Genomic DNA, 72,089 nt, shown 5'->3' with positions numbered 1-72,089 from the left:
TACACAGCTCAGAAAGGCTGAAGTCCTGGAGGGTATGAATCTTCTGACTTTTGCTGAAGAAAAGTATCTGATTCAGTTGGGGTGAAGATGATGCCTACCAGCCTGACAGGAAAATGGATTCGTGCGTGGGGGCAGCCCAGGGTGCATTTTGTTATCTGCATTTGGCACAGAAATGGCCCCCCACATACTCAGCCACTATGACTATACAGATCCATGCCACAATAATGCCAAGGAATGGAAACCTGTACATTCTTTATGTGGGACTACCTTTAATGTATGGGACAGTCACAATGAAGACAGCAGCAACTATCCCTAGTTTATTTGCTTCTAGCGTGGCAGGGGGAGGCAGGTGCTTTCATCATATTTTAAGGGTCCTGACTGAAGATGTCCTCAGAAACCTGGAGCTGGCAACGGACACTTTCCACATCCAGTTGTCGTTCAACAGATTATTTCATTAGTTTCTCCAACAACCCTTATGAAGGAAGTATTTATTTCACACAATGCATAGTTAAATTGTGGAACTCCCTGCCCCAGGATGTGGTGACGGCTGCCAACTTGGAAGGCTTTAAGAGGGGAGTGGACATGTTCATGGAGGAAAGGGGTATTCATGGCTATTAGTTAAAATGGACACTAGTCATGCTGCATACCTATTCTCTGAGGACAGTGTACAATGTAGTCTTCTCCTGCACTTGATTCTCACAGTGACCCTGTGTCACCTAGCATGCTTCATGGTAGAGTGTTCTCCCAGATCCTAGTAGAACACTCTAACCACTATACCACATGGTGTGCTCAGTCTCTTAAATCACTGTACTACACTGTGGGGATTTAAATACTAACAGGACCTATACATTAGCTTCAGATCTAGGGATTCCCTGACTTGGCAAGATTTGTGGGATGGAGTGTCCACAAATAAAAGCCAAATGCAAAATTGTTGACTAGGGTTCAGTAGAACAAAGTGATTTTGATTAGCGGTTTCTTCCAGAAAATTGACAGATGTAAATAATACTGTTGATAATCCCTGATGTTTTGCAAATGTATAAGAAATGGAAATACTTATTTTATGGGAAACTAACACAACAGTAAGGAACTTTGTTAATGTGGACAACTGGGTTTAGAGGGAAATTGACTGATTTATTGTCCTTTTTTGGTAATTTGCACTTAGCTGCTGTTGTGGCACATGCTGTTGTACATGTTTGGTTAGGTTTTGTTGTTTAAATCTGTAAAAAGAGAAGAATGTAACAATCCAACTGATGCTTCTCAGTTGAATCTGAGATATTGTTAGGGTTGCCAACCTTCAGGTGGTGGCTATTACAATTGATCTCCAGGTGACCGAGATCAGTTCACATGAAGAAAATGGCTGCTTTGGAAGGGGGACTCTATGGCATTATACCCCTTTGAAGTCCCCCCTCCCCACACCCGGCCCTCCTCAGGCTCCACCCTCAAATCCCCAGGATTTCCCAACCTGGAACTGGCAACACTAGATATTGTAGAGAGATTATGTGATTTTACGTGTAGCGATTATGTGATTAGAGATTTTAGCAATTCTTACGGCTAAAAACACTGTAGAACTAAAAACGTCAATGCTGCAAGCGCAAGATCTGTCTTGACTGTTCAAACTAAGGATAATAATTATGAATGAGAGGCATTTGAAACTATTGAGAGATGACTGTTTAGGGGTGGGAATGGTTTAAAATATGATGGCAGCCCTTTAAAATATGGACCATTTTTTTCTTTAAGTAACTAGCAGAAAGAGTAAATGTACCACCTAGAGATGCATTGGTTGCAGCTTCAGAAACAGACCCATGACAGGGGAAAACAACCTTTTTTACACTTAGAACGCACAAATATTCTGTGTTGTAGTTTTCTCTTGGTAGGCCGTCTTTAGCCGGGTCATCTCCAGCCCTGCTCCTGAATGATTTAGGATGGTAATTAAGCCTGACTTAGGAGCGCGTTGTTAATATACTGATGTATCTCGAAGGTACTTTAGTGTATCTGGAGATATGCCAGTGTTAAGCCATACCATGTTAGAGTAACCTGAGTGCCATTGTTGTCTTGGGGCATCCTGCCCCTGGCACAACACTGCACTGTCAATAACCTGGCATAGCTTTAAAAATCCCTGTACAACACATACAGAGTGAAAATACGGTTCCCTGCCGCCAGAATCCCAAGCATAATTTAGGATACTGAGTAAGGCTGCATTCTTACAGGGGCATAAAAACCCACTAGGGCAGAAACAACAAGCAACATGAGAATGGGTAGAAATGGTATTTACATACCTTTATTCTCACACCGCTTGCTGCTGTAACTGCCCAACCAATCCTCTTCCCCCTTTCCCCCACAATTTGTGTGCAAAACTGCAGACACAGTACCAATTTCAGCAGGATCCCCCAGAACCTTCTTTCCTCTCACTTTCCCTTCCTCTGCTGAGCCATGATGTAATGCTAGATTGTGGTTTGGCAGGGAAAGGGAAAATAGCCTTCTAAGGGGCTAAAAGGGGGGCGGGAGACAGCACTGAGTTGTTCCACACTATTTTGAAAGCAGAGCTTAGCTCGACTGCATCTCTGGAGGGTATGTCCACACAGACTCTCTTAGTCGCTCAACAGCTTCTTTCTGAGTTGATTTGTTTTTAATTTGGTTTAAAGCGTAAAGCCTCAGGAACACCACATGCACGGTTTGGAATGAACACAACATCATATGGCGGTAGGGATTCCAGCTTCCAGATGAAACCTGGGGATCCCCCAGAACTACAGCTCATCTCCAGACTACAGAGATCAGTTCCCCTGGAGAAAATGGATGCGCTGGAGGGTGGACTCTACGACATCATACCCCACTGAGGTTCCTGTCCTCCCCAGGCTCCACCCCCAAATCTCCAGGAGTTTCCCAACCTGGATCTGGCCACCCTATCCCCCCACCCCCCACTGCTGGCCAAGGGGTACTTGACAACCCGATGTGGTGGTTCCCCTTTAATGACAGGGCTTCCTGCTTTCCTTCTTTCTTTTCCTATATATGCACCTGGCCAAAAAGAAGTGGTAGTGAGAGGGGATTCCTAGCTGCATCTGGGGAAATCACTGCTTTAAAAAAAAATTCTAGGGCCATTCTTGGTCATACCACAATCCTCCTTATTGGAGGGGGGCTGCAATAGGACCACCATTTCATTCCATTGTCCCTGACATTAGTACATAAATCAGCCCAGTACTTTTCCATTGCTTTTTGATTCATTAGCAAAAGCACCTGCTCACATTTCAGAAGCCCAAAGAATAAACGATGCAGATTTCTGGAAGTTGATGCTCAGGCTTCTAACTGTCCTCTGCCTCTGCAGGCATTATAATTACCAGAATCCATACAAGAGGAGAAGTATTTCAAATGCAGTTCTGTCTTTTCCACCAAATTCTAAGGAGGCAGTGGAAATACTTCTTAAGTACCTCTTCCCTGGAGGTTTTTAAGGTTAGATGGCCATCTGTCAGCAAGGCTGATTCTATGACCTTAAGCAGATGATGAGAGGGAAGGCATCTTGGCCATCTTCTGGGCATGGAGTAGGAGTCACTGGGGGTGTGGGGGGAGGTAGTTGTGAATTTCCTGCATTGTGCAGGGGGTTGGACTAGATGACCCTGGTGGTCCCTTCCAACTCTATGATTCTACTGTAAGTTAAACTTCATGGGTAGAATGGAACTCTCCCACCTCCTGTTGCAGCCCACTGAGCAACCTGAAATGCTGCTTCTGGGGAGGAGACCTCAGAATAGCGTGGGGATCAACATGGGGGTCTGCAGAGGGAAGGGAATCAGGAAAATCATCCCATAGGTGCCTTGTATCAGCAGGGGTGGGAGATATTTTGGTTAAACCTCTGATGATTATTATTTTTTTTACTCTTGTTTAGGCAGATGTCCTTCCCCTGAGATTTTCTAAATCTAATATATGTTAGTTGCTCTCTTTTATTTTTGGTGTGTGTGTGTGTAAAGTGCCATCAAGTTGCAGCCAACTTATGGCGACCCCTTTTGGGGTTTTCATGGCAAGAGACTAACAGAGGTGGTTTGCCAGTACCTTCCTCTGCACAGCAACGCTGGTATTCCTTGGTGGTCTCCCATCCAAATACTAACCAGGGCTGACCCTGCTTAGCTTCTGAGATCTGACGAGATCAGGCTAGCCTGGGCCATAATTTTGTTTAAAACTTGGCATTTGATTATAATGGCTTTAAAATGTAATGTTTGCCAGTTTCCAAATGCTCTGATTGAAAACTGGAATACAAACACATTAAATAAATCAATACAAATCTATTTGTTCACTGTAGTTCTACACGGCTTCATTGCTCAAAGCGGTTTGCAATAAAACAAGTATATTAAAGCTGACCAGAAACTCCTTAAAACATTTTCACAACTAAACACTGTTAAAACCAAGTCAAGAAAAAGACCACCAAAACAATACAGATTTACACTGCCTCCTAAACTGTATGAAAGAAGAGGCAGATCTTACTTCAGCTGATAGCCCATTCCATGAGGAGCAGACCACCACAGAAAACATTCTTGCCCTGATAGTCCCAGCACCTCCTCTAAAGAGGGGAAAGACAGCAAACATGGTTGTGAAGATCTTAAGATCTGTCCTGTCTCATACGTGGGGTTGCCAACTTCCAGGTAATAGCAGAAGATCTCCTGCTATTACAACTGATCAGTTCCCCTGGAGAAAATAGCCACTTTGGCAATTGGACACTATGGCATTGAAGTTCCTCCCCTCCACAAACCCTGCCCTCCTCAGGCTCCACCCCAAAACCTCCCGCTGATGGCAAAGAGGGACCTGGCAACCCTACTCATACGGGGAGAGGTGGTTGTTCATGTATTGAGGGACCGTATTGAAGGTTAAAGGTGAAACGGTCAAAAACAGCCATCAGGACCAATTGCAGCTTCATTTTTAGGGGCAGCTTCAAGCAGAGTAGATTACAACAATCTAGTCTTGAAGTTACTGTGGATTGCATCAGTATGGAACAGTGTGTGTTCAAAGATGGGCAAAATTTTCCAGGCCAGTCATATGAAAGAAGGCACTCCTACCAAGAACAGTGATGTGCTTCTCCATGGATAGGTTAGGATTCAGAAATGGAGCCAGCGTGGTGTAGTGGTTAAGAGCAGTGGTCTGGAGCAGTGGACTCTGATCTGGAGAACCGGATTTGATTCCCCACTCCTCCATATGAGTGGCAGGCACTAATCTGGTGAACTGGATTTGTTTCCCCACTCCTACACATAAAGCCAGCTGGGTGACCTTGGACTAGTCACGCTCTCTCAGCCCCACCTACCTCACAGGCTGTCTGTTGTGGCAAGGGGAAGGGAAGGTGATTGTAAGCCGGTTTGATTCTTCCTTAAGTGGTAAAGAAAGTTGGTATATAAAAACCAACTCTTCTTCTACCTGAAGTCCTTTACCAAATCTACACTCTTCAGTGGCATCCTGTCTAACACAGGCAACAGAACCCTCTCCAGGACACTAAATTTTCTGGCAAACATCACCTTAGTCTTATCTGGATTTAACTTCAGCCACTGGCCCGCAGCCTCAAAATAACAGCCAAGAATTGAGAAAGAAGCACCTGGAGGCACAAAGATAGATATATGTATATACAGTTTGGTGTCATAACCTTTTGACACCAAACCCCAAAGTTTCAGGCAATCGTACATAAACATTAAACAGCATAGGAGAGAGGTCAGATCGCTGGGGCACTCCATGTTATCAGCTATCAGGAAGGAGACTCCAGCCCTCCCCACACTGCTCTCTGCATCCTGTGTGTGTGTGTTAAGTGCCGTCAAGTCGCTTCCGACTCATGGCGACTCTATGAATGAAAGTCCTCCAAAATGTCCTATCTTTCACAGCCTTGCTCAGATCTTGCAAATTGAGGGCTGTGGCTTCTTTTATTGAGTCCATCCATCTCTTGTTGGGTCTTCCTCTTTTCCTGCTGCCCTCAACTTTTCCTAGCATGACTGTCTTTTCCAGTGACTCTTGTCGTCTCATGATGTGACCAAAATACGACAGCCTCAGTTTAGTCATTTTAGCTTCTAGGGCCAGTTCAGGCTTGATTTGATCTATAACCCACTGATTTGTTTTTTTGGCGGTCCAGGGTATCCATAACACTCTCCTCCAACACCACGTTTCAAAGGAATCTATTTTCTTCCTATTAGCTTTCTTCACTGTCCAGCTTTCACACCCATACATAGTAATAGGAAATACGATGGCATGAATTAATCCAGTCTTGGTGGCCAGTGACACATCCTTACACTTCAAAATCTTTTCTAGCTCCTTCATGGCTGCCCTTCCCAGTCTCAATCTCCTTCTGATTTCTTGGCTGCCGTCTCCCTTTTGGTTGATAGTGGAGCCAAGGAATACTCTCCACAGGAGAAACGAGCAAAATCAGTACAATACCATTCCACACATTTCAACCTGCTGTTCAAGGTGGTGAAGCAAAACGACATGATCTACTGTGTCAAGAGCTGCTGATATATATATCAAGAAGGATTAACAGGGAGTCATTACTTCTACCCATCTGCCAGTCTGAGACCAACTGCCAGTGCTTCCAGCGCAGTCTCATTCCCATCGCTTGGCATAAAGCCAGACTGAAACGGCTCAAAGGCAGAGGTGTCATCCAGGAATACCTGGACTTGCTCTGCCATCACCTGCTTGATCACCTTGCCCCAAAGCAATAAAAAATAACTACTGTTAACTAATATCATATAAATCATGTACTAAATGCACCAATGTCTATGGTATGAAGAGAATGGTATTAATAATACCCAGTCAAAAGATGCTCTTTTTTTGCTAGAAACTAAGACTGAATGTCAGAGAACAGCTCACTACAAACAGCACTGTTTCCTGAATATTTTCAGTGGTGTATTGGATACTGGCAAATCACAAAAAAAATCACAAAATCACACAAGGTTGGAAGAGACCACAAGGGCCATCCAGTCCAACCCCCTGACATGCAGGATCCCACAATCAAAGCGCTCCCAACAGATGGCCATCCAACCTCTGCTTAAAGACCTCCAAAGACGGGGAACCCCCCCCCCAAGGCAGGGCATTCCACCGTCGAACCACCCTGTCAGAAAGTTCTTCCTAATGTTTGGGTGGAATCGCTTTTCCCTTAGTTTAAATCCATTACTCCATGTTCTAGTCTCTGAAGCAACAGAGGACAAGCTAGTTCCCTCGTTATCATGGCATCCCTTCAAATGTCCTAGCTGCTGAGCTAGGAGGACTTGCAGTGCAATCTTGAATGGAGTTACACTCTTCTAAGCCCACTGACTTCAATGGCCTTAGTGTAACTTTGCTTAGGATCGCACTGCTAGTGACCCAATCCGGCAGTTCTTATGTTCAGGGAACAGTTATTCTAATATAGCACCTGGTACAGCATGGTGTAGTGGTTAAGAGTGGCAGACTCTAATCTGGACAACCATGTTTGATTCCCCACTCCTCCACATGAAGCCTGGGCCAGTCACAGTTCTCTCCTGTTCTTCCTGTTGTTCAACCATTTATGAATCCATGAAAGGACTTTTTTTCTCATCCTGGGAAAGCTGAGCTTACCCACAAGTCTTTGGTATAGGACTTTCTCAAATGTTTTTTTTGAAGTTCAAGTATATAATGTTTCTTGGATCATCCTTATCTGCATACTTGTTCTGCATACACTTCTGAAGAGCTCCACAAGGTTAATAAGAAAGGACTTCCTTTTTCCAAAGCTAGGCTAATTTTTCCTCTATGGGAGTTCTTATGGATGCTTAATAATTCTTTATTTAATCATAGCTTCCATCAAGCTACCCAGCTTGGGCCTAACTGGCTTGTAATTTCCTGGATCTCATTTTTAAAATGTGTGTTACACTTGCTACTATCCACATTTCTGGTAAGGAGGACAAATTTAATGACAAATTACTTATTTTTATAAGGAGATCAACAATTTTCCATGAAAATCCAATTTGGTTTATATGTGTTGGATGTATGCCATCTGGAGTCTGAGACTTGTTCATTTTTTATTTGTCCATTAGCCCCAGTATTTCATTTTGTAATATCTGATTCTTTTTCCCCAGATGCTTCCCTGAAAATAATGGTTCTTGTGTTGGTAACTGGCCAGTGCCTTCTACAATGAAGAATGATGCAATGAATTCATTCAGCCTCTTTGTAATTTCCCTATCCTCCTTTAGTAATCTTTCACCCCTTTGTCACTTATCAGTACAACTGCCTCCCTAGCTGTTTTTCTACTTCTCATGTACTTAAAGAATTGTTTGTCTTAATGTTTAATAATATATACCATAAATTATCTTTCTATCTGCCTATTCATCAAGCTATAACTGGTTTGGCAATGCCCATGCTCCTTCTTGTTCTCATTTGCGCAAGAATGTCCTACACACCCCTATTAAGGCTACATTCAAAAGTGTCCCCTTTCAGAAGAGGATGTGTGTCTCTGCTATGGGAAAACCCTGTTTCTTGCTGCCTTTGCTGCACTTATTCCCTCTTGCACTAAACTCTGACTTCATCATGAATGAAGTCCTTCCCCCACTATTGCTTCTGGTAGGTTTCTTGACTTCCGTTAAACATTTCAGGCACCTAGCATATTTATCCTTGTAACAGTTTATGCAGCACATTTTCTTAAAAAGACAATCCGTGTGTTAAAAAAAAAATATTTGGCGGAAAACCCTCTGCCCATGCAGAGGAAATGGCTCCAACCATCACTCTACACAGCCAGACGGAGAGGTGGGATAGAGGTGGTTTCATGATTGCCACAAAGTATAGCCAGTCAGTCCTCTGCAGGGCAGGCGTCTGATAGAATCAGGAAGGACTGGATGCTCTTGAGCGAGATTCACTCTAAAATGTGGAAATCCGTCTATGAAAGCATGATTGCGGACCCAGAGAAAGCTTATTTCCCCCGGTATATTACTCTGCAAAAGTATAGGACCGCTGTCTCCATTGAACTCGGTTGCCGAAATTATGGTGACTTGCCTACTTTCAATTTACTTGAACTCTTCTCATTCCAAAAATAGAATAGCTGACATCATGATGTCATTTCTGTCACCATGTTGCTGGATGCACTAGCATTCACTTGAATGATGGAGCATCCCATGATGTCACTTCAGTTACACAGCTGGAAATGGAATCAGGGGATGTGGATCTGGCCCCAACATTTCCTCCCACCACTTGCTGGAGCACAGGCAGGCAATGGGGTTGGGGTGTGTGTGTTAAATTACCCCACCCCCACCTGGGAAATAGCAACCCTAGTTGTAGTGCAACTAAAACCTTTTCCAAAGGTCAGGGTTCAAACAATCTTACACATCTATAAAAATGTTCTACTGTGTGCACCACACGATTAAATGTACTCTTTTTTTAAAAAAAAAATCTGCTCCCTTTGGCCCAATATCTTTTAGGAAAAGTTGTAAAGGACCAAAGGAACATATCTAGGTTTACCAGGTCCCTCTTCGCCACCGGCGGGAGATTTTGGGGGCAGAGCCAGAGGAGGGCAGGGTTTGGGGAGGGGTTTCAATGCCATAGAGTTCAATTGCCAAAGCGGCCATTTTTCTCCAGGTGATCTCTATCGGCTGGAGATCAGTTGAATTAGCAGGAGATCTCCTGCTACTACCTGGCAGTTGGCAACCCTAAACATATCCATTCAGATTGATGTGTGCCATGTAGAACACAAGCTCTTGATTGTAGTTTATTAAAGACAACATTTGGTACACAGGACAGAACTGGACAGGTGCTATAAGTAGAGCTCCTAATTTAGAGTAGGAAAGGAAAAGTTTTTCTTCCATTTTTATTACCTGCTGCTTGGGGAAAATTGCTATCTGCTTTTGATTATATCAGGCTGCTTTCTGTCAGAGTTAATTTATTTGTCAATCAGTTCTGATACTGCTGGGTGGTTACTGTGAAACTAATTATTGTCAGACAACTCCGGGGATTCCACAAAGATATTCCCCCCGCCATGTCACATTTTAAAAATAGAAGAACCATCCAGACATGATTGAACCTGTCCACACACAGCACAGAAAGCAAATATGACAAGTATTCTAGATTGCTCTCTTTTTAATTTTTAAAAGGAAATATGATATCAAATGTGGAAGAGGGGAAAACTATACATTTTAAGATAAGACATGACATAACTTTTTCTATCCTATACCTGATCTCAGGTATAGAAGGTGATTGGAAGGACTACAGAATAGTGTGTACAGACAACACGTCTCTCAGCCTAAAATACCTCACAGGGTTGTTGTGAAGGATAAAATGGGGAAGGAGCTCTGAGCTCCTTGAAGTAAATAAACCAAATAGGATAATGCCACATTGCTAGAGTTGCTAGAGTTGCCAGGTCCCTCTTTGCCACTGGCAGGAGATTTTTGGGGCGGAGTCTGAAAAGGGTTGAGTTTGGGGAGAGGCTTCAATGCCATAGAGTCCAATTGCCAAAGCTGTCATTTTCTCCAGGTGAACTGATCGCTATCAGCTGGAGCTCAGTTGTAATAGCAGGAGAGCTCCAGCTAGTACCTGGAGGTTGGCAACCCTACACATTGCCCATTGTCAGCTTCCTGTGCTTACAGTTTGATGCAAAAGCAAAGAACTCTGAGCACAGGAAATGTGTCTACTATATAGGGTTGCCAGCTCCAGACTGGGAAACACCTGGAGATTTTTGGGGCGGAGCCTGAGGAGGGCAGGGTTTGGGGAGAGACTTCAATGCCATGGAGTCCAATTGCCAAAGTGGCCATTTTCTCCAAGTGAACTGCTCTTTATCGGCTGGAGATCAGTTGTAATAGCAAGAGATCTCCAACTAGTACCTGGAGGTTGGCAATCCTACGACTATATGAAATATAAAGTAGTTGCAACATCTTTTAAAACATTTATACTGACAATGTTATTATTTAAATACTCTTACATCAAACTTACACACAGATATTAAATTCCAGGCCTGTTAGTGTTGCTGGATGATCATGCTATTCATTTTGATCCAACCAGTCAGCAGTCCTTGTTTCTCTCTGGCAAGGAAAAAAGACCTTGCCATCTCTCGATGTATTTCGGCCTATGGAGACAAATCTAGGACTGGATTCATTCGCAAGGGAAGGGTGACCCTGTCAGTTGCTGACACAGACCTCCTAAACTATCATGTGTGTTTCCGTATGCATTGAGATCGATGCTCTTCCCACCCAGCTCACCCGGGAAGCCTTTAAAACCACTGAACTGGAATTATTAATCCCGCAGAGCATATAAAACTCAGAGTTTCGCCATCACTTTGTACAACAGAGGAAACAGCTGTCCTAACTTAGGAACTAACTATGTAAACCTGTTACGTGCGACACTTGGACGGGCATCAAGCAAAGCAAACTTTAAGAAGCAGAGGGGTTTTAGAACTGCCCAATGCATAAAGCCAGACAGATGCATTATTTATTACATTTCTAATGCATTAAAGCACAGGACAAGTTGTAACCATTTTCAGATACCAATAATATAAGCTATATTTAGTGTGCAAATTCCAGGTATGCCCTCTCTCTCAGAGGAGCCTCATAGCTTCTAATATTAGGGCTCTTGTAACCTTCAGTACTTTCTGGAATTTATCCTGCCCCACTATAGCACAGACTTCTGGCTGCTCTGTTCTTTATCTTATCCAGTCCCTGGTCACCTCCTCGTGTGACTCACTGGTTACCATGCAAATTAATCCTTATCGCCTGGAGAGATTCCTTGGGTTCCGGCATCAGAGGCGCAGAGTTCAGCCCCTGTCAAGCCTGGGCTTTTGTGGCCTTAACTGGTTACCAATATTTCCACAGCAACTGAAGTCTAGCCCAAGGAACAGGTTAATGATGCATTCAGTTCCCATGTTCTCTCCTTTTTGCCCCCCTTCTCTGACCCTTGTTTCAGATCTCTAGGACCTGACTCCGCCATGCTCCTGGCTTCTGCTTCTACTCTTTCTACTAGCGTATTTATCCAGACAGACAGCTTAGTGGCTTTTACCTAGCTCTGCTTCTGTACTTGCATTCCTGGGTTAATTGGATCACTGAGATATTCTATTTCTGGTATTCATTGTACTCCAGCACACAATTTTATGTCATATATACATTTATATAAGTTATATAAGTTATAACAGTTATATAAGAAGTATTTATGTCCGGGTACGTCCGGGGCTCAGGAGTGGCTGGCTTTACCTGCATTTGACGAAGTCCAGCTCTCTGCAGTGGATTCCATTAGGGGTTTAGGGGTGTGGCTCAGTTCTTCCCTTACCCTGGCCAAACATGTGTCCAGGGTGGGGGAGAGAGCGTTTTATCATCTACACTGAGCCCACCAGCTGGCCCTCTATCTGTCCCTCTCTGACCTTGCCACTGTGATCCATGTGACAGTCACCTCCAGATTAGACTACTGCAACGTGCTCTGTGTAGGACTGCCTTTGAAGATGCTTTGGGAGCTTCAGGTGGTCCAGAATGTGGCTGCTCGATTACTGATTGGAACCCCCTGGTCTGCACATATGACATCAGTACTTTGACACCTGCGCTGCCTTCCGGTGGCAAATTCACAGTTCTGGTTTTGACCCATAGAGCCCTAAATGGTCTAGGGAAGAAGGAGAAGAGTTGGTTTTTATATGCTGACTTTCTCTATCACTTAAGGGAGACTCAAACTGGCTTACAATCACCTTCCCTTCCCCTCCCCACAACAGATACCTTATGAGGTAGGTGGGGCTGAGAGAGCTCTAACAGAGCTGTACCTTGCCCAATGTCCTCCAGCTGGCTTCATGTGTAGGAGTGGGGAAACCAATCCAGTTGACCAGATTAGCCTCCGCCGCTCATGTGGAGGAGAGGGGAATCAAACCCAGTTCTTCAGATCGGAGTCCCCTGCTCCAAACCACTGCTTTTAACCACTACACCATGCTGGCTCTACCTGTGGGAGTTCCTCTACCAGTATGACCCCCCCTCTCGCCTCCTTTGATCATCATCACAGTGCCTTCTGTGGGTGCCTGGCCCACGAATTGCCCACTTGCCAACCACCAGGGCAAGGCATTTTCAGTGATTGCCCCTTCTATCTGGAATCAGCTCCCCAGGGAAGTTCATGCCCTGCGGGATCTTTTAGCATTCTGTAGGGCATGTAAGGCTGCTTTGTTTTGTGTGGCCCTTGGCTAAAGCTATGAGCTGGCCAGTTGTTCTAATTCTCCTAGCAATTTGTTATGAAGTCAATGTTTTAATTGGTTTTATTGTTCTATTTATTACGTGTATTTGTCGGTGTATTTATTGTATTTTTAAATGTTGTGAGCCAACCCAAGTCCTTGGGGAGGGGGTGAAGGGATGCAACAGGATATAAATTAAACAGATAAACAAATACATTAAAAAAAAAATCTCAAATGTGGCTAGGGTTGCCAGGCCCCTCTTTGCCACCGGCAGGAGGTTTTTGGGGCAGAGCCTGAGGAGGATGGGGTTTGGGGAGGGGAGGGGCTTCAATGCCATAGAGTCCAACTGCTAAAGCGCCTATTTTCTCCAGGTGAACTGATCTCTGTTGGCTGGAGATCAGTTGTAATAGCAGATCTCCAGCTAGTACCTGGAGGTTGCCAACACTAAATGTAGCCTTTCTGTTGATCTAAGCGCTAGCGAGAGATACAGCAGTGGATGTCAGCCTATAGTTTAAGATCCTTGTGTGGCTTATGGATCCCTATTAGAGCTGCTATATTTTTGCTTCATTTGGGACAGACCTGCTGCTAGTATACATTCTCTTTGCAGGCACACTTGAGAGGAACAGCAGGACAGAGGCAAGGTCACTCAGCAGTGAAGATTCTTGCATGGTTCTGACCCTTGGCTTGTTTCTCACTATTGTATACTTCCTGGTGCTCAGCTTGTGTTCTCTGTCTCAAATGCTCTTAGTCTGCTGTCCATTGATCTGGCCTTAACACCAGTAAGGTTGTAAGTCTGCCCCCCTCCCGCTCTTCCTGTCTTGTGAGTCTGATGCCACATGCTTGAAGCTTAAGGTCATTTTTTCACGGGGGTTTGGTACGGTTTTGCCTTTGTTTTGGCCCGCTTCAAATTTTTTATTTTTCATGAATGCTTCGAGCTTTAGCAGAAAAACCGCGTCAAATCCACGTCTTCTCAAACCTGTGTTGGTCCGTTCTTTGTGGTTGCTATGCGTTTTTTTCGCTCCATGAAAAACGTTCCTGGGTTGGGACCAATTGTCCCTGCCCATGTTGGCTAATTTCTCCTCCCCTGTGAACGGCGATTGGCTGGGAGAGTTTCAAGCCCGGGGGACAGCCTCCCTCCAAGGCAGGACAGATCTCCCTCCTGCAAATCCAAGCCAAAACTCCCGTCACCCTTCTGAAGAGGGGCAGCCAGTCTGCTCTGGGTCTCCCTCCTGCTGGTGCGATCCTGTGTGTGTGTGTGTGTGTGTGTTGGGGGGGCATCTTGAGAGCGGCAAATCCAAGCCAAAACTCCCATCACCCTTCTGAAGAGGGGCAGCCAGTCTTCTCTGGGTCTCCCTTCTCTATCTGGATGGAAGTTCATGGCAATGGATGGCTGGAGCTCTACAGGCCGGGGGCACAATGATGACCGTCTGTCAAAGTCTGGGAAAGGGGGGGTGGCCAAGTACGGGGGGGGGCAGGGGGAGCATGGTAAATAGAAAAGTTATATAAGGAAACTAGAGGGACTGATGCTTTTTTTGGCTGGGGCTGGGTCCACAGAGGTGAACTGCACTGGGTAATCCGCTGGGCGGAGTTGGGGGCGGGCATAAACCATGAGCTTTTCAGAAGGGGACAGACCAAACCGTTGTAGAATGCTGCTTGCTTTGTTCCCATGAAAAACCAAAACTACTTCTGGATCGACGGGGATATAAAAACATGAATTTAAATCGCGCCCATGAAAAATAAATTTAAATCGCTTTTTTTTTTTTGCTCCACGGCAAGAGAGCATCAAAATCTTCCGTGAAAAGTGGGCCTAATAGTCTTAGTTCTAAAAAGGTTGAAGAGTGCTGTGTTACAGTATTCTTGGCCACCACAGTTACAACCTCTGGGGTCAAGAGCATTGAGGATCCAGTGCATAGAGTGGTAGACTAGTACTGGGGAAATCCATGTTTTTAAGTTTTCCTTTTAAAAAGTATTGGGCTTTCAAGGCAAATGTTAGTCTATCAAAATACAACAGGTCAGTTACACACACACACACAGAGAGAGAGAGATTCCTGAGCTATGGGCATAAAAATGTGCATAGTGTTTTATCCTAGTTTTTCATTTGTTTGGCCTAATGGTTTTTGCTTCCTGCAAGGCTTAACATCCTTAAAAAAAATCTTTCTCCATAAATGTTGCAGTTACACTTTGTTTCCTGAGCTGAAAACAACTACCAGGAAATTCCACTGGGCAATTTAGCTGATTTAGGTTGTATAATTTGTAGGTATATGCTACCCTCTGGTGGCAAAGAATATTTTAGCTAAAATGGTCAGCAGATCGTGACAATAACAGCAAACCATTACCTGGGTAAATCTTTAATTTTATGCTATACTTTTAGAGGATCAACACTCCAAATTGAAATATTGTATTTTTATAAATTCCTTTGCAAGAGACTTGGAATAAAAGCTGAAAGATATTGAGTCTAGCCGTCTCCTGCTAATTGTATTTCAACATGAGAAAGAGCTAGTGTAGTATAATGGTTAAGTGTCAGACTAGCACCTGGAAGATCCAGATTCAAATCTCCACTCCTGCGATGGAAGCTTGCTGGGTTACCTTGGGCCAGTCACATACTCCCAGCCTAATTACCTTACAGGGCTGTTGTGAGGATAAAATCATGGAGAAATGATGGAGAGGAGAATGATGTAAGCTGCTTTGGGTCCCACAATACTCCTACACATGAAGCCAGCTGGGTGACCTTGGGCTAGACACAGTTCTCTTAGAGCTCTCTCAGCTTCTACTACCTCACAAGGTGTCTGATGTGGGGAGAGGAAGGGAAGAAGATGGTAAGCCGGTTTGATCCTCCTTAAAAGGTGAGAGAAAACCGGCAAATAAAAACCAACTCTTCTTCTTCACTGGGGAGAAAGGCGAGATGTAAATGAATTCAATAAACAAACAAATGTGAAGGTTTTCTCCGAGATAATCATGAAGAGTATGGGGAAAGGAAACTTGGCAAGAGTGCCCAATTATGGCAAACCTATCAGCACTTTTAAAATGTGGGGAATGATAAGTTGGTGTCACTACTAAATGGTTGCCATGAGACCTGGGGTCAATGACAAAACACTGGGAGGTTCCAAGGCGAACATCATCCTATCCTGTGATAAGTTGTTTTGGAACTAGTGCTCTTTGCAGACACAAACATGTTGCCTCCAGGGTTTTTCTGAAGCCCCTCCTTCTCCAGTGAGGTAGATGAAAGCCAGGACCGGCTCCTTGCTTTGTGGATGAATGCAAATAGGCACCAGGACTACCATGGAAGCAGCCACATTGGGGTTATACACACACACATACACATACACACACACACACACACACACGTGTGTGTGTGTGTGTATGGATTATATATATGCATAAATGGATGCCATTAATACTGTTCTTTTACATGCAAATACTAGAAGAGATGTGGAGGATTGAATTGTGAACCCAAAAACCAATGTTTTTAAAGGCATACCAAGAAAAGGCTGTGTAACATGCTTAGTTACACAGCAAAAATGAAGTTAATTGTTATAACTGCTGTTAAGATTAACTGTTAGCAATACATAAATGAATGGCTGAAGGAGAACTGGGAAGATAGTGTTTTATTAGATTATTATTTCCAAATTGCATTCTATGGAACCTTGGTCCTTAGGAGCTTATCCTCCATAACACCATCAAGAATCCATAAGGCCATCCATTACCTGAAAGACAGGATGTACTTATATTACTGATATTCCCCTGTAATGTTAGGGTGTTCAAAATTCCATGGAATGAGGCACAACAAGGGTAATCATTATCCTTTAGGAAGAGTTCTTGGGCAGATGAAAGCATGTGTTTTCAGTGTTTAAATACAATATATAACGAACCAAACAAAACGTGACCAACCTGGACTTGTGTAACAAAAGCTTATGGTATAACGATTGAGGTTAATTCTTTATTGTCCTACCCTTAATACAATTTGCAAAATCTTAGTTTTTTATATAGGTAATTGATGATGTTATGGTATTATCACAGAAGACTTTATATAGGAAATTATATGCTGCCTCTCCAAATACAAGATTACCGGTATGTATAGTTTACTGGTATAATTTTAAGTAATATTGATTTAGGACAGGGGTCCCCAAACTTGTTGAAACTGTGGACACCTCTGGAATTCTGCACCTGGATGATGGGCAGAACCAGAAAATGGCTGTCACAAGAGGCGGAGCCAATTGCAAAATGTAACCCTTCAATGTGACTCTTCAACTCAAAGTCTTCAACATTTCAGGCAGAAGCTCTGTTTGACAGGATGCCTTTTAAAATGAACATATTGTTTTAAAACATTATCTTGCATACATACACCTTATCTTCAGTGATTGAGTGAAGACCCTTGTGCTGGGGTGGCAGCTGCTGCCAAAGCAACTTTAAAAAAAAATTGCACTGCTGATCAGATCTGCAGTGGCCAATCAGAAGCTGTGCTGGGCGAAAGCCTCACCTGGCCCCACCCTTTTCCTAAAAACACTTAGCAAGAACCAGGATAGGTGTCTGTGGGCGCCATGGCACCCACGGGCATCACATTAGCGAACCCTGATTTAGGATATTTCTATACCACCTCTTCAGAGACAAGACAACTCACAAGTAAAACACAATACCATAAAAACAAATTTTTAAAAAAAACAAACAAGCCCTTAACATTATTTTTTTCAATGTTTGTATGGAATTACTTCATAAAATTGAAGAGAAAGTGTGTGTGTGTGTGTGTGTGTGTGTAAAGTGCAGTCAAGTCGCAGACGACTTATGGCGACCCCTTTTGGGGTTTTCATGGCAAGAGACTAGCAGAGGTGGTTTGCCAGTGCCTTCCTCTGCATAGCAACCCTGGTATTCCTTGGTGGTCTCCCATCCAAATACTAACCAGGGCTGACCCTGCTTAGCTTCTGAGATCTGACGAGATCAGGCTAGCCTGGGCCATCCAGGTGAGGGCGAAGAGGAAGTATTACCAGTAAAATGAACTTTCAGTCAGGCAAAAAAAGAACATTGCAGTATATGGTTTAATGAAATATATCGATAGACAACATGGAATATGGCAATAAACTTGTGTCTATTCCTCTAGCTAACATTCAGAGGGAAAAGAAATGCTAGAAACTTCCCTTGCATAGAGTATGAACTACAGAATGTAGCAAATGGTATATTTGGATAAGAATATGCAGGCACAGATATGACAGCACAAAGATATCTTGTAGAGAACTAAAAAGGCATCCAAGCGACTAGGGAGAATGGTCGAAATGTTTAAGACAGAAGACATGCTGCGGGCCTGCGTCAAACTGCAAGCATCAGGGTCATGAGCATGGATAGAATGGAAAAGAGGCACAGCATGTAAGGCTGTGAAGGGCTTTGAAGGCAAGGCCATTTTAGTCTACAGCATTCCACTGTGAAAATTCTTGCAAGTCCTGTGAAAGGGCTTGAATTCTTAGCTTCTGGAAAGTTGTGATCAAGCGTAGTGTCTTAATTTAGCATATTTACCTAAATTAACCTCTGAAGGTTTTTACTAATTTTCAGGGCCTAACACACACAATAATTTGAAAAGTCCATTGATTTTGTGGCTTTTACTATCTTGAGTTAGTAATGGCTTTTGGCATTTCCCCCATAAAGATTGTGCATAGCCAACGGGAGACGTTCGTGATCCACTGAAGTCAAGTCTTACCTATCCATAGGGCCACTGTACTCTTAAATACACAAAGAATCCTTTATATAAAAATGTTCCATTTTGGCAATATCAGGAAAAAGCATCTGAACTTTACTAAGCAATTAGATAGGAAAATATAGATAATAAAAACCTCTGTTCATGAGACCTGACCTGTGCAAATTAACGCACTAAACTAATCACATTAGCTGAAGCCAAGACAGTCATACCAGTAGTTCCTTAAATTTAAAGGAGACATGTTTCTCACTGCTACCTGTCCAGAACAATACAATATAAGGAATTACCACCTAAGAAAGAGCCCTTACAACTAAATATTGGCAGAAGTATACGGAAAAAGGAGAAACTGGCATTTCATTACACATTCAAAGCCACCAGTCTGATAGGTCAACACTAAAATCACAGCCATAGTGTTACTAGGGATTTTCTGGAAAGGACAAGGATTAAGGTGACCAAGTATGTTCCAATTCCAATATATTAATCAGAAAACCCATGCAGCATTTGTGTATAGGATTAAAAGAGAGTTAAACATGAAGCACACTAAAAGCCAAGCTCTTCTTGTGTTGAAGAAACTAGTGCAAGGGTCCCTAGCCTTTTTAAGCCTGCAGGCACCTTTGGCATTCTAGCACCGTGTGGTGGGCATAGCCACAAAGCGGGTGCCATAAAAAGGCTGCTGCTGGAGGCAGGTCCAACCTCAAAAGGGCGTCTGCCACTTATGTTCACATACAGAGTGAAGATCTTTGTGTGCCCAGTGGCAGCTGTTGTCAAAGCAACATTTTGAAAAAAACACACAGCCAATTCAATCTCCATTGGCTATTCACAAACCTTGCTGGGCAAAAGCCACACCCACTTTCTAAAAATACTTGACAGGCGCCAGGAAAAGTCTCAGTGGGCACCATGGCACTGTGCTGGGGACCCCTTTCCACTATGCCTTTCCACCAATAAGCAACCACTGACTCCTCTCTATTATTAGGGGAAATTCTTTCAGGTTAGAAGGTATCATTGTCTAGGGTATCTTCCTTATACAGACATTATGATTTGGCATTCAAGGAGCTACCAACCATGCATATCAACAAGTACAAACAGTACAATCCTCCTGCAATGCATGGCTCCCATATTTCCTGAAAGAGGCGGTGCATTGATTTTCCTCTGCACATAGTAGACTGAATCCTTATTTTTCAGGGTTCTGTTTCATGCATATTGAAGCTGACAAACCCATGCGTTGTTCTTTTCAGACAACATGGTTACCATACATATTGGGAAGATCTTCACATAAGTGTCAATATTCTGGTACAAGCATTCATGATATCTCAGGGTCCCCATGAATTGGTTCAGATCAGTGCAAAAGATACTGATGCCAAGATGGATAAACTGATCATCAAAATGAAACTGCCAGTTTTTCAAATGTTACTAGGAAAGAGAGACATTAAGCACATTTATCAATTGTACTACTTTCTCCATATTCTCAGAGGTGAATGCCTTTTATGTTTCCAAGCAGGGTATAAGGCAAGTGTTTAGGGCAGGGATCCCCAACCTTTTTCAGCCTGGGGGTAGCTATGGAATTCTGACACAGGGTGGTGGGCGCAACCATATAATGGCTGTTGCAGAAGGTATCGAGCCAGTCGCACAGAGGAAGCCCAAGTACAGGGGAGAAGAGCAGTGATTAAAAAAAAACACCTTGGGACGGAAAAAGAGTTGGTTTTTTATATGTTGACCTTCTCAACCACTTAAGAATCAAACCAGCTTACAATCACCTTCCCCTCCCCACAACAGACACCCTGTGAGATAGGTGGGGCTGAGAGAGCTCTAAGAGAGCTGTGACTAGCCCAAGGTCACCCAAGCTGGCTTCGTGCATAGGAGTGGGGAACAAATACAGTTCACCAGATTAGCCTCTGCCGCTCAATGTGGAGGAGTGGGGAATCAAACCCGGCTCTCCAGATCAGAGTCCATCGCTCCAAACCACTGCTCTTAACCACTACACCATGCTGGCTCTACCATAATGCCACCATGCTCTTCACCACTACACCACACTGAAAGAATAAAACATACTCTGTGGTGACAGCAGCCACTGAAACAGTATTTTAATCTGCGTAACTAATTGGATCTTCAGTGGCCAATCAGAAGCCCTGCTGGGCAAGAGCTCCACCTGCCTGTACCCGTTATCTGAAAGCACTTGGTGGGCACCAAGAAAGGTGTCAGTGGGTGCCATGGTGTTCATGAACACCATGTTGGAAGCCCCTGGTGTATGGTATCCTACCAGTACCTCCATGTAGTTTCTGGTTTTGCTGCCTGCCTGGAACTCAAAAGGAAGCTGGTTATGGATTTCCCGTCAAGCCACAACTCATGGTTGGTGAATTGCATCTGGCTCTGTGGCTCAAAAGAAGTGCAACAGCCTTTGCCTCTCTAAGGGTAGAAGAAGAGTTGGTTTTTATATGCCAACTTTCTCTACCACTTAAGGGAGACTCAAACCAGCTTACAATCACCTTCCCTCCCCCTCCCCACAACAGACACACTGTGAGGTAGCAGAGCTATGATGAACCCAAGGTCACCCAGCTGGCTTGGTGTGTAGGAGTGGGGGGAAAAATCCAGTTCACCAGATTAGCCTCCGCCGTTCATGTTGAGGAGTGGGGAATCAAACCTGGTTCTCCAGATCAGACTCCACCGCTCCAAACCACCGCTCTTAACCACTACACCATGCTGACTCTCTGCTTAGGGAAATTGCCTATCCATTCCAAGCTGCAACACCCAGGAGGCTTTGGGAACGACAGCACGAGAAAGTCTTATTAGTCCCTTCTGAAATAAAAATGTGCTTTGGAAAAAAAATAGTGCTTTGCAGAACATACAGAGATTTTATTGCCTGAAAAATACGAAGTAGAAACTGAATGACATTTGGTCCATTTACTGCATGCTTAGCTAAGTGGTGTTTTGTTAAGAGCAAGTCTGTCAGATATATGAATATTTTACTCTACATCTTTAACATTTCCGAGGCTGCTGAATAATGCACATTCTTTTGGGCAGTATAATCTTTTCCAGAGTAGGCCTTGGCTTTTGATGCACTCCTTGTGCGGCAGCTGCTGCTGGGAACTTATGCCTGAGCTGTAAGATTAAAAACAAAACAAAAAAAGGAACAGTCTTAGAGCAAGAGTAAAAATACCCAAACTATAAATCATAAGCATTAAAACCTAACCTGGCATAAGAGACTTCTTTATTAGATTTGTATCCTACTTCAACAGTGTATCTAAAGCTATTCATCGGCATCCTAAAATAAAGCAGTTCCCTTAAGAACTCTGGGATTCAAAAATTATGAAATAAATGGACCCATGAGAAGGGGGTGAAAGAAAAAGAGAAAAGATTAAGAGCCCATTCCTAAAGGGGGTGTGTGAAAGGGAAAGCCTGCACCAGTGTGGGGGAGCGTTTGCGGTGGTAGAGCTCCCTTTAGTCAGCTTCGACAGCCCTTTCGTCCCATTGCTTCTGTTTATATTTAAATAAAAGGCTTTTTACGCCTCCGCAGTGGCAGGAAAGCCTCAGAGGAGGTAGTGCGGCTGCGCCATTCCCTGCCGCCACGGAACTGCCCCCCTTCAGGATTGGGCTGCCCGGACAGTATTTTAAAATTTTGCGTCCCTTCCCGCAACAAGAATAAAAATGGAGATGGTTCAGTTCCATTGAAAGCCTCCACACGGATGGGAGAAGCAACTCTTAGCCAAATGAAGGAAGGCAACAGCATCTATTTTGTCCTCCTTTTCTTATCCTGGTTCTCTCGCACAGGTCAGTTCATGTTATCAAGCTTGGACGCTTTGTGTTCTGATTTATCCTCCCTGTGTAAGCGCTTCTGTGTTAAACATACCACCCCTCTGCCCCCCTTCATGCAACACAGAAGATCCTCCAGCACAATATGCCAATTTATAGTGCTAGCCACAGCCCTTTTACACCTTATCTAGACGTTCAGTTCAAGATGTGTGTCCCAACTTTTTTCATTTCTTATTAGAAATTTTTTAAAAAGAAAAAAATAACATAACATTCTCAATCATTCACGTACATATAGTGTAAACAATCTTTCAGGGAGTTCATTTTGGATTAATCATTCATGTCATACTGGACATTTATTTCATCAAGTCCTTTATCCATGTTTCCACTACTTTTCAGGCGATCTGTCGAAACAGTACTTAATACAATTCATATTTCCCATTCTATTCTTTTATTCTTCGTCAGCTGCTCTAAATTTGACTATTTAATAAATCTACTGCCTTCATATTGCTATTCTGTGTGTCCCAACTATATTTCATAGCCTGGTTGGTATGAGCATTGCAAGTCCTAGGTCAAAACTCTTTGCAAAAGATTGGGAAGGATGCTTTGCTGTGATGCATACCACTTCCCTTCTTTGGTCCTTGAACTAGCAAGAACCCACCTTCCCTTACTGTTTTAGACTGCACACCCAAAACAAAAAGTGAATATTAATTGGCAGACAAGTATGTCTCTGATCTGAAAGCTAGAGTTATTCTTTCGTCTCCTATTATGAACCTTTCCCCCCTCCCTACCCTAAACCCAAAGGGAGATGCTGACAAGGAAAAGATACAGGAAGATGCAGTGTGCTTGCATTTTATCTGCCTGTTTCTATGCTACATAACCTGATTATTGGCAACAGATTCTAGAGCCAGCAGCCATTGAGTCCCCCACTCTCACACTTCCAGCCTGCTCTAGCAGTAATGCTCCTTCACATTTCTGACTGACCACATTGCAAACCCACTGGCAGGTATTTCCTGTAGGTGGACAGCAATTCAACTATGACTGAAACGGCACTCCAGGACGTCCCTCTCTGTCAAGTGGATATTGTGCCTCCAATCCCATGATAAGCCTTGCTGGATTTAGCTTCAAAGCCGCAGAAATCAAACTAAAAACTTCTCTACACTTTAAATGAATTAGACACTCAACCCCCCTTACAAGCTCTCTCTTTACATGCCAAATACAAATACAACTACAAAACATAGAAATAAAGTACCATCACAGTTTTTATACGGTGCTCCTATCTGGGTCGAAGCTTGTGGAGAATCTATTGATTCCCTTCTGAATTTTTTTCTTTGTAAAATTACTGGTGCTCCTAACTGTGTTGCTGGGGTATCACTGCATGCTGAACTGGGCCTTAGCTCCCTTGAAGCTCGGATTTGGGCTGCAACCTTTAGATTCTGGGTTAAGATTTATTTCTCCATGGAGTAAACTGGTTGAATGTCATATCCAGTCTTTAGGAATCTCTTTTTCTGACCTAAAAGAGAACGGCTCATCAGCAGCTCTTTCCTCCATCTTGAGTTGCTTGCAAAAACTGGATTCTGGAAGTACTACAATAAGAGCGCATAGAGTGTACTCACCTTTATACCTAGGTCTAAACTTGCCGCAATCCCGCCCAATGTATTTTGATTTTCTGATAATCCCATGATACAGACGACTATTTATGTTGGCTAGACTGAATGCCATCCCATCAGGGGAGTTAATAGGTTGTCTAAATAGGGTACTGTACTGTGAGAGAGTATGTCAGTGTGGTTCTGGCCAAATAGACACTCTTCAGCATTCCTTGTTGAACTGTGACTTGCTCAACGAGGCTTGAGACAGATGGATAAAGCCTTTTATTTGGGAATCTGTCTTGGATTTGTTGGGATTCAATATGTGCTCTTATTGAGGAAGTACTGCAATAAGAGCTCATAGATTGTGCTCACCTCTATACCTAGGTCTAAATTTTGATCTTAATGTGACATTGTTCAGGGTTGAATTGGCCATAAGAACAATATCGTTAAAGTATAAGTGTTGGGATTCAACAGGCCCATCCAACTCACTGGCTACAAGCAGCAGGCTAAGAGCCAGTTTCTTTATACCAAATGGGAACCCAAAGCAGCTTACAACGTTGTGGTTCTCCATTTTATTCTCACAACAACAGCATGAGCTAATTTAGACTGAGGGATAATGAGTGGCTCAAGATCACCCAGACAGTTTCCACGGCAGAGTTGGGACTTGAACCTGGGATCTAGTCTGCCACTGTGACTACTAACTATACCATACCAGCGCTCCCAATGCTAGATCATTTTTGATCACGTCTTCCTACAGGGAGATTTTACACTGAGCACTGAAAGGTGTTACATGCCACCACCTGCAATCTGAAGTGATCCATTCAGCTGCCTCAAGACTTTTATTACACCATTTGGTGGAGCCCAGCCTAAGAGCTCTTTATGAAGATGATTGACACACAGAAGAATAGTCACCTGCACTCTGCCTCCCCTTAAAGACATGCGTAAGTTCTGCCCTATGGTCAGAACCTTTAGTTAAACCAACAGCATTTCCCTTGAACTCAGGCCAGCTATTTATCTTAGCACTAAAGGAACAAACTGTGCCTCTGGCCAATCCCACAGCAGCTGCTTCTGAAATATTGGCCTCCAAGCTGTTTCAAATGGTCTCTCTTTCTGGAATCCACATTCTTGCTGCCTTTCTGGGATTGTTGTATATAGACGTAAAAGCCAAAAGACAAAGGGTAGGAGTCAGCTCAATGGGAAAAATGGAGAGACTGTATTTGCTGTTTGAAATGGAACAGCAAAACTAATTCCTGTTGCAACGTCTCAATATTTCAGATGCCCCAATAAGGATTAGTCGTATTTATTCATATTGAGCAGGCAGGAAACATCCTGTGGAGGTCTTAAATGCAGAGCACAGCTTGAGAGGTGCCAAAATGATTACAAGCCATGTTCCAGCATGTTGTACATCGGATGAAAATAGCATTCCACTGCTTCTCAGGCTAAGGCAGCTTTAAGCGCTCTTTATACCTCTCCCTTCTCACATGGGGGAGGGGGGGAGAAGGGATGAAGGGGAAATTGTTAGTATTTCCTAATGCACTCTACCCATTTCTTTCAACACCAGATATGGCTCTTGTGTGCATAATTGTTTAACACAGATTCGTAATCAAGTGTAGGTCTGCTCATGTGTACTTACTTTCTCCAGTGCATCTGCTAACAAGACACTCATGCTTTGCATTTTTGCAATGCTAACAGCACTGTGAAACAGGAAAAAAAAAGTTAGCCAGGAGTTCAGTCTTTATTTTTTTAAAAGATTGGAATAAAGGCTGCAGTGATCCTTCATGTTTGCTGACTAATGCTCCCCATCCAATCTGCAGTGCAGTTTTGGTTGCACAATTCACTCAGAGTATTCTACGCAAGGTTTTCACAGTGGGGACTCAGTGCACCAATGGTACAAAAGTTACACTGGTAGCCAGGTAACAGATCCCCCCATCACATTTTGATCCTGCTGTAAATTTCTGGGGGAGGGAGGAATTTTTCATTTGGAGAACATTTTGGCTGGCAGCAGGAGGCAAGGCATTACTGTTCTGCTGATGGACACACGTTCTGTTAGAAATTTACTGTGGGAGCCAAGCCAATATCTAAAATCAATGACTGCAACAAGTAAAAAGTGAGAAGAAAAGCCACTGGGTAATTCAGGCTCTCTGAGAGTACAATATTGAATTCAGCAAAGATAAAAACTGTCTCACTTCACACTTGCAGCTGCAATGGGGAAGAAGGCCAAGTCCAAGGCCAAGTTCCTTCACTATTACTATACGGAGTACTTGTTCTTGCCTATTCTGGGAGAAGAGCTTCACACATGATAGACTCAAACTTTTGTTACACTTATTAAAGATGCAAGCGTATCTGGACTAAAAAAATTGAGATGGTTATCCCAGTACAACCAGCAGTTTTGTAACTAGCAAAGATTACCTCTACCAGGCAGTATTTATTAAGCCAGGCAGCTATTTTAAGATATGCTGATTTAAATTCATCAGTGACTTGACTACATAGTTTAACTCTGGAGCTAACTGTTTCATGGTTTTTTTGCTTATGTTTTACAGGTGTTTTGCTTATTAGTTTTGTGCAGAAGAAAAAACAATACCCTAAGCCCAGCCCAATTCCAGGAATACTTCAACACTTGCAAGATGAAAGGAAGGCCACAATGTTTATGTATTTATTTATTGTGGTTTTACCATATATAGCAAACACTTGTCTTGGAAAAAAATGAGATTTTTCAGCACTGTCATTATGGGCAGCTGCTTAAGACTGCCAAGAAGTGTTTATAACATTTGTTTAGAACTTCTTAGGCACTGCCTCTCTGATAAGAGCAGAACCTCAAATCACTGGGTGTTGAATTTTGCCCTGAATATTTTACTAAGCTATCAGCACCATTGCCACAACACGCTGCAGGACCAGTTACCACTCACCTATTCTGCTAGGAGGCGAAATACTAAGGCAACTAAGTCTGCAATCCTAGGCACACTCACCTAACTAGCGAGTACGTTCACGGAACGCAATGGGATTTATTCTGAGTATACATATTTACTGATTGCACTGACAGTGACCAGTCTGGGGCAATTGGAATATGGATTTAATCTGTTGTATTGTTGCATTATGTTTTTAATGGATGTTAGCTGCTCTGAGCCCAGCTTTGGCTTGGCTAGAGAGTGGGGTATAAGTCTAAATAAATAAACTACAGGATAATCCAGAGCTTTACCCCAAAGTGCTAAATTCCTACAACTCAAGCCTATGGCTAGGGCTTCTGATCACCTGAAAAAAAAATTGCCGTCCCTTTAATAGAGGCTTAATGGGGTGTTTACCAGGTGATATTATTTACTGTATGCCATGAAGAGCTTCAGCTGCCCGTTTCTACAACTCACTCCTCCATTAAAGGGACAGGACATTTCTTTCTCTCCAGGCCTGTTAGTGGCTGAGCTGCTATGATGCCTCACAAGGGGCCCAGGGACAAGTGAAACTATGCAGGCAGCAAGCCAGAGAGAACATGTCAGTGGCAGGAAGAAGAAGAGTTGGATTTTATATGCCGAATTTCTCTACCACTTAAGGGAGAATCAAACCAGCTTACAATCACCTTCCCTTCCCCTCCTCACAACAAACACCTTGTGAAGTAGGTGGGACTGAGAGAGTTCAGAGAGAACTGTGACTAGCCCAAGGTCACCCAATTGGCTTCATGTGTAGGAGTGGGGAAACAAATCCAGTTCACCAGATTAATGTTCCCCGCTCATGTGGAGGAGTGGGGAATCAAACCCGGTTCTCCAGATCAGAGTCCACCACTCCAAACCACTACACCATGCTGGCTTTTAGAACACCAAGAAAAACAGGAAAACAATAAGGCAAACAGATAGCAGATTGGAAAATTGTCTGTGACAGTATAGAATTTTTCATTGCTGGGCAACTTAAACCTCTGGTTATCTCTACAGTCACAGTACCCTCCTAATTTAAAAACGTATAAGCCAGATGTGCATTGTCTACAGACATTCCTTTTTTAAAACCTTCCCATGCATGATTTTCTAGCACTAAAGGTACTCTGTTTCCTTTCATTTATCTGGTGCAGTAGTATAGTGGCTGTATTGCTCACAGCTGAAGGACCGCTTCCTTTTCGAACTCTAACAACACAAACATACAACTTTCAACAATTTAAATACCTGGCCCTTTGCCTCCCATGAACTTTGGGATTCCTTTCAACAGGTACGTTCTCCGGCTTCTTAGAAACTCTCATACCTCCAGCTTTGACTGTACGAGAGAGAGAGATGAAAATAGCATAAGGCATTTCACAAGCAATTGGTCTTTTTGCAGGTTATGTAACAAAGATAGCCAAATGCTCAGAAAGACAAATATACAGCATAATCCAGTAGTCTTCTACTTTGCAGCATTTTAACTTCCTTTTCCACATATTATTTTGGTGCTCATCAGATCTTTTTTTAAACTTTATTTTTTAAACAACATAAACAACACATACAACAAACCGCACACATTCCATTACATAATCAATACTTCATGCCTGCAACTAGATCTTCATCTAGAACCCTATGGAGTGGGGCTAAATCAATCTAAACTGTCTCGCACTAGTCTTAAAAATAAATGGGACTTTCCCAAGAGATAGGATATATAAAATTGTACTGTAACAGTGACCATCATACAAACTGACTACATTACAAAACTTGGATGATATTATCTTATACTTATGTCATATAGTAAGCCTCTCAACATTATATCTAAAAAATGAGTAACACTGCACATTTATTATAGATAACGTAATTCTAACATGAATATACTTATACATGTATACCTATTGCAAAAAGCCTATTTTCATTAATCTACATAAATTAAGTTGCTTAACACTGTTTAATAATTAATGTTTGTGACTGCTTTACCTTTTACAAACTTACTACACATTAAGTTGCTACGTAGTCACAATACAATTTCTAGTTTCCAGTCCTTCTGAAACTGGTACTCATCAGATCTTAAGGTACAATTTTTAAGCAGTCCAACATTATCCCTTTGCTATGATAACATGGACTCTTGTGTATGTGTTTGTTTTGCAGTCTGGTTAGTGCCGGGTTTTTTTTTTTTTTGCAATTCATTTATCCATGAATGCAGACCCTTCTATTATACCCTCTGTGATAGTATCTTATGCATCTGTGGTACAAACCACCTTCACAACCAATAGCCAGGACTGATCGTGGTGGGGGATGCTTCAGATGCGAAAGACCTGTAAAATTGTGGCATTTATATAGGTACAGTCCACAGAGCTGTACCACAAGGCTGTCGTCACCTCCGAGAAGCTTGATAGTGTGTGAAGGCCTGAATTAATGCCATTGTTAATCAATCATCTTGCTAAGACATTCAAAACTTTTAAGTTACTTCCAGCACAAGAATTGACACCTGCTTTTCTTTTCTTTTTTAAAAAGTTGCTTACTTGGTTAAGAATCTAAAAGATAGGGGAAAAATGTTTAGCTCTCTTTGAAATATCCTGGGCCTTGTTACTTTTTTACTCCAGTTTTGAAATTTCTTTACCTTTTTGTGTTTATATGCTTCTGCTTTTTATAATTGTAATCTGAGATACTCAAGGTTACCACAAGCATTTTGTTGTGTGATGCCTTCGAGTTGTTATCATTTCTGTGTTGAGCACTCTGCACATAATTTATCTACCACAGGTAGTCCAGAATAAAAGTGTCATCCTTATTGTCTCTCTAAAGGTGTAGACATCCTATCATGCATTTGCATTCTATTAATTATCAATTAGGTCCTGTTAACATGCCTGTCAGTCACAAACCAATTAGCACCAACCAATTAAGGTACAGATGACCTAGCAACAACAATTTAAGTGTTCAGCATGTCAAACACATTCAACTTTAAGAACATGTTAAGATACTTCAGATAAAATTACCCAAATATTGCTAGATTTTTAACATGTCAGACTAAGAGGCGGAAATAGGGCTTGAGTGACGTTATTTCATTTGAGGCACAGCTGAAACCAAGTTCCACCTGTGCAAAGGCAACATGTTCTCTTAAACTTATGGTGAGAAGTACATAAAAAGTCCATTATTTATTAAAACATTTATATCCTGCCTTTCCTCTTCGTTCAAGGTGGCTTACATATCCCTCCCCCCCCCCCTTAAAAGATGCCTGCTGTTCAAAACCTCTCAAAAGCCCTGGTGAACAGACAAGCCTTAAGGGTCTCCTGAAGATCTCCCCTCTCACCTCTTCAGCGAGCCCATTCCACAGAGCTGGAGACACAATGAAAAAGCCCTGAACTCTGGTCAATGCCAGACAGGCCACTCTTAAGTGGTGGGATAGCCAACCGATGGCTGCCTGATGACCGGAGTTGGTGCACAGGGGCATATGGAAGTAAACAGTCCACCAAGCATGTGGGTCCCAGGTTGTGAAAGGTTTTAAGGGTCATAATCAGTACCTTGATTTGAACTCAGATACAGACTGGCAGCCAATGAAGCTGTTCCTCCTCTTTGTGTCCGGTCAGAAGGAAAAGAGTGAAACCCCCAAATGGCTACACCCTTAATACCACCTCCATATTCAAGCCAGTGGATAAGAATGGAGTAATCAACTGTATTAAAGGCTGCTGAAAGGTCCAGCAGTATCAATAGGAAAGACTGTCCCCTGTCTAACTTTACACAAAGATAGGGTTGCCTACCTTCAGGTGATGGCTGGAGATCTCCCGCTATTACAACTGATCTCCAGCCGATAGAGAGAAAATGGCCACTTTGGAAGATGGACTCTATGGCATTGAAGCCCCTCCCCTCCCCACCCTCCTCAGACTCTACCCCCAAAATCTCCAGGTATTTCCCAACCCAGAGCTGGCAACCCTACACAAAGATCACCCACCAGTGCAACTAAAGCCATATTGGTGCCAAACCCAGGCCTGAAACCAGATTGAAATGGGTCAAAGCCTCAGGTTGCCAGCTCTGAGATGGAAAATACCTGGAGATATTGGGGGTGGAGCCTGGGGATAGTGAGGTGTGAGGAGGGACCTCAGCAGCGTACAATGCCATGGAGTCCACCCTCCAAAGCAGCCATTTTCTCCAGGTTGTAATCCCAGGAGATCACTAGTCACCACTTGGAGGTTGGCAACCCTAGTCAAGGCCAGATGTGTTGTTCAGGAAATCCTGGAGCTGCTCTGCCACCACATGATCCACCACCTTCCCTAGAAAAGGTAAACTGGAGAATGGCCTGTAGTTGGCCACCTCATCCCTAGACAACGAAGGTTTTTTTGAGCAGAGACCTAATAACTGTTCCTTCAAAGGCCCTGGGAGAGGTCTCCCAATCAGGGAGGAGTCAAAGTTTATGGCACCAAGGAAAATTATACCTGCATATTAATCTGGTGGGTACTAAAGGATTAGTATAACAACATCTCATCTATGATAATCATAACATTTTAATAGGATTTTATAGCGTCATCAAAGTACATGGTGTAGAGCAGAGTAAGCACAGGGAGGGGAGAAAGGTTTACAGGTTAGAATTTGGATGGATTAGTAGACAAATTGGTGGGAAAGAAAGAGGTTATGGCAACAGATGAAGAACGTATGGAAATTTATATGTACTTTGGTTACATTTTAGTTGGGGTGAGAACTATAAAAGGTTAAAGTAAAAGCTTCACAGAATGGAGATTTCTGAGCCAATACTGTACTACATAACTATTTTTGAACAAAATTCTAGCTGTAGAAAAGGCAGATGAGTAAAGATGATGGTATATAGATTTCATCAGGCATTTAGTTTAGCCAATGGGCTTAGAAGGGTGTACCTTTGTTTAGGATTGCACTGCAGATATGATAAGGCTTGTCTTTAGTATTCATATTGTGCAGGAGTCTACAGTTATTTCTGGCTTTGATCTATTAACGGGATAATTAGTCAACTAATGTTTTAATCAAGATTAAAATTAAATCGGTGCAATTGAGAGCAAGCAACTCCATTAGGGTTTATGAAAGGACATACGTGAAGGACCATTTAAGAAGAAGAAAAAGAGTTAGTTTTTATATGCCGACTTTCTCTCCCACTTGAGGGAGAATCAAACCGGCTTACAATCACCTTCCCTTCCTCTCCCCACAACAGACACCCTGTGAGGTAGGTGGGGCTGAGTGTGACTAGCCCAAGATCACACAGCTGGCTTCATGTGTAGGAGCGGGGAAACAAATTCAGTTCACCAGATTAGCCTCTGCCCGCTCATGTGGAGGAGTGGGGAATCAAACCCAGTTCATCAGATTAGCCTCTGCCGCTCATGTGGAGGAGTGGGGAATCAAACCCGGTTCTCCAGATCAGAGTCCACCGCTCCAAACCACCGCTCATAACCACTATACCACACCAGCTCCCAGTAACTGCACTGTGTAACTATAATGTTGGTGTAAGGATCACAGAACTAAATGTAACATGTAATTCCATCCCCAGGCATATAATTCTTAGTTTCCCCTTCTCTGCAATATAGAGATAATATTGACCTGTTCTATAGGGATGATTGAATTAGTACAGTAAACTAATGTTACCAGAGGGCTTTGAACATTTTAAAGTTTTATACAAATGCCAGCTATTATTTAGTCACTGCTAAACAACACACTGACTCTGCTCTCTCTGCAAAATCTGATAATAAAGATGGCATTTTTGAGAGAATCCACTACTATATACCAGCTTTAGATAAGAATCCAACAGTAATCTGGTTTATCATTTGATATAGCTGGCATCTGAAACTCATAGTGCAACACTGAAGTCAGTGTCAACATGTGTTTAAACCCTGAACTTCAACAATACTGATGGCCCTTGAACTTGTTTATTTTAAAAGGGATTTTAACATGTGTAACCATAATAGTCTATATATCCTCAAACTTGATGAAATACTGGATAAAATCTTGCACTGAGAAACAAAGTTTTGTACTTATGTACTTTCATTCTTAATGATCTCCTTCCCCAAAACATTTCTGAAGGATGCATATTTTGCATGTATTAATATCTATATATCTAATCCTCAACATGGCTCCATCTGTAGATACTTAACTCCAGAGACTGGAACCATGGACAGATAATACAGATCTTTCTACAGACCTTTTCCTGCTTCATTTCTTCCCGCCATAGCGGGAGGCCTACTGTCCCTAGATCTAGGAGACCCAAGTTTGAACGATCATTATTCTGTGGAAGCCCATGGGCCAGTTAATTATTCTCAGCCTACAAGGTTGTTGTAAGAATAAAATGGAGTGAAGGAGAACGCTGTGAGCTGCTTTGGGTCTCCGTTGTAGAGAGAGGTGGTGAATAAATGATAAAAATAAATATAGTTGAAGCAGGGGGGAAGATAAAAGATAGGTTAGTAGGTGGGAAGGGGGAAAGGAAGTATGGAAAGGTGAGAATGTGGTGGCTGCCAGGAGGAGAGGTGGAAATAATGAGGGGTGGAGGTTATAGGAGAAAGTGAGGTGCCTTCCATGCAAGTTCTTGTGCTTCTGTACTGTGCAACTGGGCTGACAGTTGGCTGTTGATTAAACCCAAATCAATCTCTAATCAGCTGACAAATATAGTCAGTTCATTTGTCAGGGGAGAACATTCCACCAAGGCCTGAGCCGTCCCTACTGCCTGGGGTTTTGTGCTTTACCCTTCCGAGATTTAGTTAAGTAGCGCAAGGCCAAATTGCACAGGCAAGCCTATGTGTACCAGAATTCTCCTGATCTGAAATCTCAAGCAGGAAGCTAAGTTATACTGAGAAATTAAAGGGTTTGTGTCTTCAGATGCGTAAAGTCGCTTTGAGTACTGCTTTGCAGGAGAAAAATAGTTTGGATAAATAAGAATTTAAGTTCAGACAACAGGTTTTGGTTTTGTTTTTCTGAAGCATAGAAAGAGCCGAAATGGCCAAGGATGACAATCCACCATGCATTCGATAGTGGAATCTATCAGTCTCAAACACACATTATCAACCCCTGAGAAATGAACACACGTCTTGGCATGAGAAAATTTTGGTCTTGCCAAGATGAAGGCATTTTATACATGCCATTTTATACATTCCCCCCACCCATGGGTAGGGTTAAGGTTGAGCCTACTCTTTCCGACAGAACTTTTCAATGTTGTGATCTGGATAATCCTCCCCCCGCTGTCCCACGTTGATAATTTAGGATGTTATTGTTAATGACCTTGATTTATAACAGCCCATTCCACAGGCATAAAACTACTACACCACAGCGACTGGCAACATTTCATAGTGGTTTCTCACTTCTAACCAATTAGAAAGAGGGTCAGCTTCTCAAACATATGAACAACCACATGTTTTTTTTGAAGCCAGGAGGTTTTTCCAGGAAGGAACTGTGGCATTACCGAGCTAGAAAGACCTGCTTACGACGCTCTTGGGAAATCTCCAAAAGGGGAGGCGCTCTAGCGGTGCAAAAAACGGCCTCTTGCCAAATCTAGCCCCATCACAAAAGGCCTTGATAAACAACAACGCATAAATGAGGGAGAGCATGCATTTGGAAGGGATGCACATTTCTAGCAAGCATGCAGAAATGTTTCATAACATTACTGAAGCGGGCCAGAAGCAGAGCAAGAGTCCAGTAGCACCTGAAAGACGAACAAAAATATGTTCTCGCTCCGTAAATCTTTGCAATAGTAGAAAAGGGCAAGAGTCCAGTAGCACCTTACAGATGAACAAAAATATTTTCTGGCAGGGAGAGCTTTCGTGAGCCACAGCCTCACTTCTTCAGACACAGCTAGAATGTGAATCCACCAGTCTTTAAGACTTAAAGGGGTGGGGAACCTTTTTTTCTGCCAAGGGCCATTTGGATATTTATAACATCATTCGGGGCCATACAAAATTATCAACTTAAAAATTAGCCTGCTATATTTGGTCAAACATTTAGCCGAGAGGCACGACCGGAGACGGCTCCGAGTGTCTGCCACAGAGAGCGACTCGCTTTTGAGCTCTGCTGTCCCCAGCTGGGCCCAAGAGATTCAGGCCGGGCAGCATCCTTCTGAGCTAGAGATAAGCCAGGACCCATGGAGGGCCAGACCAAATGCTTTTGCGGGCCTTGGACGGCCCCCGGGCCTGACGTCCCCCACCCCTGCTTTAAGCAGAGGAGAGGGAGTTCAGAATTAGTATGTCAATGTGAACAGCGTGGGATTATGAGAAGAAAAGCGTTGCGAGACAGGAGGGGAAACCGAGCCCGCCGGTGGTCCATTTGGAAACGGAGTCGCAGCAGAATAGGAGGACGCCAATTCACCCCCGAAGGCTTTTCTATACCAATTTGGGGTGGGGTGGGGGGGAAAGCTTGCATTCTTCAGACCCGGGAACGCAACCCTGGCGCCTCAGGAAGGGGATGAAGCCCTCCCACCCGCTTCCCCCCCTGCAAGCGCGAGGAAAGGGGGAAAGCGGCGCGTAAAGGCTCCGCGCGCCATCGCCCCGCACGCGCCGCGGTCCTGGCGCATCCCTCCCAGGCCGCTCACCTGCAGGGGGACGCCCCCCTTTGGAGGGGGAGGTGGGCGCGTCAGGCTTGGTCAGCATCTCGGCTCTGCAAAGGGGGCCGGAGGGCAAGGGGGGCGCGCGCGGCTCCGGCCAGACCCAACCCGGACTGCGGGTCCCTGGGGAGGCGCGCGTCCTTCCTTTACTGCGCCACCGAGCAGCTGGGGCGGTGCTGCCCTGAAGGAGAGGCGGGGCCGGGCCGGCTGTGGGGTAGGAGTTGGCCGGGGGTGGGAAGGGGGAGTGTCGGGGGGGGAGTGTCCGGGGGAGAGGCCTCGGCCGGGTCTGGTCTGCGGTGCGCGCCGGGGTGGGTCCCCCGGTGCTCGAGCTCAGCAAGCGTCTTGGAAACATAAAGCCATTTTGTAACAGTGCCCCAAAAGATCTCCCAGTCATACTGGGCAGCCAGACTGCTAGGGAAGCTGGGGGAAGGCATGTCTACCTACAGCAGTGGTTCCCAACCTTTTTTTTGACCAGGCACCACTAGGACTTTTTTGTTCGGTGCAGGGACCCCAAGGCTCCAAATAAAAATTCCGACAATTTGAAAATAAACTCTAATCGTCACTGTTAGTTAAACATGAAACTTAGAATAATATTTGAATATATTTTTTATGATAGAGAACTTTTAATTGAAAATATTAATTTATTATGGGTTTATAACTTTGTTTCGCGGACCTTAATTTAGTTCTCGCGGACCCCTGGGGGTCCGTGGACCCCCGGTTGGGAACCAGTGACCTAGATACAGGCTTGCTCTCTGTTCTCTTTAAGTAAGTGGGTTAAGAGTCATGGAGTGTCAGAGGGAACTATAAACAATGATAGGAGAAACTGGATGAAACCGCAACTGTACTGAGCCGCCTCTATGTCTGTAGTGCTATCAGCTTTACCCTGAATGTTGATGGGCTGTCATATCTTGAATTTGGATCAACACCTCTTCCCCAGGATGACCGGGGCTCCGAGATTTCGGCCCATTCGGGCCTCGGAGTCACCAGCTGCAAATAAACTCTTTTCTTGAAATAACGATCTCGGGTCTCTCTCTCCCCCCACGAACCCCTGTTTACCACATCCATTTAAAGAAGAGGGGGCCAGTTCCAAAGGCGCTTCCCTCGGCGCAGATGAGTCTCGGGATGTGATGCCGTGCGCACGACTCACTTCTGTCCCAAGGGAGAGCATCCAGCAGCCTCAATTTCTGGGGAAACGCAAGAATCTGCGACTCTTTCTTTCTTTTTCTTTCTTTCTTTCCTTCTTTCCTTCTTTCTTTCCTTCTTTCCTTCTTTCCTTCTTTCCTTCTTTCTTTCTTTCTTTCTTTCTTTCTTTCTTTCTTTCTCCATTGCAGGGCAAATGGCTGCGTGGACATATGAACAAATGAAGCTGCCTTATACTGAAGCAGAGCCTTGGCCCATCAAAGTCGGTATTAGTAGAAAAGGGCAAGAGTCCAGTAGCACCTTAAAGACTTAACAAAAATATTTTCTGGTAGGGTATGAGCTTTCGTGAGCCACAGCTCACTTCTTCAAAGTTAGTCTGTCTGCAGTAGTAGAAAAGGGCAAGAGTCCAGTAGCACCTTAAAGACAAAAATATTTTCTGGTAGGGTATGAGCTTTCGTGAGCCACAGCTCACTCCTTCAGATACAGCTAGAATGTGAATCCATCTGTCTTTAACACTCCTCTACTTAAAGAAAGATGGATTCACATTTTAACTGTATCAGAAGAAGTGAGCTGTAGCTCACAAAAGCTCATACCCTACCAGAAAATATTTTTGTTAGTCTTTAAGGTGCTACTGGACTCTTGCCCTTTTCTACTACTGCAGACAGACTAACACAGCTACCCACTGTCAAAGTCAGTATTGTCTACTCAGGCCGGCAGCGGCTCTCCGGGGTCTCAGGCAGAGGTCTTTCACTTGCCTAGTTCCTTTTAACTGGAGATGCCGGGGATTGAACCTGGGACCTTCCGCATGCCAAGCAGATGCTCTGCCACAGCCCCACCCCAACTTAGCCCCCATTTAAATAAAAAATTACGTGCTGCAGGTATGTGAGCTCTTGTGCCGGTGTGAGAGTCGTCAAGTGACGATGCTTTCCACGTTTGGCCGGTTGTCAGAACAGAGACTGTAAATCCAGGACAAAAAGAAAAGGGGAAAAATAATGTTGCTTTTGTGATTCCTTTACTTTTTATAAGACTTTTTAAAAAGTGCATCTCCAGAGACAGACATTGTGTGTGCTCCCTCCTGACTGCCCTTTCATCCCCAAAGCTGTTTCCTGACAGAAGCCCAAAGGACTCTGCACAGGCTCAGAGGTACTGTCCTTCAATCAAATTTACTTTTAAATAGAAGTGAATTGCTTTCACACAGAGAGGGGCAAGTTCAGAAGTATTTAGCCTGTAGAGCTAGCAATATTAACCTTGATATCTCAGGATGGGCTACTTCTGAATAATGAAAAAATATGAGTTGCTCCCCTTCCCTGGCATGTTACCAAGTTTTATTCTGTCCCAGAAACAGAACACGGACTAGGAAGAGCCCTACAAATGTGGCAATCAGACGAGCAACACCAGAAAAAAATCTTTTGAAATAAAAGCTTTTTAAAAAAGATATTGAGCCAATATTTTTCTAATCTTTTCCTGGGCCTTCTGAGAAATGCATACGCTATTCTGCAGCAAGCTTCCTGTTGAAAACTCACCCTGACACAGCCTGCAAAGAAAACATTGCCACCTGCTCTGGAGAGTGTCCACTGGATAGAACTTGAACTCAGGCCTTTAACACGCACACCCCCGGGACCCTCTCCCACTGCAGAAAGGGTGGGTGGCGGTGGAAGGTCTGGGTCAAAGTGGCAGAGAAGAGGTGAAGTGCAAATAATGGCCAGACCACAGTGCAGCCTCAAGACCTCCCAGAAGGTGCTTCCAATACAGCTGGGATCAATTACCTTTCAGTCTGTTTCGGAAGGACAGCCTTGGAAAGACAGCCTTGAGTTCACCAGGTGCAAGTCCTGGTGTTCCACTCTCCAGCTCTATAGTTCTCTAACCCTTTAGCCTCCAACTCCAACCTAAGCTTTTCAAGTCAAGGACTGAGGGTCCTATTTAAGAGGAAACCCAAATGCACCTGACTACAAAGTGCAGGACATTTGGTGGTTGCTGCCAGGCCTGACCCTCCCTCAAAAGCCAAAACATCCCTTGAAGTTGTACCAGTACAACTATTTACGAACACATCTGCTTTGTGTAATGGTGTGTGGGTAGCTCAAGAACTGGTCCTTAGTGTGTCTTTTTATGCTGAAATATTAGAGGGATGTGTAGGGATTCCAGCCTCCAGGTGGGACCTGGAAATCTCCTGGAATTACAGTTTATCTCCAGACTACAGATAGATTTGCCAACTCCGGGTTGGGAAATTCCTAGAGATTTGGGGGTAGAGTTTCCCAACCTGGATATGCCAACCCTAGCACCCGTCCCCCGCCAGTGGCTAGGAGGGACCTAGCAACCCTAGGGATATTCTTTCCCATGGCACCTCGCTTTTGGCTACATCAGAACTAATTAGTTGGAGAAGGGTGTTGTTTTATACATTAATTATTTCTGTCTCTTCTCCGACATTCCATACAAAAGTTTGTCTGTTCTGTAACACTTAAAAGCCCAAGGATTCTGCCCATAGAAAAAATGGCAAAATTAAGGGCAGTTTTAGACAAGATGCTAGGACAGTGGCTGTAACCTTGTAGCGCCTGTGGGTGCTTTTGGAATTTTGCAAACAGTGAATCAGTGTCCTCCAGGACATCCTATCATTAGCAGCCTTGATCAGATCTTGCAAACTGAGGGCTGTGGCTTCCTTGATTGAGTCAATCCACTTCACTTTGGGTCTTCCTCTTTTCCTGCTGCCTTCAACTTTTCCTAGCGTTATTGTCTTTTCCAGTGACTCTTGTCTCCTCATAATGGGACCAAAGTACGCTAGCCTCAGTTTAGTCATTTTAGCTTCTAGGGAAAGTTCAGGCTTGATTTGATCTAGAACCCACTGATTTTTTTTTTTTTTGGTGGTCCGTGGTATCCGTAACACTTTCTTCTACCACCACATTTCAAAGGAATCTACTTTCTTCCTGTCAGCTTTCTTCATTGTCCAGCTTTTACACCCATACATAGTAATAAGGAATACTATGGCAAAAAGAATACATGTACTCTTAAAAGAGTATGGTTGGTAACCCTAACTCCCACAATCATAGGACTAGAGCCTTAATTGCATAAACCGAATTATTTTTTGTTTCTCTTTCCCCCCATAGTTACAGAATATGTGTACTCAGCGCACAGTGGCGAGGCAGGATTCAGCCTGCTGCAGCCCCCGCTGAGGTGACCTCCATCTGCCCTTCCTTCCCATGCAAGCTTCAGCTTGGTTTACCTGAACACATTGGATGTAATCTGCAAAATGTTGCATTAAGGTATGTGCAAAAGCTGTTGAATGAATAATAGTTTACAATGAATACACTGTAAGCTAGGGTAAAAGGTTTTTTTTCATGTCGAAAGCCAGCATGAAAAATGTTCTGTAATTACTGTCCTAATTATAAGACGTTACTTTATAGTTACCGATGCCATGGCCTCCCTGTCAGTTTTGCAAGCAAAGAACTAATCAGCAAGATTGGGCTAGGATTATCCAGTAATTCTTGTTTTAGGAAGAGTCTTGTGCATTTGGCCTAGCTCAGTTTACATAATTCTGCATCATGCCAATACTTGTTCTCTGAAGGTAGCAGAGTCTTGCAGTTTCCATCTAAATTCTGCACAGCTGTTCAAGGGCAAGCACTCTGTACCACAATGAGGCATTAACAGGTATACAGCCTGACCTTTCTAGGAACAGTCTCTAGACCAGGGGTGTCAAACTCATTTGTTACGAGAGCCAGATATGACATCCGCAGTGGGCTCGCCAGCCCAGATCAGGATGGGGTGGGGGCCTTGGCTGGTGAGTCCGCAGTGCCCAAATCAGAACTGGGGAGGGGGTGGCTGCCTTGGTCGGCTCATGGGCCGGATAAGAGCTCTTAAGAAGCTGTAGCCAGCCCCCGGGCCGTATGTTTGACACCCCTTCTCTAGACCGTCTCCACTCCTTCTACAGGACGTAGTAGGAGCCTTTAAAAAAAAAAAACACCATAGAACTATTGGAATATAGTTTATGCACATTTTTGTAGGAGTTATTTTCATTCAGGTTTACAGGACTGTTTGAATTTTCCCAAAAACTACTAAATAAAAACTTTCGTTAGCCATTCATAATTTTTTTTATTGTTCTGTTGCTCAGACATCTACTTTATAAATATTCATTAGGGCTGCCAACCTCCAGGTATTAGTTGGAGATCGTCTGCTATTACAACTGACTCTATGGCATCGAAGTCCCTCCCTTCCCCAAACCCCGCCCTCCTCAGGCTCCGCCCCAAAAACCTCCCGCTGGTGGCAAAGAGGGACCTGGCAACCCTAATATTTATTAGTTTTGAAAACATTACTAACTTTGAATGTAATCATAAAGCAACAACAATCCAGAGGTTATAATGGCATTTTAAAACATAAAACATTTTCCTGTTATGTAAAAAATGTTCAGAGGCATCTGGATCTCTTATAATTATAACTTGAGTTATTTTTCTCATTTTACCAGCTACAATAGCTTCTCTATTAATTGCTAAGACTTTACATCATCTCACAGCTAGAAAATTGTCTCAGTACTCCTGCCATGTAAGCAAATGTACAGTTTACTCCTGGAAGGTAGATGTAAAGGTTCTTGGAAGCACACCAAGAGTTTACCTAGTCCATAGAAATCACTGCTGAATTCCCAGATTCAATGCTACTGCAGACCTGAATGATGCTAGACAAGGGGAACTGATAAAAAAACTCCACAGGAAAGATTTGACTTAAGACTTGTAGGCCATTTATGCTTGGTAATTAGCAGAGCGTTCCAGGCTAAATTGCCCCACATATTTTTTTGCGTTTTTCACGGTGAACCGTAATTCAGGAAGTAACTGCAAAGCCGGCGCATACCTGCTTCGCATTACTTATCTTTAACGCAACCTTTTGTGTTTGCTCTGCCCTTGCGGCGAAGAATCCCCTCAAGGAAACATGCAAAATCACAGCTGCGCGTTAGCTGCAAACAAGGAGCAGGCGAGTGTGTGTGTGTAATTTCTCCTTTTGCATCGGGACCATGAATAGTCATTTTAAAGGTCGCATTTTTAAAGACCTTTGAGTGAGCTTCAAAATTGACCCTTCATAAATGGCCGTAGTTTCATGGCACTCAAAATGTGCTCTAAAACTGAACCTTACAGACAATCAGACTTCCCTAGACTGAGTTCTTTAATCTAGGGTGGGGCTGTGATCATTATTGTTTTCCCAGCATGGGATAATCGATCCATGGTTGGGAGGACACTTTCTGTTAGTGTTAGAATGGAGACAAAAACTTTGCCAGAAGAGCAGTTTTGGATTTAGTCCCATGCTGATGACTGCCAGCAGTTTGTTTTCCTGTCAACAGCAGAACGCTTCTAAATTGTCAGCCTGATCCTAAAGCACAAATAGAACCCTGTCCAGAATAGCTTGTATACTTGCTTTGAATCTGTTTTACTCCTGTCCCAAAGCATTTTTTTTCTGGATTAAGTTTAAATTTGCCTGGATTTATCAGCACAGCCAAATCAATATCCATTCCCCCCCCCCATCTTAATACAGCCAAGGACTGGTTCACACATCCATTTCATTGATTACTGAATATTTAGTGACTGAACTTTAATGTGTGAGATGAAAAAGCATTACATTTGAAGGGAATCGGGTCATCCCCATGCTCAATAAGAATTGTACGAGGCTGCTGAATGAGCATCAGCTTTAGGGATGACTGCCATTTATTTATTTCATTTACATCCTGCCTTTCTCTCCAGTGATGACCCAAAGTGACTTACATCCTTCTCCTGTGTTTTAGCCTTACAACAATCCTGTGAGGTAGGTGTGACTGGCCTAAGGTCACTAGCAAGCTTCCATGGCAGGGTCATTAGTGTTGCCAACCTCTAGGTACTAGCTGGAGATCTCCTGCTATTACAATTGATCTCCAGCCAATAGAGACCAGTTCACCTGGAGAAAATGGCTGTTTGGCCCACTGGACTCTATGGCATTGAAGTCCCTCCCCTCCCTAAACCCTTCCCTCTTCAGGCTCCACCCCAAAAACCTCCCACTGGTGGTGAAGAAGGACTTGCTAAGTCTTTAGAGACTTTCAGGAGGCACTAGGGTTGCCAACCTCCAGGTAGTAGCTGGAGATCTCCTGCTATTACAACTGATCTCCAGCCGATAGAGATCAGATCACCTGGAGAAAATGGAATTTATGGCATTGAAGTCCCTCCCCTCCCCAAACCCCGCCCTCCTCAGGCTCCGTCCCAAACACTTCCCGCCGGTAGCGAAGAGGGACCTGGCAACCCTAGTGAACCAGCCTCCAGACGACAAGCTTACAAACTTCATTTGACTTTGCAAAGATTTTGGTACGTCTTCACACACTTTATAAAGTGCCCAGTGACTCTTTCCCGCAGAGGTGACTTTACCAGCAGGACAAAAACACGTTCTTGCTTACTATATAGCTTTCCAAGGCTAATTTACAAATCCTTCTAGTGCAGCAAAAGGTGATGCCCTTCAATTCCATAATTCACACTTTAGATATTTCAGCCAGAGGACTGTTGAGAGAAAGGTCACAGGGCCCTTTTAAAAAGGTCAGCACACATATGTTTGATGTGACAATTCTGCTTCAGTTCATTCTTCAGAAAATCACTGTCAGCTGAGCTGAGACACTGAAGCCTGCAAAAGTAAAAACAGGGTTGATGTCCTTAGCGACTTTTAATAGGAAGAACTGATTGTTTTGTGAAGTTATTTAAACTATTTATATCCTGCCTTGTAACCATAAGAACAACACATTAAGCCAATCACAGTCAATATTACCAAGTTCCAACAACAAATACAAAACTAAAGCACCAAGAATAGTAACAGTTAAAATCTGAAACTTCAGTATGAGACAGATAAACAATACATGCACATAATTTAACAGCAGAAAAAAGCAGAATATATATAAAAATAGCAGCAACGAAACTCTAAGGAATCTGACGATTGAGAAATTCAGGGTATCGTTCTTCAGACAGCCATCTCTGAAGCAGAATGAATTCTTGATCATGCCTACAGGGTATGCAGCCGTCATTAATTGCAATGCAAAGTGTTTACTTTTTAAATTAAACTACCCCCATGGTAACTTCAATTTGCAATACTATTTTCATGGATGTCTTCAAATGACTCTTGGAAACCTACACTATGTAGGTGTCATAGTAACTGAAGGTTCATAGTAACTGAATTAATATCTATATTTTAGCCTACTTCCTTCAGGGATCCATGAGAATTACAGCTGAAATTCTTTAAATCCACCCACCAGTATATTTGTTGTTCCACTGAACTGTAGCCATCCAGTATGTATCACAGAGACAATGCATTTTTGTTACATTCTTCTCTGAAGCCCTTCAGCCCATGAATCATAAGTCACAGTTAAGCAGCAGAACAATCCAATAAATACTGGCATATCCAGAGCCATCCAAGGAATGTCATCACTAAGTAAGGATCTGAAGATGGATTTCCCACTTCCAAGGCCAACATGATAACCAGTGCACCATTATTTATTATTATTAACCATTTCCCCCCTGCCTACGTTTCTTCATGGAATTCACAGTGGCATACATAAGGTTCTCAGGATATCTCACAAGCAGGCATCAACCAGACCCAAAGTTACTTAGCTTCAGCAAGGATGTTAGATCATGTGCCTTCCAAAATATGCTGAGAAATATTACACCGTTTCTCACTTTTTGGAAAATTGATAACCCTACTCTACCCATCGATTATAGTCTAAAACTTGAGGCAATATGGTCTGCCATCATTAGAGTGATAACAGTCTGCAAATATGAGGATATAAAATTAAGGAAATACAGTGCTTTGAATTCCAAGAGCCATGGGCAGGAGCTCCTCTTGTGGAATCATCCTACCTCTCCCTGCCTTCTGCAGCCCCTTGTTCATCTGGAAGCTGGTTCTGAGACCTGAGGGACCAGTGTGGGATAAGGCACAGCACGGGGCTGCATATTGAGTGGGAAGCCAATAGAAATCATATACCCCACTCTTCGACTTGGGTAGACATGCCCCTTGCTCATACTTTGGGCTCCCACCCAATAAAGACAAAGTATAGCAGAAGTTAGAAAACAGTACGATAAAAATACAATAAAAGCAACACTGTTTTCCTTTAGCAAACCTGAACAAGGTACGCTTTGGTGTCGTCCCCGCCCCCAAATAAAGTATGGTGTTGCGTACATAGTTCTGAATCCAGGTCCTCCTCTGACTGTATGTGCATCCTATTGTTGTACAAGATGATCTGTACTTTTGAAGCTGTGCATATATATATCAGCACATGCAAGAACTTTGGATTGACTGCTTATTAAGTTGCGTCTGTAAAATCTCTCTCACCAGGTAGCTTATGAAACACAATATTATCAGTGCCTGTTGCAACAGGCCAAGCGGTAAAGTAGGCTTCCCCCTCCAAAACAGGCCCTATTATGCAAGTTACAAAACATGAGGCCCCACCTGGTTCAATTATGCTTTAATTTTACATGCTTGGGTAGAGATAAATGGAATTCCTAATCCTACACTACTTGGTACTTTGAGAACATCAGTGTATTCAGGAGGATGCCTTGTGCCAGCAACATTCCATCTAATCACTTCATAGTTCATGCTTATTATCGATTATTTCCTTTTGCTCTATTAAGCTTCCAGGCAAACAGCTATCTCACACTTTAACAGCAAGGCAGATCTCATAAGGCAGGCAAGATAGTATCATGAATTTAATTCAACAAAAGCTTAATAAAAGCTTACGGTGTGGACTGGAGAATTGGATCCCTTTATTATTATCTGATTGATGTATCAAGGGACAAAGCAGATTCATTAAAGTGGACAGGATTTTTAAGTTGAAGTTAGTGGGCTGCATATTGCATTCATGTCAAGAGAAGTCTCTAGAGTATAATCATGTGCACATTTACTTAGGGATGTCCTGTTGAATCCAGTGGGATCTACTTCAAAGCAAACATTCATGGTACAGGAGCAGGCTGCATACTATTTGTGAATACCTAATGGTCTGGAACTTGGTACTGAACTTGTACAAATAAGCTGGAACACAAATGTCATACAAAGACATGGTAGTTGCTTCCTAAATGAGAGTCAGTGTGGTGTTATGGTATTAGACTAGGATCTAGGATATCAAGATTTAAATCCCCAGTCAGCCATGAAACGTGTGACTTTGGGCCAATCGCTCTCTTTCAGCCTAACCTAACTCTTATAAGGTTATTAGGTTAGGCTGAAAGAGAGAGTAATTGGCCCAACTCTCATAAGGTTGATGTGAGAATAAAATGTGTGTGCGCAAATTGCCATCAAGTCACAGCTGACATATGGTGACCCCAACAAGGGGCTTTCAAGGCAAGTGAGAAGCAGAGGTGGTTTGCCATTGCCTTCCTCTGCATAGTCTTCCTCAATGGTCTCCCTTCCAAGTACCAACCCTGCTTAGCTTCTGAGATCTGACAAGATCAGCCTGTACCATGCCACATTCCTTCTCTGAGAATGAAACAGAAGAAGAGAAAACCATCTGTGAACTCCTTGCAGGAAAGCCAGGAAAACAGTGTAATTGAGTAGAAAATCCTTATTAACGTATCTTAATAGTAAACTGGTTGGCGCCTGTGTGGATGATGAAGGCCACAAAACAATAAACAAGTTAGGGTCTCTTACTTGGGGGGCTCCCCAGATATTCAGATAAATATGCCAGTGAACCAAAATAAAGGGGGGCTCAAAATGGCCTAATGAGAATGCTCCAACATGAACTGAATGTTGAGCTCAAAAGGGGAAAAAAGAGGGCAATTCAGCCTGCTCAAGGTCCTGAAAGCTTAGAGCAGGGGTCACCAACCTTTTTGAGCCTGGAGGCATCTTTGGAATTCGATACAGTGTGAAGCACAAAATGGCTGCCACAGCTTACCTTCAGTTGCACAATGAAGATCCTTGTGCTGCGGTGGCAGCTGCCGCCAAAGCACCATATTTTAAAATCTGCATAGCCAATCAAATCTCAAATGCTCAGTCAGAAGCCTTGCTGGTTAAAGCCCCATCTGGCCCCACTCACTTTCTAAAAACACTTGGTGGGCACCAGAAAAATTGTTGGTGAGTGCCAGGGTGCCTATGGTTACCACATTGGGGACCCCTGGTTTAGGGACTCCAAGAGAGTTAGACTGAGAGGTCTGATGGTATTGGGGGGGGGTCCAAATTGTTTTTCTCCCTTGCTGGCTTCTGGCTAGTATTTTTCAATAAAAACGATCTGTAAATTAAGCATAGCAAAACGCTTCATTTATAGAGGTACAAACTAACAAAAATGGAATTCCCTGACTTTTGAACAGTTGGGATGCCTCCTATATGGGTAGTTTGTTTACTGAAGTCCATTCTCTCCACAGCTAAAAAATAGATGGCAACTACATTGGCCAATTGTTATCTCTTCTACTTTTCATCTCTAGCCAGATTAAAATGACTTCATAGGCATTCTTGCTAAGTATAAGCAATTCATAATGAAACAGATTGGATTCTGCCAGCATTTTTGCTTAATCACAATCAGTTGTCCTTACTATAGCCCTGTCACACACGACCTTTGTTGTGTGAAAAAATACTTCCTTTTATCTGTTTTGAATCTCTCACCCTCCAGCTTCAGCAGATGATCCCGCGTTCTAGTATTATGGGCGGCCACCTATGCAATATCTCACACTGTTCTTGAGGACCCTGACCCATAGGAACAGCTTTGTGGGACACTAGTGCGTGGGGCTGCAGAAAGAATGATCAAGGCAGAAAATATCCCTTCTGTGAGCAGAACTACATTATGGTAGCCTGGATCCAACCCAAAGAACTGAGGAAAGAGCCACCAACACTGCTCCAAAGATGTTCACGCAAGGTCCACACAATTGCTCTAGGAGATATGTTCTATAAATGTTCTCAAGCCTCTGCCTGTACTAGATACAGACCACCAGCACACTGGATATAGCTTTATTTTGCTCAATGGACAGGTGGTATGACCACTAGGAGGGATGAGCAAAACCAGCTTTTAAAAAAACTTCAGTCGCTATGAATGTGCGGCATGGGGATGAAGTGGGCAGGAGAACAGTGGGGTGCAATTTGAGGCATCCTCCTGCTACAAGGACCTGATTTATTGCAAAGATGAAATACAAAAAAATAAGAACAAATGAAAAAACAATGCATAGCATTTTAGGGCATGTCCACACGGACCTTCCCTCATGCTTGGTCTTTTCCTTCAGCATTAAACTGGAAATGTGGCAAGATAGTGTCTCTCTCTCTATATATATACCCCTATATCCCTTGAGGGTTTTCTGGGCTAGACTGACAAATTTAATGTTCCAGAGGGCTTTTGACCTAGGCTAATAGGGGTGGTGTGGTGTGGGGGTTCTATGACATTTATATTTTATGTTGGTAATGTTGGGGAAAAGGAGTTTATCTCCGGCATGTTACAAACTGTTTCAAAGTTTTTAGCTTTATCTGCTTATTGTGTACACTTTTAAATCTGTATTATGAAACATCTTGGGAACCAGGTATGGTTAGAAGATGGTCTAGATAGAAATTCACTAAAATAAGTAAGTAAATAAAACCCTACATCATAAACTCGGTCACTCAGATAGCACAGCAAGTGCTGATAATGCCACCCATTTAGCAAAAAGCAGCAAAGTAGGTGGCCTGCCTGATACAAACAGCTTCTTAAATCATTGCTTTAGGACTAGAACTCATTTATGCAAAGAATCAAACATACCAAGCGGTTTAATCCCATGCTTTACATTAATGAGACGATAGTTCACCAACCATGGTCGATCTTGCTTAGGGCTGTAACGTTCCATGAACCTTATTTAGGATTCTTGTCCTTATTTGAAATGAAACTGGAGACAGCTGAAAGTGGTTCAACAGAAAGATGTCATTTTCAATGATGCACATTTGCTTGTCTGTTAAAGCCAGTTTTGCACTCTGCGGGAACAATACATAAAGCTGCAAAACCTATTTGCCAGAGGTGAAAGAGAGTTGATTATATGGTGCTTCCTCTTTCACCACCTTCTGTTTTGAATCCTTAAAAACCCCCAGCAACAACAACTTGCCCCCAGCCTACATTGTAGATGCTGTCATTTAACGTGCTTGAAACGTGAATTCTCATTACTATTCCTTTAACAGTGACAGGCAATACCTCTCCCAACAGAGTTGATGCAGCTGTTTATCAGTGCAGCAGGGAACAAATGGGAATGATATGCATTACAGGCATTTAACAAAGCTCTTCTTTGATGAACCGATAGAGCACTTGCTACCTTTCAGATCAAGTTGGCATCTAGCTCTGTCAGATGGGCTTTTTTAACATACTGTTGACACCATAATAGTTAAGAAGTTCTTAGCTCTGTACTACAGTGTTTGAATAAAAGCTCAACTCTCCAAGTGAACCAATATGTTTGGTCAAAGGATCCTAGATAAAAACATCTGCACCAGATAAACCCAGGCCTGCAGCCCAAATTACTCACAGATTCGTTTCAAAAACCCTTACCTGAGGCGTGGTAGTAATACTAGATGTTTCAGCATCTGAAATGAATATACCTCTTTCCCTCCAGAGGGAAAAAATATCTACTAAAACTAATGGCAAACAGCACCATGTTTGATTTAAAGACCCCTTCAATTTAACCTACTTTGCTCTTGTGTTTTTGATAACATCTTGTCAGAATGTGTACACCTTCCTTGCAGTGGGATGCACGTGAGCCAGATACAGATCAGAAAAGATGCAGTAGTATGCTACACTGTGCCGGGATCCCCAACATCATGCTGGTGTATCCCATGGTGCCCACTAATGTGTTTCCTGGAGCTCACTTGCTTCTTCTCCCAAACATCTCTTTCCCAAAAAGCCTATTCTGGTTTCCCTCCACCACATTTGAGTAAGAGGTGCTTCAAAAAAGCTTTTAGTGTCTGCTGGGAGCACCCAGCTGGAAACAGCTGCATCCATTATAGGAAGATGCTTGGCGTGGGACCTCCCAACATTTTGCAGAACATTTCAACATTTTGTGATTATGTACAAAATTGTAGCCCTTATGGCAGCTAGTTTGTGATTGATCCCACCCCACTCTGTGGAAGTCAATTTGTTGTGGTATTGACCATCTATTCTCAAACTTTCAAAGGAGCCCAAGCTCAATGAAGTTGAGGACCTCTGCTCTTTGGCAATATATATATTTTTTTGAAAATTTTATTGGTTTTTATAATATAAATTTTCCATGTTAACAAACAACAATATACGTAGTATTAAAAACTAAATCATAGATAATGTTGTTATAATTGTTTAAGTGCTAAATAAAAATAAAAAATAAAGGAAAATTTATTGACTTCCCCATCACCTCCGTCCGCCTCTTAATAAAGTATTCTATCCCATCGTGATATGGTCTGATCTTAATTATTCTTATATCTCAATTAGATTTCAATCACATTATATTATCAATATAATTGATTACGTTTCTTTATGTTAACAATGTCATCTAGATCAGATTAAAAGGTACTTCTCCATTTTCCCCAGTCCTAGTTCATATTCACAATATTTCATCCAAGCCTCCCATTCCTCCATAAATTGAACATTGTCTTTTTGATATGAAATAGCTGTAAGTTTTGCCATTTCCACCAGTTCAAACATTTTCATAGTCCAGTCTTTTTCCCCAGGAGTGTCTGCCCCTTTCCATTTTGCTGCATAAAGCAGTCTTGCAGCTGTAGTCGCGTAAATCAAAAAAATCCTGTGTTTTAACAAATCATCAGGTATCATACTTAATAGCATCATTTCTGGTGTTTTGGGTATATTTTTTTGTACTATTAGTCTTAATTCATTATAAATCATATCCCAAAAGTCCTTAGCTTTGTCACAAGTCCACCACATATGATAAAAAGAACCAACTTCTTTATTGCATTTCCAACATTTAGGGGATGTCACTTTGTAGATCTTTGCAATCTTCTTAGGCGTTAAATGCCATCTATACATCATTTTATAGATATTTTCTCGAATTGACTGAGCATTTATTCCTTTCAGATCTTTCGCCCATAGTCTTTCCCATTTGTTTAGGGCAATATCATGTCCCACAGTTTGAGCCCAATTAATCATTGTTGGTTTGATTATTTCCTGCTCACAATAAATTGTTAAAAGAAGATTATACATTTTAGAAATCAGTTGAGTATTATTATCTAATAGCATCCTGTGAAAAGGCGATTTTTCTTTAGAGAATCCATTCTTCATATCTTGTGTAAATACTGATTTAATTTGATGATATTGAAGCCATTGTAAATCGTCTTTAAGTAACTGAAAGTCTTTTAGTGAGCTTTTCTTTCCTTCCCATTTAATTAACTCTTGGTAGGTGATAAATTTGTCCAATCTAAGTGGGCGTAGTGTCAACATTTCTTGAGGTGATATCCACATCGGTGTTACTGGTTCAAAAATATGTTTATATCTCATCCATATATGAAATAAGGAGGACCTGATTATATGGTTACGAAATGATGCTTGTATCTTAATTTTACCATACCATAAATAGCCATGCCATCCACTTATATTATTAAAACCTTCAAGATCTAACAAACGTGAATTGGATAAGTTCATCCAGTCCTTTAGCCATACTAAAGCGGCCGCTTCAGCATAAAGTTGAAAGTTAGGTAGTGCTAAACCTCCTCTAACTTTAGAGTCCACCAGATGTTTATAAGCAATCCTCGGTTTTTTCCCTTGCCAGATGAAATTTAATGCGTCTTTCCTCCAGGTATCAAAGTATTTAATATGTGATATTATAGGCAAATTTTGGAATAAGAAAAGCATCCTTGGTAAAATGTTCATTTGGACTGTTGATATACGTCCCAAAAGTGACAATTTTTTATTTGACCAAATGATCATATCAGTTTTTATTTTGTCCCATAGTTTAAGATAGTTATTGGTTATCAAGTCTTTATTCTTTGCAGAGATCCAGATTCCCAAATATTTGATCTTATTAGCCTTCTCCCAACCTGTGTATGATATAAATTCCTGTTGTTCTATTTCTGATAAATTTTTAAATATTGTCTTTGTTTTTTCTTGGTTAACTTTAAATCCCGATACATTTCCAAAATCGTCCAAAGTTTCCAACAATATCTTCATTGATTGTGTTGGGCTCTCCAAGATTAACAGAAGATCATCCGCGAATGCTCTCAATTTGAATTCATGTTTTTTAATTTTTAATCCGCGAATGTCCTCCATACTCCTTAGCTTACAACATAATGATTCCAACACCAACAAAAATAATAATGGAGACAGAGGACATCCTTGTCTGGTTCCTTTCTTGATTGCGCAGTTGTCAGACATCGATTCATTCAGCAGAATTTTTGCCTGTTGGGATGTATATATGGCCGATATACCTCTCAAGAAACGGTCTCCAAAATTTAATTTTTCCAATATCTTTTTCATAAAGTCCCAGGAGACCATATCAAAGGCTTTCTCAGCATCCAAAAATACAAAGGCCGCCGTTTGTTGAATATTCTGGTCATAATATTACAATGAATCTAATAAAACTCTTATATTATCTTTAATTTGCCTTCCTGGAACAAAACCTGCTTGGTCTTCATGTATAAGGTCCTTAATAAAATGCTTTATCCTATTCGATAAGACCGAAGCATAAATCTTATAATCCACATTTAACAGCGAGATAGGTCTATAATTTGAAGTTTTTTCTGGATCTCTTCCTTCCTTAGGTATCAACGATATAAATGCATGTGACCAAGTCTCTGGGGATGCTCCCTTATCCAAAATTGTGTTACAAAGTAATACAAAAAAGTTCACTAAATTGTCACTAAATGTTTTATAAAATAATGCAGTAATTCCATCTGGTCCTGGTGTCTTGTCCGTTTTTTGTTTCATTATTGCTTCTTGTATTTCCTCCTTTGTAATTGGTGCATCTATCCATTCTTGTTGGGGCTTTGAAAGGACATTCATCTGTATTGAATTTAAAAACTTGTCTATTTTCTTTTTTGAGATATTTTCTTTCTGATATAACTTAGTATAGAATGAAACAAATTCTTTTTGTATATCCGTAGTTGTATAAACTGGTCCTTTAGCGGATTGAATTTTTGTTATAATCTTCTTTTGAAATGAATCTTTCAGTTGGGTCGCCAAAAATTTCCCAGGTTTATTAGCATGTTCAAAGTATTTTTGTTTAGCAGATTTTAAATTTTTATTCATTTCCTCCATTAATATCAAATTTAGTTGGTGTTTAGATACAGAAATCTTCATTTGAATGTCATTTTTCTCTTCTTCATGTAAAGCCATAACCAGTTTTTGCTCCAAATTTTGTAAATCCCAAAGTATATTATTAGTAAATTGTAGTTGAGTTTTCTTCCAGGCCGTGTGTTTCTGTATCATAAATCCTCTTAGAACAGCTTTAAATGCATCCCAAACTGTATTCAGCGAAGTTTCCCCATTAAGGTTAATTTCAAAAAAGTCTTAAATTAAGTCCTGTAGTTCTTTTTGAATCTTGTTATCCTTTAAAAGTTTATCATTTAATCGCCATCTAAATGCTTGTTTATTGTTCCATTCAAATGTAACTGGATTATGATCAGAAAAAGTTCTTGGTACAATTTGGATTTTACGTAGTTGCGTGAAAATAGATTTACTAGCCCATATCATGTCTATTCTGGAGTTTAAGTCGTGTCTCGCTGAATAAAAAGTATATTCTTTAGCCGTTGTATTCATTGTTCTCCAGATGTCTTGTATTTCCAATTCTGAAGCCATGGTGAAGAAGGTTTTAGGTAAGCATCCTTCGTTTTCGTCTTTTGCTTTTGATTTTTTATCCAAGATTGGGAGAGTAACACCATTGAAGTCGCCCATCAAAAGAATCTGATCATTTGCATACTGAGAAATCAATTCATGGAGTTGTCCATAAAATTTAGCTTTTCCTTCGTTAGGTGCATATATTCCTACTACAATCGTCTTTTGCCCCAATATTTTGGTCTTGATAATCACAATTCTCCCTTCATTGTCTTTGTACAGTAGTTCAGGACTAAGGCTAGAATGAGCATATATCACAACTCCCTTTGTTTTTGTTTTAGCCAATGCAACAAATGCTTGTCCAAGCATTTGCCTATCCAGGTATTTTTTGTGTTTTGTTGCTATATGGGTCTCTTGCAAACAAATTAGGGAGTATTTGTATTTCTGTAAATATTTAAAAATTCTAGCCCGTTTGGTTTTTTCATTCAAACCATTCACATTCCAAGAAATTACTTTTGCCATGATGTAATAATTATTGAAGCAAAATATTCAGTCTATAACACAGTGCCTCCTTCTGCTCCCTGTGGTTCTTCTTCTTCTTCTTCTTCCTCTTCCTTTTGTTCCAGGGTTAGTTCTTTAAGCTCTGTCTTGTATTTCCTCAGAAATTTTCCCACATCCGATGGAGATAAGATTGTCATTTTCATTTCTTTGTAGGTAAAAGCCAAGCCTTGTGGCATAATCCAACGATATTTGATACCATTAGCTTTCAAAACAGACACAAATTCTTTGTAATTATTCCTCTGTGAGAGTAAATGTCTTGGTATGTCCTTTAATAATATTAGAGGAGTATCTCCTGCTGAAACCGGACTGTCATAGTGGATCTTCATGATCTTATCCTTGGTCCTAGTGTCATAGAAAACAATCATGAGATCTCTTGGTTTAGATCTTTTCATTCTAGCAGGTAATGGTATTCTGTAAACTCTGTTGATGGCTTGGGTCAATTCTTGTTCTTCTATTTGAAATACATAGGCCAGATTTGGGACTACAGTTTCTTTGTTGTTTCCCATCATATCTGGAAAATTGCGCAGACGAAGGTTGGTTTCTCTAACTCTCATCTCCATCATTGCTATCTGATCTTTAACAGCTGTCTGATTAGTTTGTATTATTTCAATCTGCTTCTCTTGGCTTGCTAATTTTATCTTTGTATCCTTGTGTTCTTCCATCACTTTCTTAACTGATGAATCCATTGCTTGCATGTCCGTCTTCATAGTATTCATTTGGGTCTTTACAACTTTAAGGTCTTCTATAACCACATCTAGCTTTTGGTTAATAGCTTGAGATGCTTGGCCAAGATTTGTCATCATAGCAGTCAGCTGTGTCATTTGTGTAGACATCTGTTCAAACTGTTTAGTTGTTGCCTCTGTTTTCTTGGCTAACATGTCTTGCAATTTCTTTTCCATGGTTAAGGTTTGTGTCGCTTCTTTCAGTTTTGTATAGGCAGGGCTATGTAATGAGCCAGAACGGGGTCGGGATGCAGACATTTACATTGAAATAAGGCTGGTAAAATACATGTCCTCAATCAGGACCCTCTGATTAGTTGTTGATAGAGAATGTTTCAATGATCAGCTTAATAATTTTTTCGCTTTGAAAAGACCCCTATTTCACTTTAAAATAGCTTTTTAAAGTTTTGAAATACCAGCGAGTTTTGCCGGCCGCTCTAGGTCGGATCAATCAGGAAGTATTCCGGAAGTTGATTTCGCCGTGGACCTTCTACCGCCTCTTCTCGATGGTTGTTCCCTTCAGGAACTATTTCTATGTTGCTCGAGTGCGACGTGTATCCGGTCCTACAAGTTGCTTCCTGTTGTTGTAAGCCAGATGATAGAGAGGGTGGTATAGAGGGTCTTCCGGATTAAGGAGTTCCTTGTTGCAAACGTGGCTGGAGGACCCCTTTTTTTTCTTTTCTTCTTCCACCGGAAGAAAGAAGTTCACCCTCCCCTTCCCTCAAAAGTACTTCTCATTGGTGGAGATTTTAGTCCATCTTATAGGCGTCTTTCTAGCTCTTTGTTTTAGTTTAAGCTGATCAACTTGATAAGGCTACTGCCTCTAATCCTGATGGATTTTATAGGTCAAACTTATCCAGTTCGATTAAGGGAGGGACAAGGATGCTGAGAATGTCTTCATCTACCCCCTGGTTATTCAATAACATCAGTAAAAGACGAAGGGTTCTTGCGTACTCACTTGAGCGTCTAGAGGTGAGGTTCTTATCTTAAAGTAGTCCTTATGGTGGTTATAAGGTGGTGGAGGGTAGAGCCTTATGCCGAAGTTGCGTTTTGGCGATTTCTTCCCTTGGTGCCCTCGCAGGACCGGCGTCCAAAACTCCGAGGGACTTAAAGAAGCTCCCTCAGAGTATTTGGGAGGTCAAACTGCTTTTGCGGGCTGCAGGGAGTTCCTGCTATCCGACCCACTTGCAAGGATCGGGTTGGGGTGCATATAGCATCCCAGAATTAACGCAAACTTGGATTTCCTCCAGGACAGCCTGGGGAAACGTGGCACTCACCCCAGCGGCACCACCGGAAGTGGCAATATAAAGGTGGTAGTGAAAGTCATTCATATTTCCTTCCCCATTTCAATATCATATAGGGTGGCCAACCTCCAGGTAATAGCTGGAGATCTCCTGCTATTACAACTGATTTCCAGCCAACAGAGATCAGTTCACCTGGAGAAAATGGCCACTTTGGCAATTGGGACTCTATGGCATTGAAGTCCCTCCCCAAACCCTGCCTTCCTCAAGCTCCACCCCAAAAACCTCCCGCTGGTGGCAAAGAGGGACCTGGCAACCCTAGTATCATATCGGAACTTAAATGCTACCCTGGGAATCTGTCAGCTATCTAGAAAAAATTGATATGACTGTTCTGTCATGATAGGATAAAGTAGTTTCCTTCAAACTGCTAATTCTAATAATTACCTTTTTAGTCTTCAGCCAGACATATACCACTTAAATTACCCTTTAATTCCTATTAGAATGCAAATATATCCTTTGGTCAAGATACCTAGCATGCAACAGTATCTTGAATGCAACCGGACTCAAATCATAAAATGAGATTAAGGTAGGATTTTTCTCGACCAGGCAGAATGTTAAATAACGAACAAGATTTATTTTTTTTAAATAACAACATTAAAGTCATTAACATTTTAATCCCAAAAACTGATTGTTGGTCAGGATTCTGCATGTGGGAAGTGAAGGGAAGAAAAGCCATTGATAAACAGAAACAATTTTTTAAAGAAAAAGCAACCACAAGAGTTTATATAGAAATCTACAATAAACGTCACTCATACTTAGCTTCTTGTAACCATAAATGAAGGCTCTGCTGGATAACCCCAAGCATGCACTAACTGCTTCCATTCATGAGTAACCATGGCATATATTTGGAGTTAGATAGATTACTATGATGGAGACATCCCAATATGATTGTGCAGAGACTTTTAAAAAACCGAAGTGCTGATTTTTCTTAAATGTACTTTACCATGCGGTTATCTATAAACTCTGTGATAATGCTTAATTATGACCCTTGTGTGGAAGAAATTGTACAGATTATTCAGGATAGGCATAATTGGATTATTTCAATTTACAAAGATACTCTACTGTTTCTCGTAGCATTTATTATTGGTAGTGGTGGTGGCATTGCTACACACACATATGTAAATAGTTAGGCAAAGTCTAAACAATTTACCAAATTGTGCCTTTTCAACATCTGATACTTTTTTTGCTATGTCTCAGCATTTCAAATATATTAGTCAGTGTGGTGTAGTGGTTAAGAGCAACGGACTCTAATCTAGAGAACTGGGTTTGATTCCTCACTCTTCCACATGAAGCCTGCTGGGTGACCGTGGGCCAGCACTCTCTCAGCCCCACCTATCTCACAAGGTGCCTGTTGTGGGGAGAGGAAGGGAAGGAGATTGTAAGTCACTTTGAGAGTCCTTACGGTAGAGAAAAGTGGGATATAAAAAACCAACTCTTTTTCTAGTCCTTATCAGGCAAATCTAGGTTTTTGGATGTATTATAAGGCATTACACTTTCTATTGAACTGATTCAGTAAAAAGCATACAAGTAAAAATTATAACATTCCATATTTAAATAACTCAAATTTTTGCATGTCTGGTCATTAATTACATGGAGACTGATACAATTTGTTGGGTATTAAGTAGCGAGCTTTGTTGTATGTCAGACAGTCAAGGGTTAATGTTGAATGTATAGATGCTGACCAGTTCAAGGAAATGATGTAATGTGTTAATTAACCAAGTGGTCAGCAGAGTATCCATTGCAAACGTGTTTGTTTGTCACGTACTCAAGCAATCTGCATTTACTGCTTTCCTTTATCCTTTGTTTGAAAGAGAAAGCAGTATCTAGTCTGAGTTTCGATACCAGCCTGTAAGGATGGAGAGGCAATCTTGTCCTTTAAGAATGCCTACTCGAGAGTAAGCTTAGTACCTGCCAGAAGCACCTGGCAAGGTTAGGAAACTTAGCAATGTAGAAAGGATTATTTGTTTTACCTCCCAGTGAACCCTACCCTTAAGTTTAGCTAGTAAAAATTGTTTTTACTAAGACAAACATCTTTGCTTCTTTTGTGCGTGTGTGTTATTGATCTTACCTTTCAATAAGCCATAACCATGATCCTATCCCTCTGAATGGTAGCAGTATTAATTAATAACCCCAACACAATTACACAATGAATAGCTTTACCAGGAAAGACTGAGATTTAAGTTTTCTTTCCTAATATTTTGCAGATGTAATCCGCAGCTCAAAGTAAATATTTCAAGCTGTGAAAATAAACAGCCAAACATCTTTCGGAGAGGAAGGAGATGGGACCACCCTATAGTCTGAGAACACTTCTAGATACCTGAAGATTATGCAAACAGTTAAAAAAACAAAAACAGAACACCATCAACATTTTCCATTTACTTATATAAAGATGTCCAGTGAGGGGCAAATTCCCTTTGGTTCATGCTGAGTAAGAGTATTTTGAGCATTTTCCAACCAAGTCCTGAAAAATCATCCCAGACACTGCCTGCCAGTTCACACATTCTGTGTCTTCAGCAGACTTACCTATACCGGTGGTGGAGAAATCTCACAGGAGCATTAAAGTTTAGAGGGTTCTGGGTATGCTCAGAAGCACATTTTCTTGTCAGGTGTTTCTTAACAATGTGTGGAAATGGAGAAGCTTTTCATGGCATGAACGTAAGGAACATCACCTGGTGTGAAGAAAAGCAGCCTTGCTCTTCTTCTTCTGATCACCAAACACTAGTTCAGGCTGCGGCCTACTATGTCTTGACCAGCTCTCTCACAAACCATTCCCGTGGGAAACCATTTCCATTTCCCGTGGGAAGCCACTTCACTTTGGGGGGAAAGGTGTGGAGACCGGAGGCACCATCACCTCCACTTCAAAGCACCTCCATTTCAAAGCCTTCCTATTGTAAATCAGCTATCTGTTCTTTTGGTGACAATCCTGTTAGAAGCCTGACATCTCAAAAGCTTGAAGGAGCCCAGATGTTTTGTCTTGCTGCAGAAATGCAAATACATCTTTAACTTCAAAAGGCCTAGAGGTGTCATGCCAAATATCTTACAAGTTTATTGCGTTCTCAACATCTCATTGGGCGAATGGCCATTACCTGAGGAGATGGGAGAGATAAATATGAACTCTGTTCTAATCAAAAATCATGAAGCTTGGGAAGGGGACATGCTGGCCATGTCCCTGAGCTATCATCATCTTTTGACAACCATGCAGGACTGACACTCTGCGTGTCAGGAACAAACCTTGCTTTTGGACTCTGGTAACTATAAATCAACTAAAGCCTTGTCTTTGAAACTTGCTTAAAACTCTACCTATTTTGCCTGAAACTTGAGAATTACTGTGAAGTTAGAGATTGCTAAGATTTCTTGTTTTTATGCTATCTGCCTCACAACTAATTTCCTTTCCTGTAACGAGCACATTTTATTAAAATAAACTTATAGACTTTATATTGAAGTCTGAGAAACCTTTTTTGGGTCTCAGGGCTAAATCCAAGTGCCTGAGTGTGTGTGTGTGTGTGGGAAACTACCTACCTTAGTGTTTTGTGGCAACAAGCCTCCCCTGGCAGAAGCTCTACTCTGCAGGGACGGTTTTTGCTTGTTTTGACTTTTGGGAAACTGGCTGGGGAAGAGTAGCTCTCAGCTCATCCCTGGGAAAGCCAGCCTTTTGGAATTGAGAGCTGGTGGCAATATACCTATACTGCGCTCAAAGGGGGAATCCTGGAGCTCAGTAAGGGATTTGGGTTTTCTTAGGAAAACATTTGGTGTCTTTGAACTAAAGAGGAACCAGCCTGCTGGAGAGCAGACCGGGTCTCCTCGACACCTGGTAAATAACACTGCATTAAGCTTCTGTTAAAGGGACAGGACAGTTCCCATCAAAGCGTCTATTAAAGGGCCAGTACATTTGGCAACCCTAATAGAAAACTACACTCCCAGGCACTCTGTGAGAAAATTATGCTTTTGAATATGCTCAGGAATACTATGAACTTATCCTTAAAGGCCTACAAGTCCGACTCTAATTATAAAGAAAACGCAGTGAAGGAAAATACGAGACATCATTACTCACTAAGAAACAAGATGAGGACAAGGGGCTGTGTTCAGAACTTACATTCATTGTGCTTAAATATAAGAAATCTGTGTGTCTATCTGTGTGTCTCTAGTCCTCTGGGAAGCTCAATCAGGTTTTTGCCGTCAGCATTGCAATTTCAGACCGAATGTATATTTTCAGCAACAGGAAATATTCGTTACCAACCTCTCATTCACTACTTGAATTATTCTCCTTTCTCCTCCCATACCTCCTAATGATACTTATTATTAGATAAGGATGGAGGCTGTCATCTTCAAGGAACAAATAGAATGTTTGGCAAATAAAGGGGTTTTGATTTGCAAAATTTAACACAGCAGGCATGACTAGGACTGAATATAATTTACATATCTGTAAAAGTTGATGGATTCTTGAGGGAAGTTGTGAATTGCCCCAGGGGCTCTGAAGATGGAAAGGATGGAGAAAATGGAATAAATAGTGAATAAATTATCAGTGAGCTGATCCGGGTATCTATTAAACAACTAGGCAGATTCAGTCTTACACGGTTCTTTGACAGCTGATGAATGACCCTATACTTATTTCACCGCCTGCAATTATAACTGTGGAAATCTTCATCCACCATGGAACATACTAACCTATTTCCATGTGATTGACAGCTTTGAATAAGCTCTGAATCAATGAGAACACCGTAGGGGGAAGATCTACAGCCAAATAAAAAGAAATATACGTTTTGTTCCCATGTCGACCACTTATATGATAGAATTGATTTCCCCCCCTCTTGGTGTCAAAAATAATTCAGTCATCCCTCCCAGAGATGCTCTCAGTCCTCTCTGACCACACAAGGGCTGATTTCTAACATTACTTTACAGCACTTCAGTGTAATCGAGATCATGGGTGCAACTAACTTGTGAAAGGAAATTAGCTTTGCAATCATGCCTCCTCAAGTTCAAGAGAGTTCCTGGTTGTCACAAAGATACAGACTAAACAGATTATTTGGGTAAAAGTGTTCAGTCTCAAGCAAGGAATAGGTGTATCAGTGGTAAAGGGATGAACATAAGTATCGCCATTCTGTATTTACAATTTTCATAACAGATAATTAGGAGAGCCATAAATTAACTTCCATAGACTGAAGGAATCCCAACAGTCACCAACACCATCGACCAATTCAACATCTACCTCTGTTATGCTGGCTATTCAGCTCACCATTCATACATTACCAAAACAGTTCAATTCTTAAGTTGCCTCTCTGTTTCTCCCCTTTATACTTCCTCCAGAAATATCACCCCAAGATTGTGCCAGTGTATACACAGATTTTTGATCCAGAGTTGAGAGGTACAAATGTAAAGGCCACACATATGTAACCCCCCCCTCCATCTCTCTCAGTAACAAGTAGGATATAGAAGCAGAGGTACTGGTAATTGTGGGTTTCTCTGGATTCACGGGGTGGAGGGGGGCTCAGAGAGTTTAGACCTATGTAGCTGTTATCCTGATGCATGCTGGGGACTCCCCCTCTTGGTTGCATTCTCTAAAATGCATGCTGCCTCTAGGAGTTCAACATTTTAAATTTATAATAGTAAACCTAATGATTCAGGGTAACTATTAATGATTAGTAAACCTAATGATTCAGGGTACACACCCCAGAGAGCTCTACGCTAGGGTTGCCAGGTCCCTCCCGCCACCAGTTTTTGGGGCGGAGCCTGAGGAGGGCGGGAACATCAACGCCATAGAGTCCAATTGCCAAAGTGGCCATTTTCTCCAGGGGAACTGATCTCTATCGTCTGGAGATCAGTTGTAATAGCTAGTACCTGGAGGTCAACAACCTTATCTACAAATAGTAATCTACCGGTGGTCCCTGGCCCAAAGAATGTCCGGCTGCCCTCAACTAGGGCCAGGGCTTTCTCTACCCGGGTGGAACTCCACTGCCAACGAGACCAGGGCCCTGCGGGACTTTAAAGAATTCCCCAGGGCCTGCAAGACGGAGATTTTCCACCAGGCCTATAGATGAGGGCAGCAACAGATTGTCATCAGAGCTGGCCTCCTTATCCTCTTCTTTTCTTTTGTCAAATTACATGTGGGAGTGCAGACTGCTTCCCAGGCTACTGTGCCCCTATATATTTTCATAAGCACCTCTTGTTTTTAACTATTAAGTGATTCAGGAATGAGGATACTCTCTTAACAATTTTGAAGTTATAATTATGGTTTTATTATATTTATGTCATATTGTATGATGTCTGTTGCTGCTAGCCACCCTGAGCCTGGCCTCAGCCAGTGGATTGAGGGTGGGGTATAAATTGAAACAATACATATATAAAATATATCCTCCCATAGCCCTTCCCTTCCAGTGTAACATTCCCTCTCATGAACAGCTGTGAAAAATGTATGAGAAAAAAAGGCTATTTTGTTCTTTCAAGGCTTGGGGTAAACAAAAAGCCTATCTCTTGGGAAGTGAGAGCTTAGATGCCTCACTGCAACTAATGAAGGAAAAGAAGGACTTCTCAGCATACCTGCTTCTGTAATGTAATAAGACAACCAGGCATTTCACTTCTTTAAACGGAGCGCTTATTTCTGTCTCTCATGAAAGGGTGTCCCTTTTTGCAGAATGACTCATCCAGCATTGATTTTACAGCTTTATCCCCCATGGAGATGACACTGTTTTTATGCTCCACACATTCTCATTTATGTTACTCTCATTTGGGTTCCCAATTCAATTGCAGCCTCATTTCTGTGGACAACTCGAACAAAACCATTCTTGACTTAGGGGGAAATGAATGGAATGCTACCTAGGGTTGCCAACCTCCAGGTACTAGCTGGAGACCTCCTGCTATTACAACTGATCTCCAGCCGATAGAGATCAGTTCATCTGGAGAAAATGGCCGCTTTGGCAATTGGACTCTATGGCACTGAAGTCCTTCCCCTCCCCAAACCCTGCCCTCCTCAAGCTCCACCCCAAAAATCTCCAGCTATTTCCCAACTCGGAGCTGGCAACCCTAATGACACCTAGTCTGTGAGGCTACATGGGCATGAAGCTCTGTGGTGGATGGGTCCTGATGGGTGACCCTAAGCATTTCCCTTTGGAACTCCTTTGTAGGGAAACCTTAACAGCAGCAGAAGGAAAGGAGAGATGTTCCTATCCAAATTGACCTTTTAAGCACATGCTTCCACTGCTCAGTTAAAATAGCTGAAGGAGAAGCACAGAGCTTGCAAAGGGAAATTTGGAAATTTGAATAAACTAGAGGTAAGGGAGGGCAGAATTACAGTAGATGCCGATTTTTCTTGGCTGCTTCCGCATAGGGATGGGGAAAGGTGACTCCACTGCAGAAGCGGCAGCAAGTGGCTTGGAAGTGGGCTGGAACAGTATCTCTACACCCCGGCCCTCCGTCACTCTCTCCAGCTTCTAAAATTAATTTCCATTGTTACTTGTGTCTCCCAGATTCTAGTTCTGCACTCTAGCCACTATACTATACTGCCTCTTTCTGGCAGAGATTGCAGCCGATTGTTCTTTGGCTGACAGTTACAACACCTGAGCTACGATGTTCTTCCTAGGAGGGAATTCAACCCCTCTGACAGTCTGTGAAGGACTAGTGAAGGACTCCAGAATGCCACTCACTTAATCTCTGTATTTGCAGGGCAACCTTAGGTTGCTCCCCCCCACATCTTTGCTGTTGCTAAAATCTGTGTCTATTTTTCTTCACCAGTAATAGGGTTGCCAACCTCCAGGTACTAGCTGGAGCTCTCCCGCTGTTACAACTGATCTCCAGCCAAGAGAGATCAGTTCACCTAGGGAAAATGACTGCTTTGGCAATTGGACTCTATGACACTGAAGTCTCTCCCCTCTCCAAACCCTGCCCTAGTCAGGCATCACCCCTAAAATCTCCAGGTATTTCCCAACCTGGAGCTGACAACCCTAACCAGTAAACATACGTTTTTATTGTTGATCTTGCTATAATGCTCATTCACCAGTGTGGTGTAGTGGTTAAGAGTGGTGGTTTGGAGCGGTGGACTCTGATCTGGAGAACTGGATTTGATTCCCCATTTCTCCACGAGCTGCGGATGCTAATCTGGTGAACTGGGTTGGTTTCCCCATCGTACACATTAAGCTAGCTGGGTGACCTTGGGCTACTCACACTCTATCATCCCCACCTATCTCACAGGGTGTCTGTTGCGGGGAGGGAAAGGAAAGGTCATTGTAAGCCTGTTGGATTTGTCCTTGAGTGGTAGAGAAAGTCGGCATATAAAAACCAACTCTTCTTATTGTTTTTATTTGTTGAAAGAAATCATTGACAGTTCTCCCTGACAAGCTGTATCGTTCAAAAAATGTACACTTTTGTACAACTATTAAAAATATAGCACATTCACATCCGCCTTTAAGGAGTCAAGATACCCTTGGCTGAGTGTGAGACACTAATTAGTGAGCAGCAGCACCAGAGACCAGGGCAAAATGAGGACTGTGTCTTTGCCATGCATCATGCTTGTACTATGTAACATGAGAGTATCATGTAGGAAAAATCCATGCTTTGGGCAGAATGTAAAGTCTTTTGAAGACCCAAATGGCTACCCAGCTCTGAACCACACTGTGGCTCAGTGGTAGAGCACCTGCTTGGCATGCAGAAGGTCCCAGGTTCAATCCCCCGCATCTCCAGTTAAAGGGGCAAGGCAAGTAGGTGATGTGAAAGACCTCTGCCTGAGACCCTGGAGAGCCGCTGCTAGTCACAGTAGACAGTACTGACTTTGATGGACAACGAGTCTGATTCAGTATAAGGCAGCTTCATGTGTTCATATGTTCACACAGCCATTTGTACTGCAATGGAGAAAGAAAGAAGATAGCCCACAGCATAGGTGTGTCTGAATATTTATGTGTTTTCCCTATACATATGAAACATTTATTTATCTACTTCATTCATGAGAACATGTCTGCGTTGGTGGTTTTTTATAGTTACTAGTTCTGTATTTCCTTTGGGAGAGGAGGAGAAATCATTTACAGAACCTCCCAGCTGAAAAGCAAATATTTGTCTTTCTGCTTTGAATGTACCTTAGGTCATCTTCCTGATCTGTTATTTCATTTCCTGGGGATACATTTCTGCTGATGATTGGCAGGTCAGCATAGTTCTTTTTCAGACTTTAGGAAAAATATAAACCACTAGATTTCTTCATTTGCCAGTGGCATTCCAAAATTACTGTCAAATTGGACATAATGACAAAGTACCACCATGGTAATTTAGAATATACTGCTGAGTATCCATGTGCAACCATGAAACCCCTGCTTCGTTTTGGCTCCTACTGCTTAATTATCAGTAAGTCGGAAAGTATTAATAAAACAGGTTGTTAGTAGTCACAAACATATACATTATAAATTGGAAGATCTGTGGCTCAGTGGTAGAGCAATTGATTTGCATATGCAAGCAACCAGGTTTAGTCCCTGAAATCTCCGGTTAAAAGATCTCAGGTGGCAAATATTGGGAAATATTTCTGCCCAGAGACCTTGGAGAATAAATCACGGCCTCTCTTCTCAAGCCGTATTGGCGTTGGGACACCAAAAAGCCAAGGAAATAATCAAACAGAAACTCTTGGACCATGCCCTTCAATCAGATAGGGCTCAGATTCATAAATATTCAACCATCTTGCAATACATCAAACCTTTCCACCCTGCAGACTACCTCGGATTCCTGGAAGTATCCAAATATCGAAGGGCCTTTACTCTTGCGCGTTTCAACGCCTTACCTTTAGCTCTCCTGGATGGTTGGTGTCTCTGTACTCCCTTTCATCAACGACTATGCCCATGCAAAACAGAGAAAGTGGAAACAATAGAACATGTTCTGCTGCAATGTCCCTTCTACAATGACATAAGATCGCAGTACATTCTCCCTGTATTGTCATCCTTTCCTGGGAGATCAGAAGAAGATAAAGTTTCCCTTCTCTTAGCAGACTCCTCTCGGGAGATAACCATTCAAGTACCATATTTTTCGCTCAATAGCACGCACCTGACCATAACCCCCCCCCCCCAGCTGGCCGTCGGGGCGGGGAAAGCCGGCTCATGCTGGAATGACGCGAGCCTGCTCTGTGCGACCCGCCCGCTTCCCAGCTGGCCGTCGGGGCGGGGAAAGCCGGCTCACGCTGGAACGACGCGAGCCGGCTGTGCGCCCCGTCCGCCTCCCAGCTGGGAGGCGGGCGGGGAAAGCCGGCTCGCTGTTCCAGCGTGCCCAGCTGGCTCTGTGCGCCCCGGCACACGCACAGACATTTCCCCTCACTTTTGAGGAGGAAAAAAGTGCGTGTTATGGAGCGAAAAATACAGTAGCCAAATTTTGCCTCTGGTCTAGTGGGATTCGTAAATGGCTAACTGAAAACCCTTCCCCATAGAAGATCTTTCCTCCTCCTCTTCAAATCATCCTTCCCAGAATCATCAACTTTTATTATTTTATGTTATTATTTTAAACCCAACTTTGATTTTATTCAGAGCTGATATTATATCAAAATAAAACTTGATTGATACTGTGATACTCATCATAAACCAGATCCATATGTTCCAACAATTATAAGTTGTTATATTTTCTGATCTTAAGTCAGGATCATTAATTCTCCTGGAATGAAATATATGGTTCTACTTGAATGAAATATGTGGCAAGGATTTTTGAAAGCTTCCAAGCTGGCAGATAAAAAAGACCATTACCTTCTTTCAAGTATTGTTAAATATAGAGCAAGAATCGTTAGGCTATCCAGAAGAAATGCGCTTTCCATTTGGAGGTCTCAAAGCAGACTTGGCCTCTCTCTTTTCCATGAGGCCCGAGATCATCCCTGCTGAATATTATCACAGGTAAACGGGAAAGAAGCTATCCTTCACTCAAGTACCCTAAAGCACAGCATCCTGGCTGCTGCTTTCATCCTTGTGTCAATCTGCCATTCTTTCCCCACGAGCCATTAGAATCCTCACCCAGAGAAAAACGTGCCCTTCCTCACACTAGTCATGTTTTACTCTGAAGCAACCTGAACAACTTTTTAACACATCTGTTAGAGCTTTGATGAAACATATCACAGTTTCAGAGATCGCATGACCCTTTTGCCTTTTCTTTCTATTACACTAAGGTCTAAACAACATTTGACGATTATGCTTTCTAAGTTACCAAGGCCTCTTGCATTTATTGTACACAATCTATCATGGCATTTTCCTCTGTTTGCATAAAACTGAGAAATACAGCTTCTTAGAATCATGCAGGCATTTTATGCGCTATCCTGATCATTACATAGTGTTCTAGATACCTGGGCTTTTAGGAGGACACAAATATAGGCATTCAGCTGAAAAGAGTTTTTTCCCCTAGACTTTTGCAGACCAATAGTGCAATCCAACACATTTACTCAATATCTATAGGACTGCAGTTTAAATTAGTGAAAAGAGAATAATTGGCAATATGCCTTCAGTCCAGCAAATGCTCTAATGTATGAGTGAAATAAAAAGCAATATACAGTTAAATGAAATGCTTAGCACAATAGCATACCCGCTGTGAGTATACTTAATCGATATATTTTAGAACTCAGAACATTGCCTAATGGAGCTGTTCTCTGCTCATTTCCACCTCTGCAAAATCTTTCTTCCTGAATTGAAAGATTGGCACTTAAAAAAAAAATCAAATGGAAGGTGTTCTTGCTGTTGCAGAAAGGAACAGTGCAATCCTAAGGACTGGACTTAGAAAGATACAACTCTACTTAGGACTGCACCGCAAGTATTCTTTCTGTCATCAACATATCTAGGCTGAGATGTGTACAGAGAAGACATTAACAAAAAAAAAAAAAAAAAAAACCACTTTTGAGCATGTCCATCAATGGTTGTCCGTTCTTTGAAGGCATATGCAATAGTACCTAATCGTATGAAACTGTGTTCTGTTGGACTGGTTCTTCCACACCATAATACTGCTAAATGGGTACTTTGGTTAGTAACTTCTTTTATGGCTTGAACGCTGCTTGATGGATTCCTAGCCAGAAAAACTCCACAACAGAGCCATTAACAATGTGTTGTCCCTGTTGCTGTCTTTGGAATTACCTTTCTAGATAATTTCAGACGAGTAGCTATGTTACTCTATAGAAGTAATAGAACAAAATTCAAGTGTGGCAGTGCCTTAAAGACCAAATTATTTTTCAAGGGTATAAGTTTTGGTTAGTCAAAGCTTTCTTGGTCAGATATCTAGGTAGTTGACCAAAACTAAATATCTTTGCCGATCCTGCTTGTTTTCAAATTTATGTAATCCATACCCTATTGCATTGTTTATTGGATGGTGTGTGTGTGTGTGTGTACATACATATACACACATACATATACACACATACATATAATTTTACCATTTATTAAAGACGAAAGCAATTTTTTTGCGACCCCCACATTCAGTTACACGACCCCAACAGTTTAAGAAGCTTTGGTCTAGACCAGGGGTCTCAAAACTGCGGCTCCAGTGCTGCATGCGGCTCTTTGGCCTGTTGAGTGCGGCTCTCCGAACTTGGTTCGGAGCCCCTGCTCTTGCGCCCGCTCGTGCAGGCAGCCGGGCTGCGGAGCCGGCGCGCCTGAGAGAGAGAGAAAGCGGGCGAGCGGGCTCGCTGTCTCTCCCCCCCCCCCACCGCCGTGGAGAATGGCCGGGTCCCCCTTTCCCTTGCCCTCAATGGTTGGGAGGCTAAAGCCTCCCCTTCCCTCTAGCCACGTGATTGCTGGGCGGGCGGCTCAGCGGTTCCTCCCCCCCCCCGCCTATCAACTGTTGGGCGGGGCGGGCTTCCTTTGGTAGACCTGGCCTCTGGCTGAATCCCATTGGGAGGCCATGTCTACCCACTGGCTTTCTTGGCGGTAGACCTGGACTCCGAGGAAGGGAAAAAGTCCCTCTTCAGAGGCCAGGTCTACCAATTGGCTTCTAAGGGCCTCAGGAGGCCAGGTCTACTGCCAAGACAGCCAATGGGTAGACCTGGCCTCCCAATGGGACTGTGCCGGAGGCCAGGTCTACCAATAGGCTTTTATGGTGGTAGACCAGGCCTCCAGATGAGGACTCCGGATGGGGAGGGGGAAATGGCAGGGACTTACAATTAAATTTTTATCAATCAATATGATCACTATTAAGTATTATATCAAGTTTTATTCAATGTACCTATAGTTTAATTAAGACTTAAAACTTTAATTAAAGTTTATTAAGTTAATAAACAGTGTACCTACCTATATAGTTTCAGTTTAAGAAATTTGGCTCTCAAATGAAATCTCAGTCATTGTACTGTTGATATTTGGCTCTTTTGACTAATGAGTTTGCCGACCCCTGGTCTAGACCAGCACTTCTTAAACTTTTCCCACATGCGACCCCTTTTTGCCTGAGAAATTTTTAAGCGACCCCGTGTATATAGGCATGTAAAATAGGTATTCAATTCAAACATTTACTGATAATAAATCATAAAGAAATGTATTTTAAAACAATTATTTTACTGTTGCCAAATTTTTCGCGACCCCCACATTCAGTTACGCAACCCCTTATGGGGTCGCAACCCACAGTTTAAGAAGCTTTGGTCTAGACCTCAAAACTCCCACTGAACTCAAACTTTGTTCTGTCTGAAGCCTGTGGCTGTGGACAAATGACGACCACTAACATACCCACCTAGATTTTTACAGTGTTAAAAAAAGCCGCTATTATGGAAGCAAAAGTCAAGGAGAAGCATTCATAATGTAAATTATCATGCTGGCCTAAGTAACTTTTGCATTTGCATTGATACCTGTCATTGAAAACTGCTTTAAAGAGCTCGCTATACATTATGCTTAAATGTACATACCTATATCCCAGAATCCGCAAAGCACTTCTGAGTGGGGTTATTGCAAGCAGAGAAAAAGAAGGCAGGATAAAGGAACTGCTGCCTTTCCCCATTTGTTTATTTGCTGATTTTCTAAAACCCACAAACAAAGCATTTGTCCTCTATTTTGTGCATAATTTGTAGCTAGTCCCTGAGCCTCATGTGTGAATGCGCCACTTATATATCGTAATTGTAGATAGCCCCTGCATGTTTATGTATCTACCTCTAGGTGGCACACAGATCACAATTAAAATCCATGAGCAGAAATAAGAGGAAGATGGCGACTTTTTAGTTTGTGTAATACATTCTTCTTTGCCTTATGAACAGGATGAAAACAGACACACAACGAAGTTAGCTGCTAGCAAGGTCATCACATTTAATTAGCAATAATCTGTCTCTCTCTGATCGCCTTCACTCCCACCCCTTCTGACAAAGACTACAAACCATATTAAAAAGAAAACACTCTGTATGTAAACAGAACATAGTATAAATTCATTCAGATAAATGTTTATGTTGTCCCTTTTGGGGATGGGGTAAAAACCGGAACAGCCCGCTGCCCCCCCCATCCCTCCCTTTTGCAATATCCTTGAATAAATAAAATGTTATCTATTATGGTAAATCCAAATGATTAAATGTCCTGGATTGTTTTACAACTGCCTTCACTTTGTCTGTAGACAAACAGATCATGATGGGTAGCCGTGTTAGTCTGTCTGTAGCTGTAGAAAAGAGCAAGAGTTCAGTAGCACCTGAAGAAGTGAGCTGTGACTCACGAAAGCTCATACCCTGCCAGAAATTGTGTTAGTCTTTAAAGTGGTACTGGACTCTTGCTCTTTTCTACTGCTGTTGACAAACAGGACAGACCAACAGGTGTTTTTCAGCATGGATCTTACTTTCATGTACTGTCATGCATGTAGATAATTCACAGTGGGTAGCCGTGTTAGTCTTTCTGCAGTAGTAGAAAAGAGCAAGAGTCCAGTAGCACCTGAAAGACTAACAAGAATATTTTCTGGCAGGGTATGAGCTTTCGTGAGCCACAGCTCACTTCTTCAGATATCTGTATCTGAAGAAGTGAGCTGTGGCTCACGAAAGCTCATACCCTGCCAGAAAATATTCTTGTTAGTATTTCAGGTGCTACTGGACTCTTGCTCTTTTCTACTACTGTCATGCATGTAAACATAGCAAAATCCGCTGTGTACGGTTCTGGTCACCACACCTAAAAAAGGATATCGCAGAGCTTGAGAAGGCGCAGAAAAGAGCAACCAAAATGATTAGGGGGCTAGAGCAACTGCCCTAGGAGGATTGGTTAAATCGCTTAGGGCTGTTTAGCTTAGAAAAAAGGAGGGTAAGGGGAGACATGATAGAGGTCTATAAAATTATGCATGGTGTGGAGAGAGTGGACAGGAGAAGCTTTTCTCCCTCATAATACCAGAATGCGGGGTTATCTGCTGAAGCTGAAGGGTGAGAGATTCAAAACAGACAAAAGGAAGTATTTCTTCACACAATGCATAGTTAAATTGTGAAACACCGTGCCTGTATATGTGGTGATGGCTATCAACTTGGAAAGCTTTAAGAGGGGAGTGGACAGATTCGTGGAGGATAGGGCTATCCATGGCTACTAGTCAAAATGGATAGTAGTCATGATGCATACCTATTCTCTCTTATATCAGAGAAGCATGCGTATTATATGAAGTGCTTTGGAACACAGGCACGATAATGCTGCTGCAATTTTGATGTCATTTGCTTGAAAAACAGCTGCTCCAGCCCCCGAGAAAGATTCCCCATAGGGAATGGACCCAAATAATTTTGGAATCTGGATACCAAGCCTGTCTGTGTAGCAATTCTGGACTTCATTTGTGGTCTCCCATGCAAGTACTAACCAAGGTTGACTCTGCTTAGCTCCCAAAATCTGATGAGATCGGGCTAGCCTGGTCCATCCAGGTCAAAGTATGTACCCCATTTATAAATACCTCTGGCTAAGGAGTACAAAATCCTAGGAGAAGCTGCTTTGATTCAGTTTTGGGGGAAAACACACACCTACATTAATTATTGGTTGCATTCTTTATGGCTAATGTGAAGGAGAACAGAACCCTGTTGCTAAGGTAGAGCAGTTCAAAGACATGGTGTTAAGTGACTCTCTTTTCAATACCTCATTGCTTACTAATGATCAGTTTTGGCGAGCTGATGCTACTTAATAGGCAGTAATGGCTGGAATATGTTTCTGCAGCAGCTCATTATAGGCGACAAACATTTGCCAGCAAGGATAGGATTTCAACCTGTGCATGTGTGAGTGGGAGAAGCACAGAGAGTGTGAGAACCTGACAGAGAGAAAAGCATGAGTAACTGCATGAGCAAGGAGGGGAAAGTATGG

The 72,089-nt window shown here is 42.4% G+C and overlaps 1 protein-coding gene across 1 annotated transcript; it reads right to left on the bottom strand.

The window, feature by feature from the left end:
* Window positions 1-21,529: 21,529 nt before the first annotated feature.
* On the bottom strand, window positions 21,530-35,567 carry DAPL1 (death associated protein like 1). Its single transcript, XM_056861615.1, has 4 exons — window positions 35,507-35,567; window positions 28,231-28,318; window positions 25,722-25,782; window positions 21,530-21,851 (listed from the first exon to the last, which is right to left on the bottom strand). Exons 1-4 carry the CDS (start codon window positions 35,562-35,564, stop codon window positions 21,729-21,731), a joined length of 330 nt encoding a protein of 109 aa, XP_056717593.1. The 5' UTR covers window positions 35,565-35,567; the 3' UTR covers window positions 21,530-21,728.
* Between the last annotated feature and the right edge of the window lie 36,522 nt (window positions 35,568-72,089).

The sequence above is a fragment of the Euleptes europaea genome, chromosome 15 (genome assembly GCF_029931775.1).
Source record: "Euleptes europaea isolate rEulEur1 chromosome 15, rEulEur1.hap1, whole genome shotgun sequence".
In the NCBI taxonomy this organism is placed as follows: Eukaryota; Metazoa; Chordata; class Lepidosauria; order Squamata; family Sphaerodactylidae; genus Euleptes; species Euleptes europaea.
Note: the sequence above shows the minus strand (reverse complement) of the source record. Positions and strands in the feature narration are given on the sequence as shown.

What these genes read in the sequence shown, in the direction of transcription:
- DAPL1 (XM_056861615.1), bottom strand. Translation starts at nt 35,564, where the DNA reads ATGCTGACCAAGCCTGACGCGCCCACCTCCCCCTCCAAAGGGGGGCGT. An exon ending in AGGGGGGCGTCCCCCTGCAG is followed by an intron (nt 28,319 to 35,506) that starts GTGAGCGGCCTG and finishes TCTCTCGTACAG; the next exon opens with TCAAAGCTGGAGGTATGAGA. An exon ending in CATGGGAGGCAAAGGGCCAG is followed by an intron (nt 25,783 to 28,230) that starts GTATTTAAATTG and finishes CCTGTTTCACAG; the next exon opens with TGCTGTTAGCATTGCAAAAA.